Source organism: Aythya marila, assembly GCF_965140915.1.
Source record: "Aythya marila genome assembly, chromosome: 17".
Lineage (NCBI taxonomy): Eukaryota > Metazoa > Chordata > Aves > Anseriformes > Anatidae > Aythya > Aythya marila.
This window is the reverse complement of record NC_139058.1, coordinates 13048021-13118314: the sequence shown is the minus strand read 5'-3', so window position 1 is coordinate 13118314 and position 70294 is coordinate 13048021. Positions and strand designations below refer to the sequence as shown.

Here is a 70294-nt window from a genome sequence, read left to right as displayed (position 1 = left end):
TGCCTCAGTAGAAATAAGCTACAAAGGTGGAATCTGCTCCATTATTTTCAATAAGAGATGTGCTGAGCATAAAGAGGTCAGCATCTTCAGCATGGACAGCAAAAAAACAAACAAACAAACAACAACAACAAAACAAACAAACAAACAAACAAAAAACATTGGTTTAACTACTGTGCACTGCCCCACTTTATTTACAGCAGCCTTGAGTGTCCCCATGTACAAGTGTCCCCACATATGACAAGGGTCCTCACCTCCAGCAGGCTGGTGGCCCCGCACAGGGTGAGGAGCAGCAAGGGCTGGGCTGGGGCAGTAAATCAGCATCATTTCTCAGGCTCCTTTCCTGGCTCAGCCCAAGGTTTGTGCAATTTATGGCAGACAGGTTCCACACCAATAAACCAGGGTAATGATAACTGCTGTCTCCTCCTTGCTGCCTGATGATGGTTTTTAGGGTCGGGATCCTCTCTTAGTAGCTATGTTCTGTAGCTACTACTGCACAGGCAAGTCCTAGTTAAACTCTTTTGGGGTTGTTCTTGTGCCAATAAATTCTATCACATGTAGCTTTGCTTTAGACTGGGTAGCACTGTTCTATCCCAGGCACATCCTGAATGACAGCCAAGGTTTCCTGGCTGATGAAGAAAAATATATAGCAGCCAGTTTTATGACTTATTGGGACTCCAACAAAGGATGCAAGGTGGAAAGTCCTTCTCATGGCACATTCAATTTCAGCTTCCATGTGATTGAACTGCATTTTAAAATTAAAAAATAATAATAATAAAAAAATATATATATACATTTTCCTGATGTGTTGGGAGAGTATAGAGGTGTTTTCCAGCACAAGGGACTCTCTCTCTCATCTGCTGCAAACTTCACCCACCAGGCTGACAGCTCACCGACTCGGAGCTGCAGTTCACCAGCCAAACCCTGCTAATGCGCCCAGCTCCGCCTGAGGCTCTCACTCACCTCCGCAGCACTGATGCAGCTGCAGGTCCCAGATGGCAAAAAATGCATTTGGAGTGAGAGGGGAAACAGCAGGAAAAAGTGGTGGGGCAAGGGCCAGGCTGGGAGGGGACGGTCTGCCTTTCTCTGCTCACCCACAGCATCTGCGTGTCCTCCCTTGCAGCCCCGCTCTTTCACCTCTAGGCTGGGACTTCTGAGCCAGCTTGGCCTGAGCAAATGACTATGCTAGCTGGGGGACTGTTGCTTTGTTTTACCTTGGCATTATTGTTTTGGGGTATAACTTCTGTCTGGCTTTCATCATCTGTGTGCTGATTGCTTATTTTCACCTCCCTTATTTCTGAGGGAGGTGCGAGAGCCCTGTAATCCTTTTCTTTCTGCACATTACTGTAAATCCTCATGAATCTCTATTAAATTTGAGCAAGAACATGAAGATAGTTTGCAGCTGCCTTGTTGATTTTATATTTCCTTGCTGTGAAGCTGAGAATTAAATGGCTAATAAGGCATCTGCTCCAAGCAGGGACTTCAAGACTGTGACAAAACCAGGTTTGGGTTATTGGTTTTTCTTGCCATCGCATAATCACGTTATTAAAACCTTTTGGGATGCCTGGTTAGAGGCACTGACTGTCAAAGTGGATGCAGCTGGCACAGCGCAGGAGCAAGCAGCAGCTAGGGCATCGGAGGCACCTCCACAGCTAAAGGTGGAGAGACTTGGTGGCAAGGAGAAGAGGTCAAGCTTGTCCTGGTCCCCAGCACCCTAGCTGCGTGTGGAGACACTGGCGGGAGCAGGGAAGGCCTGCCCAGGCAGGGGAGCTTGGTGGGCACCTTGGGGAACAGACCATGAACACTCCTGTTTTGACTTTCAGGCAGATAATTGATACTATTTTTTGGATCATTTTAAAAAATAAGATAAAAATATAGTGTCAGACCTGTCATTTTCATGTTAATTTGAACTCCAAGTTAATTCTGATTCAATTAATTAACGCTGCCGCTTGATGGAATGGGTCTCATCTACTGTGACTATGGCTCTCACTGCTGTGATTAGCAATGCCTTAAAGATAAATTAAGTTTTCAGATATTCTGGGCATTGCTTATGTTGTTTCCAGTTAGAATGTGTTGCTCAGCACAAGAGTCACAACGTCATTGCAGCCACTACAGTGATGCACCTAGGAAAAAGCAAATCTTTCTCTTATTAATGAAATTGCATCCATTTTCATTAAAACAGCTGTGTCCCAATTTGTTAGGGCATTTTCATAAAGATTTTTTTTCTTAATGGGAATTTGCTCTAGACCTGTAACACACATTTTTAAAGAGGAGGTGTTGGTACTAATGCACTGAACTGCCGTTTTAGCCAAAATGAAGCTTGGCTCATCGCTTCCAGAAATGAGGCCACGTTGGCTTTCTGAGTTGCAAAAATGTTGGCAGCAGAGTAATGATCACCCCATGTGAGAAACAGTCTCGTTCTGTTCTGCACTGTTGACAATTTTGTGCAAAAACAGCGTCTGCTGGGGACTCCTGAACTTTGATGTTCCTTGTGGTGTTCAATTATTTCTTCCTAATGTTACGGTTGTGGTCACCAGAGCAGAGGTGCCACTACGGCTCCATACTGCTGCGGAGGGCATTCGAAGCAAAATATTTCATGGTCATTCTACTAATTAAACCTTCGTTAAAATTCACCTTTACCATCTTCAGCCCTAAAGTTTTACAGTACAGTTCTAATTAACTTTTAGGTGAAGACTGGTCCCTAATAAGCAACTGTGTTTGCCAGGCCTTTTTCCACACAAAATCAAACTCAAGCGCATGTATATTTTTCTTCTCCTGCTTCCCACCTCTCAGGCTTACCTGGCTTAACCCCCCCAGGTTTTGTCACCATTTGGAAGGATTAATTAGACCCCTGCTTTGAGATGTAGTTAAATAGTACCCAAAGAATTCTTCAGGAGACTTTGTGCTCTGCCCCATACCTCTAGCGCTGTGTGGATGAGGACGCGCACTTTCAAAGAATCATAGCCTGGCTCAGGTTGGAAGGGACCTCAAGGATCATCCAGTTCCAACCCCCCTGCCATAGGCAGGAACACCATCCACTAGATAGGTTGCTCAGGGCCTCATCAAAGTTCCTGATGGATCAGTGCCATTTGGCACTTCCTTTTGTTGTGGTGGTTGTTTCTTCCTGCAGATGAAATTCACTGTTAAAATTGGACACTTTAACACATTTGCTGTGTTAAAAATCATCCCAAGGAGTAATCTTAGTTTTGAATTTCTCCTGTAAGCAGCGGGAGGTAGGGGCTGGTCTCGGTTACATGTGCCCGAGCAGTAGGTCCTGCGGGCGGGACCAGGCCTTCTGCTCTGGGACTCCCTGCTGTTCCCACTCCCCAGGTAGCTACCAGTGATGCCTTCAGGTGGATTTAAGTGCTGGCAGGCCTTGGGGACATTATACACATGCATTTTGCTCCTATAACACTCTTGGGATGGAAAGAACAGTACATTTGCCCTCTCCCAGCTAGTCAAATAACTGCTACTTCTGCCTGCTGCATGCTGGACCTCTTCCTCGTGCCTTTCTGGTACTTGTCCGGGCTGGAAATAGATGTGCTTCTGAACACCTCTTTACACTTATGTCAGGCTGGGTTGTATTACCTGAGTAATGAAGATATCAAAGCACATTGATTTTCCCCTTCAGGGGCTTTTGTCCCCCAGTTTGTTTTGCATTGATTGGAAGAAAAGCTTTTGGGTTGCTCTGAGTGTGTTGTAAGTTGGGGGTCATTTCCAATAAAACTAGCAAAGACTTTTAAAGCGAAAGGAAAGCTAAAATCATTACTGGTTGTTCTTTACCAGGAATGTTTTGACCAAGCAGTGCATAGCAAAGGACAAGCTGTGAAGGACAAGCTCTTGTTTCTTGTGGAGCCAGAGGACATTCCCTCATGTTGAAACCCCCTGTGAATGTGGTATCTTTCTGTTTCAGAGCACTTGAGCAGTGTTTTTAGGCAGAGGCAATGTGTTAGAGGAGATGTGTGAGACAGTCTGGGCAGAACTGTGGGCCCCAGACTTCTTAGGCTGGGTTTGTGCTTGTTTTTGACCAGAGCTTTTCTAATCCACTGTGATAAGAGGAGAAAGTTTGTTGTCCCGCTCATAGGAAAGGGAGAGCTACTAAGCTTCTAGGCTCATTTCCAGAACGTAGGAAAATTTAGGATCAGTTCCAGCCCACTTTGGGGAGTGGACTTCAGGTGAGTTTGTCTTGCTAAACACCTTGCCAGGAGGAAGCTGTGGACATCCACACCAGGTGGAGATCTGAATGCAGGGCTGGTCCTCCCTTCATCTTTGTATGTGACAGCTGTGCTACAAACTGACCTTCAGATGCTGTTTATGCAAATTATCATTTGCATAGCTAATTGCTATTTATTGATACTAACCTGACCAAAATAACCCATTGCTTATTAAAAATAAATTGTCCCCCCAAGACCTTGAACTTTCACGATGTCTTACTCAAAAGAAAATGATGCTACATTCAAAAAGAGTCTGAGTATCTGTTGTCTTAGCTCACTGTTTTCAAAGTGGCTATAAAACATTCTTCCAGTGACCTGACAGCAGTGTGCTCAGCAAACACTGTGTGAGCTGCTTTTGCTGGCTTCCTACTCTGGATCTCCCAGTTTTATACATGTGATCATGTCTCCTTGCTTCTCATGCTGCTGCTAACTCCACAAGACTTTTGGTTCCCTGTCTCTTCGCAGTCTAGATTCTTGGTGCCACGGCCATGTCCCCTGAGACAGAGTTAGGTACTGCACGTCCAAGACAGACAGTCACTTCACTTCCATTTTAAACACCTAATTCTGCCTTCAACAAGATTGGGCTTCACCCCTTCCCCTTTGCTCCCATCGTGTTAGCATTAACCACCTTCCAGGTCCTGTCCCTTTGGGTTTTAACATGCTCAGATTAACAATGACTATGTTCAGTGGGTAGGAAATAATATATATATTCCACTTGACTTTGCTAGTGCTGTTCGGGTCAATGGGAAGAAATTTTTCCAGTGATAAAGGAAAAGGCCATTTAAAAATAAAGCTGTGATAGTCTGTGCTGTTAGCACATGAACTGAAAGGATGAGTTCATTTGAGGAGTATTAACTCCCCTCCTAAAATACTTTGCTATCTGTTTGTAGTCACAGCAGGTACGTGTCTGGTCCCAGCAACTCTCCAAGAGTAGGGTGATGTAGATGGCCAACATGAATAGGAAGAGGCTGATGGCTGGCTGGGCACCAAAGCTCAGAAGAGCCCAATTTCCAGTTTTGCTACTTGAAGCCTGGGCTGCTACCTTGATTTGGGAGACTCTTTCCCCATGATACCACAAAATTGCGTTCTGATCTCCGTGGTGTGCTATTTCAGGACCAAAGTGAAACTATTGTGATAAATATTGCAAATGGATTGTAAATAGAAAATAATAAATATCTGAGCAAGCCATTTGTGAGTCTCCTGTATGGTAAGTGCGATGTGAAGGGTCCCACAAAGCCAACTGGTGCGATTAAACTTCCCATGCTCTCTGCACTGGCCTCACTGCCGGGGCCCCGATTTATCACAGTCACCTCCCCCAGCTTCACCCTGCTGCTTGCATGGGAGCAGAGATGCTGTGGCACTCAGTGGATGTGCAGAGTAAGCATGGATCTGAGAAAAGAGCTTGGGCAGAAAAGCGTCCTTGAGTGGGCACACAATTAAATGAGGCTTGTCCCTGAAGTACCTGAAAGTCTCATCAAACAGAACCTGTTCACGTAAGATTTGTGATTTACTTTAAAGTCTCTGGATTTAGCTTTTCAGCTTTTGGGGATCAGACCAGCGTGCCCGCTCTGAGGATGGCTCAATGACAGATTACACATTAGCTCATCTCTTGCTGTTTTACAATAGCATGCAATGGGATTTAAATTAGGTTCAGCACTGTAATCATGTTGCATTTCTAACAGCAGTGAGATAATTCCCAGGCATTGGTTACGTAGCCTCCGAGGGAAAGAGATTTCAGATGTGTTCAGCAGAAATGTGCCATGTGAGCCACAGCTGTAATTTCATTAACAGGATGCCCCGTGGCTCCTGCTGGGAGCCGGAGTGACGTGCTCACCTTCTGCAGGTCAGCACTGCACCGGGGACCAGTGTGCTTTCCTGCCTGTGGGACAAGCTGCAGGCACGTGTGGTTCTCAGGTCTCCATCCCCATGCCTGACCCATATCTGAGACCCCTCGGCAAAGGCTGAGCTCTGGGCACAGGCAGGAGTTCACATCATGTGTGGGGCGAAAAGGAAGTGGGCTGGGAATCCCTGCAGTGTTTGCGAAAGCCCCAGCTGTTTGCCAGGGGACACATACAAGTGTTGACATTTAACTCCCTGCCTGTTCTGAGACAGGGAAATGCTTCCCCAGCATGCCGGAGCCGCGCAAGGCTGACATTTCGGAGAGCCCCATGTGCCTCTTGCTCAGGTGGTGGCGTTATCCCTGGCCACGCGCTGGCTGCTCCTGCAAGGACCCCAAACCTGGCATCAGCATCAAGGAAAGCACAGATGGGAGGGAAACGAGAGGATGTGCTCAGAGGGCAGCCATGAGCCTGTGGGTGCTGAGGGTGGCAGGGGGAAGAGCAGGCATTTGTCTCTTTTCTAGCAGAAATGCACCCAAACTGACATGCACCCATCAAGGGCAATTTCCATGGGGGTGTTCAACTGCCCGGTGCCATCCACACTACCACAGCGGAGGCAGGAGCTTTCTTATGACTTTGAGCATTGCCACAGACCACCACGTCCCATCCTGGTGGAGGCTGTGCACGTCACATGTGAGCCCCATGGCAGCAGTGGGACCCCAGGAGAGGAGGTAGGGACACACAACTGGCAGCAGGACCAGGGTGCCGAACCTTTCTGCACCAGCCTTCCCATTGCTTTTGCAAGTACCTCAAGTTTAAACAAAGTTTCTCTGGGGTTTCTCCTGCAAGTCCATCATTTCCCATCAGCACAGCGCTACTTCAACTCCTTTTATGCACAGGAGGCCCCGAGGCAGTTGGTTTTATTAAGCAGATTTCTCACCATTTCATTTCCCCACATGATTCATTTTCTCCAGCTTGTTTTATGCATCTCAGCTCAAAACACATGATTTAACTCAACATGTCAGTGCTGGGAACTGAAGCAGCAGGTTGCCCCAGACCATGACTGTTCTAGGGGCCGGGGCCACGTCCCTGGGAAGGAGGGATGCAGGGGAGGCTGCCGACACCAGCCAAGCTCTCCCTGATGGCATCTCCTGTTTTCCAGGGTGCAACGCAGTGGTTGAAGGGTTTGCCTCCATACAGCTAACTTTTGCAATCCCCTCCACCACTGGTAGCTCTGCACCTGATGGACAGGATCGCACCCAGGCTGGATGCCCCAGCAGTTGGCCTCTGCAGCTTCCCCCACTTCAGAGATGTTTCTGTCCTCTCCCAGCATGAAAACATTTGGGAAACCATGTTAAAGGAGAGCTATAAAGCTGGACTCAACTCCAGGTGTGTTAATTTCTTCAGAAAAAACACATTGATATACGAGTGAGGGGTACCTCTGAATTTCTCCACCTGCAAAACGCAGCAGCTGCCATGAGTCCCCTCCCCGGCAGCATGCCAAGCTCTGTGCAACGAGGGCATGGCCCAGGAGGGACCCAATTTTAGCACCACATCTGCAAGGTGAGCTGCTGAATGTGCAGCCAGCAAGAACCTTGCTCGTGTTAGGGAAGGAAGCCATACATTTTTGGTAGAAAACTCTGGTTAGTTTAAAGCCTTTATTTATTTTGTTAAAGAACAGCTCAAAGAATGTTAAAAAGCAGAAGGAAAGGATACAGTCCCATTTTGCACCTGTATAAAATCTTCAGCAGTTTTTTATATGTATCAGTCTGCTGATCCTCTGCAGGTGGGGATCTGTATCCTGCCCCACAGATTTTTCTTAAGCCACACCTGGCTGCTTGCACCGCTAGGGGCACAGAGAGGTAGGGGATGGATATGTGGGGGGGGGGGCGGCTGTGAGCAGTTTTGGGAGAGTGTACTAGTCCTGGCTGCTTGGAGGTCAGGGGAAGTCCCCAAGGTAGCAAGGAATGGGTCACACCATGCTTGGTGCTTTCCTAGCATCCCCACCTTGGCTGGCCAGGCACTGCACTGTGGAGCAGGGGGTGTATGGAGTAAACATGGCTTGGAGAGGGGACAGAGCACACCTGAGGGAAGTGGCACAGGAGAAAAGTAAGCATGTTGTGTACCTTCCATGTGTATTAAATGTGAGGGTGTGGGGGGCAAGAGTGAGAAAGAAAAGGGGAAAACAGATGGTGGAGTGGAGAGGAGAGGGAAAGGAGAAGAAAGAGAAATGTTTTTGCAGAGTGGAAAGTCTTGTTTACTGGAATTGTGGAGCCCTGCTGTAAAGAAAACTCTTAGAAAATTACTTGTGTGTGTGTATATATATATATATATATATATATATATATATATATATATATATATATATATAATATGTAATGAAAGAAACTCCTCAACATCCAGCTTTTTCTGGTAAGTGAGAACTTCTAATAACTGGCCTCTTAATGCTACAGGGCTGTTTTGTTGTTTGCTTCTCTCCTGAAAAGTACATGTTGGGTCTTGCTGTGTCTGCTGCCGTCTGGTTCTCCCTGGAACTGGACCCTGCCCGCTGTGCTGGTGAGCCCTGGCCCCGTTTGCACCCTGCAGCCCAGGACAGCCGAGCCCTCTCCCCAGCTGCACTGGTGGCGAGTGCTGCCCCGATCCATCCCAAAGCCTGTGGCCTATCCATGAAGGGGAAAACCTTTCCCTGCCTTCCTCTTTGACCTCCCTGCAATCTCGCTGCTGATGGCACGTTCAGCAGCTCTCTCTTTGCTGCCTGAAGGCAATTGCTGCTGAAATTATATATATTTTATTACAACCTTTGAAATATATGGCTCTCTTTAATGGTTAAATCTTCTCAGCTGTCCTGTAAGCATCAGAATGAATGAAAAGTATTTTGTTTTTGCAGGATTATTTAAAGGTAGCTGGAGGGGAAACTAGAAATTCTCTTAATTTCTACACTTGTCATGGATGGTGATGATCTCATTTTTGCTGTTTTTTACAATTAGAACACTTTATCTATCAAACTCCCCATTGATATAATGCTGTGCTGCTCCTCCTCTAGAAGCGCTGCCATTCTTGGCACCAAAGGGGTCTCTTCTGCCTTTAAAGCTTTTACAGCAGTCCCTGTGATGCTCTTCTCTTGAAGCAAATATCAGAGCTAAGCAGACATGCAGGACATGGCTAAGTTTGAAAATACTTTTATATATTCTGAAGTAGCTGTCCTTAGGCATGTCTCTGGAGCAGGAGGTATGATGGTGTGATGAATTTCAAATCACAGCCTCCGTGGATCTCCTATTTTCCAAATACTGTAGGGTTTTTGTGTGTGTTTTTTCCCCGAAGGCTAAGGAAATACTATATAAATTTTCTTGGTAGGAAAATCTTGACAGAGGAATGGAGCAGCTTTCCTACATCTAGTACCTGTCTGCAGAGCAGAGGATGTGAAAGATGGATGTCAGGAGCTCGCCTTGTTTAGCCAAGGATGCGTATCCTCCCATAGTACCTAAGATGCTTCTGATCCCACAAGAATATATATAAAGATCAGTGAAATGTCACTGATCTGCATTAATCATATCTGGATTGCTACTTCTTAGGCCCTTTCCCTCTTCCTTTCCTTACACAGAGCCCAGCACCATCTAGCCACTTGGCTAGTGGTGGGCAGCCTGTGTCTCAGTGCTGCACATGCCCTTTTGGAATCACCTGAGTCCCATGAGCCAGCCGATGTCCCAGAGGGATGCAGCAAAGCCAGCACGTCACTGCTGATGTCTCAATGGCTACAAAGTGCCGCTAATTGGAGGAGCTGGAATGCACACAAACTCCGTGGGCTGAACTCGCATCCTTGTGCAAATTGAATTACAAGCAGGAATAAGTCTAATTGCACCAGACAGCAATTAGGAGGGCTTCACTGTCAGGAGACAGCTGCCTGGTGCTGGGCTGGGGAAGTTGCTTTCCTCCTGTGGGAGGGGACCCGTGTGTGCTCAGAGCTGCTGGGGGGGCTTGGGGGGTGTTTGGGTGCACACCTGGTGAAGCCCCCACAAAGCACACCCACCACAGAGCCCATACCCTGTCCCTGTCTATATTTGGCTAATCACTCACCCAGGGCATGACCATGCTCAGTCCCAGGTGCAGATGAGGGACAGGTTATTTCTTGGCTCTGGGACCCCAGACCTCTGTTGTAGCCACCTAATTCCTTTCCACAGGCTCATTACTGTGTTAGCCAAACACCATGAGCTCTGTCTCCCTCAGGGAGCCCCTGAGAAACAAGGTGCTGCCTCCAGCCCTTCTGCAGGTCTGGGTGGCTGGGGCTGTCTGATATGCCTGGTCTCATAAGGGAGGTCTGGGCTAAAGCATCGCCTGTCTTCTGTGCCCTGCACCCAAATTGTCTGTTCCAGGGGACACTATGGGGACATCAATGAGCAGAGCTGGGCAGTTCTGAGCCTCCTGGCACCTGACTTGTGGCCGTTCATATGTGAAGGATTTGGGTCTGAGTTGCCCAGTGTGGAGGCTCTAGAAACCTCTTCCTCCAAATTGGCTGAGGATTTGCAAGAGCCGTACCCCAATCTCCTTGTTCAAGCTTTAATAACATAGGGAATTAGTGGTAAAGTATTGGATGATTTAAAAATAATAAAATATTCCTGTAGTAAAGCTTTTTTTTAAAAAAAAAAAAATATATATATATATATATATATTTTTTTTTTAAAAAAAAGGAGAGTAGTTGATTGTACTTTGATTAAGCTTGGGAGAAGTTGTGTATATAAAATATCCCTTTGGACATTTTGTTACTGTAACCACCATAATAAAAGTTTGGTTTATGTAACAGCTTTCAGTCTATGTAATGTACTTTATTCTGTAATATGGACACAGAGCTGAGCTGTGCTGTGATTGCCAGGAGCTGTGGTAATCCGTTATTCCGAGGACACAAGGGGTAAATAAGAGCTTTTCTGTAAAGCAGGGAGACATTTCAGTAAGGCCTTTAATAGAGCAGTGAGATTTTTGCCATATATACCTGGGCATCATTGCAAACAGGAAGATTTACTGGTTCCTTCAAGCCAGAAGGTTCATGAGCAATTTATTTCCAAAGCGCTGTGCTACTGCATATGTTTGTTCTTGGGAAAGGAAAACCATTTGGGGCATTATTATTTTATTTTTTTTCTCCTCCCGAATCCGATGCTGTTCTGTGTGCTACAGCTTCAGCTTCTAACACAACGTGACATAACTTGCTGCTTAGGATCCAGGGAGTATGAAGAAGTCATTAAAGTTGAATCCTGAGAAGTAATTAAGTTTCCAAAGTTGCTCCACAAATTACACCACTGTTGATTCTGCACGCCTCTGCCATACAGAGCCATAATCCTCCAGGTCTTAATGGGGCTTTTGTTCTTCATCCTTCACAAATCCAGGGGAGAGGAGAGTCAGGGTCAGATACTGCCCCTGAGTCTGCACCTTGTCTCTCGGACAGTGAAACCTTCCTCTTCTAGCAGTAGCCACTTTTGACCTTGATGGAAACATTGCCATTGGCAAGAATAGCCACAAAGGCAAAAATCCCTGCATGGATCTGAAAAGTGAGTTCTGCCATCAAGAACAGATTTCATAGTAAGGATTTGCCTTTTTTTTTTTTAACTGGCACTCTCCCTGCAGGGTTCAAGCAGGGAGGACAGATCAAGTGGGTTGAACTTTCCTTTAGTTGTAGTTTTGCTAAGCTCTAGAGGAAGTTGTGGAGAGAAGCCTTTCAAGTCCTGATCTGTCTGCTTTGGGTGCACTGCAGATGTTTTGCTCAAGAGATGCAGGGTTTTCACGTTAGGTCATTCATTAACAGGGAAACTGAGAAGCCCTGGCAGCTGTCCTTTAGGTTGTGCTCAGCTCTGTTAAGGGCCATGCTAGCTTTGACAGCAATGTATTTCCAAAAGATGAGTTTTTGATAGCAAGAAAAAGCTTTACATCTGCAAGACCAACCCCAAAATATCCCTGTTCTGCCAACATCTCAGAACAAGCTCCACAGTTGCCAGCTAGGCTGTGCAAGTAGGCCATGGAAAACTCCTGGGCATGTACTGTGGTAAATGATTTATCTCTAGACCCAAACAAGTGGCTCAAGCACATCTTAAAGGTTCTTCACTTAATGAAGAAAATGTTTAATTAGAATATTGAAGTTCTTAAATCCCATTATATAGGGGATGCAACTGAGTTTGCTTCTATGTGAATGCAACAATGGACTTGGCTAATAGCTGGCTTTCCTCAGCTCTTGGACCTCAAAAAGGTCTTAAAGACAGCAAGATTCAGGCCAGGTGAGGAGGTGAGCAGAAGAAATAAAAAACAATACGAGATGAGAAAGCCCTCAGGAGACATGAGTATGTTCAGCTGTAAATCTTTTCCTGTAAGGCATCTGGTTGCTGTCTGTTGAGAACTAAGTGATCTGTATCTCTCTAGAAGCAAGGTTCCCAGCACTGGAAGGTGAAGGACACCAGGATTTAGCCAGAATTCAAGCCCAGGACTGCCACCACCTTAAATAACTCGTCCTCCAAGAGGAGCAGCCAAACAGAGAGGAGAAAAGTAAGCTTGATGGGGAGCAGGAAACAGTGCTCCCATCACACTCCATCTGTGCAGGGTGTCAGAGCAGGGAAGGGGAAGGAACTGGCAGAATGTGTACAAAGACCTGGACAAAAATATTTTGAGGGTAATCCAGGAGGAGGAGCAACACAGAAAGCAGACCAAGGACCTGAGGTCAGGACAAGTACCCCTGTTGTACCTCTGCAGCTTGTAAACTAGGGGCGCCACAGCACAGTGCACAGCTGAGGCCTGCTAACCGGTCATTGGTGACCTGGTGATAAAAAGTGTGGTGTTGGAGGTCTTACTGACCTCCCCAGCAAACCCCACACAACTGAGCCAGCCTCTGGAAAGGTTGCCTGTTACAATGTCCTCTGCTGAAAGAAGATTTATAGTGAGACTCCATTGGTGAGACGTGTTCTGCCATGACTAAAATGCCTGTCCTCCTCTGCAGCGTGCAGTGTACGTGCACATATAACCAGGTACTGGCTTCTGATGCCTGCCACATAATTTGCTGTCTTCCTGACCGACAGAAAGCATGAATACTCGTTAAAGCATTATAAAAACAGGTCAAAGGTTTCAGAATTTTCCTAAGCTGAAGGACAATCTGTTACGTTTAAATAGTGTTAAAATTGGTCTTTCTTTTCCACTTGAAAACTCCATCAAATGCTAGTTTGTGTCTTTGCTATTTTTTTTTTGTTTTTGAGTAAAGTGACTGTGTTCTACTTCTGGTTAATTAACCTGGGGACTTCTCTTCATTGCTTAAAAAGACAGTGCATGAAATGATGCTGATGTTATTAAGAAGCCAGGGCAGCAGGGATGGTAATGCTGGTAGCTAAGAGACTATCACACTTCACATTTGCTTTAATATGGCAGGCCAGTCCTTCCGTCCCCATCACTACAAGATCTTGTCTGAGGCTGTGCTGTATTGAGGGAGTTTGCAGCAAGGCTAAGCTTGGAAAACATGTGCCTGTTTTATAATTCATGGGTGTTAATGTCTTAAATGTTGTTCTGTGAGATGTACATGATGCAGCAGGGAGGCGGAAGTGGCCAGTTGTTCACGATGTGGTGTGTGCTTGCATCTCCTTGGTGGCAGCGTGGCTGTGAGCTGAGAAACCGGGTGTTGTAGCTGCCCTGGTGCAAATGTAGTGCCTAAGGACTCACTCCAGAAGCAGGTTATGATGACCTTATGCCAGACTCCTTACAAACCTGGAAAAGAGAGCTCTCTAGCCAAGGAGAAGACACAAAGCAAGGCAGGACCGCAGGCTAGAGACACAAAAGGAAACTGTGAGTAACACTGCTCGACTTCTTAGAGCATGGTTGTATTGCAAAAGTGTCCCAGGAGGGTTCTTGACCTTATAGGTGTATTTGTAGCCAAAGGGAGGTGGCACAGCTGCCCTGGGTTTGCTTAGAAGGCAAAATCCCAATACGGAAGGGGCAGTGTTGAAATGTGCAGGTGTGGTTGTTTGAGAGCCTCGCAGGGGAGGGGAGGCTGGTGTCTGGGCCAGCGGGAGGAGGGAGCTGATTTCTTGGTGCTAAATGAGCGATAAAAGACAGAGCAGGGTTATCTGTGAAAGCCTTTGAAATAAAGACAAGTAGTTTGTTTGATCAGATACACGGAATTCAGCAGAGAGATGCTTGAGAGAGGCATGAAGAGATGGTCAAAGTGATAGGCTTGGGAAAAGGCCTCTGTAACAGCACTTGATGCAGGTACCTGCAGGAGCATGACTGGCAGGAGGAGATAAAAAGGCTTTTCAGCAGGGGAGACGCCAGCCGGAGGGAGCTTCGGCTGCCTGGAAAGCCAGGGGAGGCTGCACTTTTCGGGTGTTATGCAGGGAAAATCTGCAAGATTTAGACCTAGACTGGGTCTAAGCTGTGCTGCTTGCAGCCTCAGGTGGGATGAGGCCCGAGGGGAGGTGGTTGGTGCCACTTTGGCCTGTTGAGCTGGAGCAGGCAGGTGTCCCTGAGATGCTCTGTGCCAGCCTCTGATTATATGGAGAATAACCCATGTCAGGCCAAAAGCACTGCAAGCATCTTTTGCAGCATCCCTTGCTTCTCAGCCCTAGCCTGGAGGAAAATACTGGCTTCCTCGCTCACCCAGCTTTGGCTTTCCCCTTTTCATATCAGTTATTGAAGAAATAGGTTGTTTGTTTTCAAATGGAGAATAAGGAAGCGAGGAAAAAAAAATGCTGTGTATTCTCAAGCCATCTATAAATGCCCTATTCTGTTTAATTTTTATTCACAGAAAAGAAAGATTTCCAGAATTCCCATGAGTAATACTCGACATGTATGCAACCGTATGCTTACTACTTGTCTCAGGAAAACAATTGATTTTGTTCTTGTTGTTGTTGGTCACCCATCACTCCTAAAAGTAAGCAAGCAAATAAGTAGCTTTGGGGTGAAATTAATTACATGCAAGTAAATTAGATGCCCGTAACCGATTTTCCCACAGCTACCAAAGCTTGTAGGCAAACAGCAGGATAATATCACAGATGGCTCCAGTCCCTTCATGGTATCCTTGGGCTCAGCAAGGGACCCATGCCACGGGGCTGTCCCCAGGGAGCTCTACATGCACCGGTGTTGTGGTGCAGCTGCTGAAGCATTATGAGTTCTGTCTCCCTGGTTCTTAGGGCAGAAAATTATTATTTCTCATCTTGCCAAAACAGGAGCATCTGCAGTGATGTAACAGCGCAGAAGAAGTTGTAGGGTATCTACTGATAAGAAATGTTGCATATTTAATCCAAAGCATATTTTCAGTATAGCTGTGTAATTGGGAAATTAAATCGTCTGAATGTTGTCATACATGCTAATTATACTGAATGCACCAAGAGGAAAATCTTCATCTTGCATGTAGCCTACATAGTTAGAAGATAATGACATTTTAAATTCATACTCACTGTCCTGGAGCACAAAGGTGAAAATATTTTAAGTACATGTATTCTGACTGGAATGCATGTGGAAAGAAAACAAATTGAGTACAATTGTTTGCAGTTTTTTCCAAACACTTACAATACCAGCCAGATCAGGCAAATGCTAACTTGCAAATTCACTTTCCTGGCATTTCTTATTTTGCATAAAAGTTTTGCGCTAAGAAAGACCACCTTATAGGTATCACAGTAAACAGCTATCTGCTGTGCCTGTCAATTTGCCTGTTCTTACTTACAGATGATTGCAGTTATCTGTATTTTGTTGTTGTGCAAAGCAAATATTTTGGCTAAAATGTGTTGAAATGCTGCTTTAACTGAGTCATTCACTTGCACCAAATGAAGCATAAAGAATGCATTTTGGAAGCTACACTTAACAGAATTAAAATCATCACACTGTTCCTTCCTTAAATAAATCCTATTCAGCAGCTCACCTGTGCAATGAATGGCATCTACCCCCATATTGTACTTGCAGCACAGGCATGGAGTCAAACCTATGCCATCAAGTTTGCTTTTTATTGACTGAAAAGTAAAGAGAGAGAATATTCAGAGTGCAGTTTGTTCTGACTAGCATCCCCATATTTCCTAACTCTTTCTGTAGTTGCAAGGAGTTGGTGGCATCCATACAATCTGCCTCATTTTGTTCCTAGCTTCCACCTTCCTGAGATGAAACATACTTTTGGTACATTCATTGGGTTAGCATGACATCCGCGCTATTATTGATGTGCTTAGAGCTAAGCATGCATTCTCCAGCAGCCTGAGGGCTGGGGTTTTAGATCTTCTCTGGTAGTTCTTTGGGTCATGGTGCTCGAGAAATGTGTTGTTGGAGGCAAAAATTTAATGCAACAATGAAATTAAACTATTAAAGAATTTCTCCCAGTTGTTTGTACATAACATGGTTGTAGAATTGATTATTATTGGTATCATAATTTGTGAGATAGTTTTTGATTAACATGCAGAAGTCTGCCATCTTGTCATTTATAAGTGCTTGCTAAATATGCTTACAAATTTGCTGGGAATTGATTAGAATAGCTGTAGGGAGTAGACAAAACATCTACTTGTATGGTGTATATAATTTTTTACATTGCAAGTCCTCCCCAACAGGTATTGGTACCAAGGAATAGATAGGACTTTGGGGTTTTTGTGTGTACTTTTTTTTTTGTTTGTTTGTTTTGTTTTTGTGTTTTGGTTTTTTTTGAACGTTGCTCAGGGCCATCTGAGCATCTTCTCCATCAAAAGGTGCCCCTCCCAGGCAGGGTGGAGCTCATTCCTGGTGTGCTGCAGGCTGGTGGCTGTGCAGAGGTGTTAGACCAGGCTTTGCATGATGCTCCTTAGCAGGAGGATGGAGCCACTGGCACCTGGGTCGAGTCTGCTGCAGGAAAACCCACAGAACTCTGCAGTTACAGCCTGTGACTGAGTGTAGAGCAGAAAAGTGAGAAATGCTTGTGGGAAAAGTATTCTCTTGCAACAGTCAGGTTTGAGTATATTTGAGATTGGGTAGAAATTGGTGTGTGCTTGCATTCGGTGCCACAGGAAAGAAACAAAAAGGATTAAACTCCATTCACCATGGAGCAGAGCCCTCTGCTCGCCCTGTTGTCAGTCTGCTTCAAACACCCGCTCTGATGGAAGCTGCAAATGTGTTGTCCCTGATGTGCTGCTATGAGGGAGGGTGGCTGAGGAGGTGAAGATAAAATGGTTGCATGCGCCCTGAAGCCTTGACCCCTTGAAGAGAAGAGCAAAGCTCCACCAGACAGAGCAAGCTCAGCCTTTATCTTTGGTCCTGCAGCTCCCAGGCTGCCCACAACGATCCTTCATCCTTCATTGCTCTGCTCTGCAAAATGGGAGCAAAGGTTGGGGTGGAGCATGGAGCATCTTCCAGAAGAAGTTTGTGCCTGTTGCTGGGGTCAGTGAACCTGCACCAGCCCTGCTGCCCATGTCCTCCTGAGGATATCTGCGATCTGCCTGCAGCCGTGTCAGCTGCCAAGAGAAATGACCTCTTGCAAGATGAGATTCGGGAGCTACTTAGCAGGAAATTATCCTTGTGACGTTGCTAAGCAATGCCAGGCTGTTGTGACTGCCCGAGATGATGCTCCCAAGCTGGAAAAGCCGGGAGAAGTTGAGAGGTGGCGGGTGGCCCTGCTCGGAGCAGTGCATTCTGGAGGCCAGCAGGTAACAGTTGGCATCCTGGGGCTGGCACGGCAGCTGTTGGAAGCAAGAAACATCTCCCCCGAGAGCAGCGGCAGCTGCAGAAGGGAAAGGACAAAGCGAGGACAGCAGGAGGTGCACCAAGGGGAGTGAGACCCTGCAGGGGGAGTACAGGGAGGAGAGGGGAGGGAGGAGAAATCACCCCCAGGGATGAGGCTTCTGCAACGGGGCAGCCCTGGATGCCTTTGGGAATTGAAAGGAAGTGGGGAGCAGGGGCTGCCAGCCCATCCCCGGGCGCTTTGGAAACCTACAGAGCCCAGTGCTAGGGCTTGCTGTGCTGGTGAAGTTAAACTTTGCTTCAGCGAGCTTCAGCAAAGCTCTCGAGGTAACAGCTCTCGAGCTACCTTAGTAGCTGTAGTCAGTGAGGCTCCAAGCCCTGTAATCCTGTTCCCACCCCCAGATCTTCTCGCACTGGAGCAGTAATTTCAGCCCAGCTCATAGTGGCACTGGGGATTGTGGTCTTCCTCTCAGTTCTTGTTAACCAATTTCCTTTGGACAAAAATCCCCTCTTTGCTCTAGCCCTGCCTGATATTAAATATCTCCAGAAGTAGGTACACGTCAGTGCTGAATTAATCTATTTGTGCAGAAGGTATCATATCAATGTTCGTTACAATTCTGCCCCAGCAGCATCTAGAAGAAGCCCTTTTTCATCTCTACGTTTTTTCTTTTTCCCTTCCATTCCCTTCCCTTCCCCCTTTCCACCTTTTTTCCCCTTTTCCCTTACATTTGCAGTCTCTTTTTTAAAACAACTTCAGAGGTACTTTCCAAAGCTGTTGAGTATATAAATGTGCTAATAGGACGTGGGGAGTGCGGACACTGCTCATGAGCACGTTTTTCACCCTCAGCCTGGGGACGCTGGGGGTGTCTGGGTGCCCCCCACCACTGGGGTGCCCCCCTAGGTGGGGACGTCCGGGGCTGCACAGCCCCCCGCGGCACACCCGCACTGGGAACCGGCCAGAACCGAGCAGAAACGGTGATGTTTGAAAGCGGAGAGGTGGCGCAAGGTGCCCTTAGGGGCCGAGAGCCTTCCTGCGAGCAACCGAGCAGGGCTGAACCGAGCCGCAGCGCGCCGCGCTCAGGCTGCGCGGTGCTCGGCGCTGCACAGCACCCCGCTGCCAGCGCTCCGCACAGCCCCCTCCCCGCCGGAGCGCGGCACCGCCTCCCTCATTAGCATCCTTCCTCCTCCTCCTCCTCCTCCTCCTCCTCCTCCTCCTCCTCCTCCTCCTCCTCCTCCTGCCGGCGGCCGGGCGCAGAGGGGTGCATGGCAGCAGCAGCCCAGCCGCGCTCCGCTCCGCTCCCCGCGCAACTCGCGCGCCGGGCGGGGGGGGAGATGTGAGCGCGCCCCCGGAGCCGCGCCCCCGGCTGGGAGCGGAGCGGAGCCCCCCGCGCCCGGCGGCGGCCGCAGCGCGGATGTTGCGCGGAGCCCCGCGGCCCGGCGGAGCCCAGCGCGGGGCCGGGCCCTGCCCGGGGGGGCGGCGGCGGCGGGAGGTGCGGGGCGCGGGGGGATGCTGAGCCCCGCCGGCCGGCCCCGCGCCCCCCGCCGGGGGATGCTCCTCGTCGTCGCCCTCTGGCTGGCGTGGCAGGAGGCGCCCGCGGCGCCCACCCCCGCGGCGGACGACATCAGCCGGGGAGTTGTGAGTACCGCGGACCCCCGCTCCTCTCGCCCCCTCCCACCTCTCGACCTCCCTCTTTTTCCCCTCTCCTCTTTCCCGACCGGCTCCGGTGGCTGGAGATGCTCCGGTGCCCTCCAGCTGGCACCCCCCGGCACCCCCCGCACGCCTCCTCCCTTAGCACCCGGTGTCCCCCTCCGGCCAGCACCCCCCAGAGGTTGCGTCCCCCAGGCACCCACGGAATCCGGTGTCCCCCCGCCTTGTGCCCGCTGTGTCGTGCCCCCCCCCCCTTGTGCCCTGTGCATCCCCTTGCAGCCATAACCCCCCGCGCCCCAAGTTTCCCCCAGCCCTGTGCCCACGGGGCAATGGCCCCAGCAGCGCTTCCACCCGGATGGCAATTTTTCTGGCACTAGGAAAGGGCTGCCCCCTCCCAAAGACTCTCCGCCCGTGGTGGTGGCACAGGGATTGGCAGCAGGTGAGGTGAAGTGGCACGTTTGGAGGCAATGCCAGCCCTGGGCCAGGGTCCGGCTCAGGGCTGAGGTAGGGGATGCTCTGTGCGGGCGGGGGGCAGAGGGATGTGGTGCTTCACCCACCTGGGCGTGCTCGTGGTTCCCCTTCTCTGCACGCAGGTGCCTACTCCGCTTGCAGGGAGAGGGCAGGTTTCTAGCAGGCAGCAAGTTTCAGCTCGTGTCCCTCGCACATCACGGTGGCAGCAGGTCCATGTGGCTTCATGGGGAGAGCCCGAGGCTTTTCTCTTGGAGGAAGAAAAGTTTCCTGCAGCTGAAGCCAGCCACAGCAAGAGGAGACCTCGGCGCAGGGAGGAGAATCCCCATGACCCCAGCACACCCAGCTGTCGGGAAGCCGGCTGCCGCTGGGCATGGGCAAGCAGTTCTGGGGCTGGACCCGCCTCTTTGGAGAAATTCCCTGAAATTCAGCAAATTTCAAACATCTGCCTGCGTGCCGCTGTGAAGGAGGGAGGGAGGCTTTTGCAGCACGGCAGGGTTACCTAACGAGGGAGGCTCGCACAGAGCAGTGCGCCAGGACGCTGCCGCTGCCACCGCCAAGCGTTGCTCCCACTCCCAGGCTGCTTCCCCAGCCCCTGCCTGGGCTCTGGGGAGGACAAAGGATGTCCTTCCCCCTCAGTTCCTGGCGGAATAGGAAATGTGGGGAAAATGAGGCACATCTGCATTATTACAGTGCATTTGCTTCCCTCTGTAACCAAATGTTAAAGCTGGGATTAATATTTAATGCAAACAGCACATAAATTGGTGTATTCTGCCCCAGTCAATTTGACTCAAACTTCATCTTTGACCTGCTTTTACCCTTGCTACCCTCTGTGCTGCACGCAGCTTTAACAGGTTAAGTGTTAACACTCGAGGGGACTTATTAGTTACTGCTGACAACCCTCGGGCATCAAGGTACTTTTTGTCCTGGGCCAAATCTGAGCAGTTCAAACCCGTGCCAGAGAACTGGGCAGAGCTGGGGCTGTCTCGGGAAGGAAGGGTACCAGGGACGGTGAGAGCTATGCGGAGGTGAATGTGGGTGAAGGGAGGTACCGAGGGCTGTGAGACCCAGCCCTGTTTTGGCTGGGCAGTAGGGACTGGATGATGCTCGATGCGCATCTCGGTGATTTCTCCCCTCCCATGGGTGTGCTTGCTGGGGCAAATCCATCTCTCTGGCTTGTGGCGGCATGGGAGGGAGTAGGACTGGACTGACTGTAAAGCAGGTCTGTGCTCGTGAGCAGCAGGGAGCAGAAAATGCCAGGTGTTTTCGGAGGTGTTTGTCAGGAAAATACCAATGTGGGGGAAGTGAGCACTTTCAGAGTAATTATTTGACATCCACCTTATGAAGCAACTAAGAAATTAAAGATCTGTGATGCATTTCATCCAAATATTTGAAAACTAGGAAGCATGAAACCATGGCAATCGAAAGCTCTGCTAACCTTTGAAAATCATATCCAGTGGTTCTCTGCAGCAAATAGAGCACGATGTCAACACAGCTCCTGCGTTCAAAATACCCCCCCAGCAGCTGCAACACTTTCTGCGTCGAGCAGGGCTGTGCCTCCGAGCTGCGTGCCCTGCTCCAGTCCTGCACGGCTTTGGGTTGGATGAAACAGCGATGCTGGGCCAAATTAAAGTTCAGCAAAAGGAACGAGGGCTATAATTCAATGGCAGCTCCTGTTAGAGTGCTGCCCAAAGCAATATAATCCTGACTGATTCTACAGATTTCATCACCAGTTGAATATCCTGCCCAGTTTATAAATCTAGCTTGATTATTAATATTTTTATTATTACCCATTAGCTGCTCTAACAAAGAGAGCATAAAATAGCAGGTGGAATGAAGCTTGACTTGAGTCTTTTCCTTGAATTTTAGCAGATTGGGTCTGAGATTTACTACTTTACTATTTGCACTGCTGCCTTTCCTACGATGAACCCCTCACACCACCCTCACTGGCACACTGAAAACCAGGGGTACCCGCAGCCGTCCCAAATTGCATCTTTTTATGGCTGTTTGACTCATGAGTCTCAGGGGCCCGGGCAGCAAGAACTTCACACACGTTAGCAGTAACCGAGTAATGAGAGCTCTGCCTCCGCTGGGCTTTGAACCAGGTCTGGAGGGAGGGCTGCCTTCAGCTTTCAGTTTTTGTAAGAGCCGGTGCAGTGCGATCCGTGTTGACCCGGAGACGCGCCAGCTTGAAAACGAGCCTAATGTTGAACCTCCGGTGGCTCCTGTGGCTGGGCTGCCTTACCACTGCTGCGGGTCCTGGTGGGGAATGAGGTGTGGGTCGAAGCTGAGCAAGCTTTGTCCCGAGGGAGAGGCTTCGCCCTGGTGCTGGGGCCGTGGTAGTGGTGGTGGCATCATGAGATCAGCCTGCATGGATGAGGGCTCTGCGGGTGACAAGGGACGTGGAAGTACCAGGGAAGATTTAGTTTGGGTAGGAGAGCGTGGGTGCAAGGAAGCTGAGTGTGAGCCTCTTCTTCTTGACTGCGTAGCTGAGGGTGACAGGGAAGGTTTGCCCATGCTCCCCAGGCGTTTCCCCAGCTGGGGCTCACTGGGCATTCCTGGGGGCTTGCGTATGAGCGATGCCTCCCGCTCACAATGCTGGTCTGTGTTGTTACTGGAGGAGTTGCTCCCAGGGGATGGAGGCATTTGCATTCATCGGTGGAGGCCCCGGACCACGTCCCCCTGCAGTCCCAAGCAGCTCTTTGTTCGGGGCAGGGCCCTCGCCTTTGTGGCCGCTTCTTATTTGAATGACAAGGATGTGCTGGGGGAGAGCGGGGAGGCGCTGAGCCCCCCTGGTGGGCTGGGGACACACAGAGGTTCCTCTGTCCCTACGTCGGGGAGCGAGGCACGAGAGAGAGGGCTACAGAGCAGCCTGTGCCCTGCACCTCCCAGGTGCTGGATTTCAAAGCAAATCCCATCCCTGCTGGGGAGATGGGCCCTGGTTTGGTGTTTCAGTGGTGCTTGCTCTGGCTCTGGAGCAGCTGAGGAACCGGAGCATCCATTTACCCCATTCCTGATCCCACTCAGCTGGGAGCTTTCCTGAATTGCCCCATGGCAGCATCCGGGGCAGGGTACAGCCCCACCGAGGCACAGCGGGTGGTCTGGCTCAGGGTTTGGGACAATTAGCCCTTTGCAGCAAAACCCTAGTGTGGAGTTAAGCTGTTCCTTCTACAGTGAGAAACTACCAGACGGGTAGCGTTCTGTTTCTGCTAATGGGGAAATTAAAAATTGATAATCCCAGTTGGAGCTTCCTTCAGCCTTCTGAAATGGCAAGTGTTGCAGGACAAAATAGTAGGTTCCCTAAACAACAATGCATTCAGGCCAGCTGCATAGGGGCGAGGAGCTTTGCTTGGCCCCTCTGCCATAAAAGCACTGCCTTCCAGCACAGAGCTGTGCCCATCCCAGGTTCATGAATTCCCTCCAAGAAAGCTTAAGCTACCATGGAAAAAAAAAAAAATGCTGCTGGTTACATTTTAAGGTACCTCTTGAAGCCAAAGTACAATGCAAACTAAATTGGCTTGACAAAAGGCTGGCTGGAAGCTTCCAAATAGACAGGCTCTCGTGAAAGCATTTAATCTGGTATTAAAGCCCTGGCTGGTTTGAACTGCTATTTCCTTTTCAGATATGAGTTCCCCAGACCTTGAGATACAGTAATGCAATTTTGTCCCATGCTTGGCTGCTATTGTGGGCCCAGCCGTGTGAATTACGCGGGGTAGTTAAGCTAAATTACCCGCTTTAATGTCACTGGGGGCTTTCCCATGCCTGGGGGAGCAGTGCTGGCGATGAAGCAGGCAAGCCCTCGCCTGGCTGGGTGCTGCTGTCCAAACTGTGCCTGGTGTCCTCGGGGTGGGCCAGGATGTATCCGAGTGTCCTGGGACCAAAACTCTCCTCCCTGAGCTGTGACCCGGCTTGGTGGAGGGTGGGAAGGAGCTGTGCCCCTTTGCCATTCTATTTCCCCTAAAATCATCGTGGTGTTCATGCAGTGGAGGTCGCTGTCTGTACCTGACTCAGCCACATCGCTCCTGCAGGATTTTATTATACTCCCTCATTAAATTAACTTGCAAAGAGGTGATGCGAAGCATGGCACGTTCCCATCCCTGCTGTGTCCGGCCAGGGCTCTCCCAGCCCGGCGCCTGCGGCTGGCAGTGAGCTCCAGGAGCTGCCTGCCACAGACATGGGTGTGACATGGGTGGCGCTGTCACAAAAGCAGGCTCTCGGATGTCCCCGACACCCTGCTTTGTCCCCGCGAGTTCATTAGCGCTAGCAGCTCGCAGTGAGTCATCGCTGGGCCGTGTGCTAATTTCTCATTATTTACTCATTGGCAAAACCGCTGCAGGAATGAACTGTGCGGCTCGGAAAGGTCACACTGCAACAGAAGAAACCTTTATTTCTGGAGTGCTGCGAGAGAGGGCACATGCCCAGCCGGGACCTTGGGGCTCATCTGGCCTCATGGCGGGGACAACGTGGGAGGGAAGAGCCCTGCTCCTAAATGCAGCACATCCTGTGCAGCCCAACAGCACGTGGGAAGCCTGGGCCACCTCCTTGTCACTCCCAAGAACCTCTTGGTTAGGGAAGAGTTGCACTCGAAAGGCAAGGAATTGCTTTCAAAATAACCTGAGATCTGACAGCAATAGTTCTCAAAATGCTTTCTTTAATCAAAATCACTTTAAATGGGTAGATTTGGGAGTTTCAGAAGCTCTTCCCAATGCGCGCGTGCATCTGCATGTGTCTTCTTTGTCCCAGATTTTTATGAGGATTGTCTCTGATTTCTGGGTCAGAGAATTAAGAGATTTGATGTTACATTAAAAAAACACACCAAACCACATACACGAAGTTAAATCCAGTGCAAAAAACAAAGCAGGCGTGTGGGGGCGAGGGAAGAAGCTGCTGAAGTCGAGCAGAACTGGAGAATTTTAGATGAGCGTCGTGAGAAACTGCCTCAGACAACAGGTTTCTTCAGAGAGAAGTCCTGCGGTGACTGACACGGAGTAAATACCAGAGTTCACCAAGGAGTGTGGTCTTCAGATGACACTGACGGTTTGATTAGCCATGGTGACTTAATAGAAGTCATCTGATTAAATCCAAGGAATTTCCTTCATCAGAGCACACCATGGGCACAGAAAATCATTCTTCCAAGAAATCTGGAGATGATCTACAGTGCCCAGCAAGAACAATCCCAATAAGGTGATTTGGAAAGTGGCAGAATATTTGTGGGTGTGGGGTTTCTTTTTTTTTTTTCTTTCTATTTTTTCCGGAGGGATTTTATGCCTGTTGACTGTCAGTGGTCAGGCGGAGTTGTTCACATCATCTGACATATTATTTCATCCTGACAATATTGATCTTTTGGGTGAAAAAAGCAATTTTACCTGTGTCACAGGGTCCTTGCTGGAAGGTGATGGACATGTTTGGATTATATTGTCTTGTTATTTAACAAACCCTGAATGGCATCCCCTGCGGCTCAGCTCCCAGCTGCTGAAGATCACCCAACAGACAGGCTCTGCTGTTACATCCTCAGTTTACTCTGCAGTTCGAGTTCATCTTTTGAAACCTCCCTATGCACATTCTTCTTTCAGGCGCCACACAAAATCTTTCATCATCCAAAATACAAGAAGGAGATAAGATGTCTTGACTGTTTCAACAGAGATCTGAAATACCCTTTGCAGCCGCTGTCCTGGGTTGTGTAGGTTGCCTGTCCTGCACTGCAGTGGAGGCACCTAACCCTTGTACAGTTTCCCAAGGGCCCCCATCCCAAACCATCCAGCTCTGGACTTTTTCCACCTTTCTTCTCACCAAGTGACCCTTGCTGGAGATGGCAGATTTTTAACAGAGCAAAAGGAAGCTTCTTGGGTTGTCAGCATTTGGGGACCTCACCATCTGAGGGTTTTTTGAGGTTCAGGGAGCAGATCTGGGAGCGCGGTTGGGACCAAGTGACTTTGGAGGGGCCTGAATGGGATAAAAAATGGGAGAGACGAGTGTGCAAGGAAGGCAGTCCCACGGGATCCTTTCCAAGCAGCAAGCTGGACACACTCATTTGAAGGAGGGTTCACGTGGCTGGCAGCTACAGGCTGTCCAAACCACCACACCTCTCGGCAGTACTGCTTGTTCTCAGACTTGGATGGTCGGTGTATCGCTCAACCCTTCATAACAACTCGTGTTTATCAGCAGGATGTCACACACAAAAGTACTAGGGCTGGTGTCCCAACTGAATTGCACCTCAGAAGGCTGCTGCTTGCTTTTCATATCTTGCTGAGTGAGAGAGAAATAAAGCAGTCTCTCCTGGTTTTCCTGAGCCCACTGTGAGGGATCTTCTCCAGAGGCATTACAGCCACCCAGCAGTCCTTGTATCCCAGCTGGAGCCTTGCCCAGGCTTGGTGCATGGTGGGGACTGTGGTGAGGTCTCTGGTCCTGTTCCACCTCATTCCCTGTGTTTGGTTAATTGTCACTGTCCTTCTGGCATGTCTGCTACCAGAAGGGTGGCCGGCGATGCTGCTTGAGAAGCGTCTTTGCTTCTTTGAAGTCTTCTCTGCATGAAATTGGCTTTTGTTTGTCATGTTTGTTCTCCGTTTTGTTGTCCCTTGGCAAATTCCCCGTTGCTCTGTACCAAACCCATGTATTTTGCTGTTTCTACTTTTGCACCCTTCATGTCAGAGATGCTTTTCAGTGCAAAAGTAAAAGGGAATGGGAGCCCCCTCACAGACACACTTGTGAAATGGCAATGTGTTTGATAGGAAAGCACAGCTGAGGAGAGCTGGGTGTTTTGGGACTTTCACCACATTTTGTTTATGCTGAAGAAATGTATCCTCCAGGCCTGATCAATGAGACTCTGAAACGAGGAATAATCTTGCTTGGCCTCAGCCAGCACTAAAGTGTACAGCAATCCCGTTCCTCCTCCCGGGCTGGATGCATGTCATATTGCATGACAGAATGACAGCCCCGTCAGACAATCTGCTGCTGTTTTGGCGTTTCTAATACACCTCATGCTTTGGTATGTACTCACTCAGTGTCCAGCAAGATCAAGATAGTCTAGAGGAAATCAGCTGCTGTGCTCCAGGGCCCCGACAGGCAGTGATCGGGGAGATTTGAGTAGTCTTCTGCAAGCTCACCTGGATTCAAAAACTCCCCCAAGAAGATCTTATATTAATTTTTCTGTGCTCAGAACCATGAGCGCCAGGTACCTGAGAGACTAGACGTGTGGTCATTGACCAAATTGTGTGGCTCTACGAAAGGCAACCTGGGCTCCAAGCACCGAGCAGCCCAAGAGCCCCTCTCACATGTTTTTATGAAACCTGGGCTCTAAACAAGGGGATGAGTAAATTTGTAATGATGCTGCATCTCCTCACCGGTTGCACCTCCTCATTTCCTCACCGGTTTCACAAGAGGCCTGGCACCGTGTCTCTTGGTGTGGGCGCTGGCGGGCACCGCTCCCTTTTATCTTTTGTCTGAGTGGGTGCTATACATTTGCTGGTGTCGGAGGTAAAACAGTCTAAATCCTGGCTTGCAGCTCTCCCAGGTAATGCCCTGAAGTGGCTTCTGCCTCCTGGACACTGGGAGATGAGCTGGCTGACACCTGGGTCGGGGTAGGTGAGTCCCTTTGGGTCTGCTCTGCAAAGTCCATGGGCTGAGCCGGGCCTGGCCCTTCTCAGGCAGTGTTTTGTCACCAGGGGGTTTACTTTCCTCAGTCCCTCTCTTTCCAGCTGGGTCTGTCCCCACATCATGGTCTGCCTGGGGCACACCGGCACCCTGCAGACACAGCCGTTTGCCTGAGGAGCAGCTCTTCTGCTCCCTGCAGACCCTGCCTCAAGTAAAGCCGGGAGCTTTGCGGCCTGGCGCTGCGTGCCTGTGGGATGGAGGGGGTCAGCAGAGATAAGTGGTGGTGGCGGTGATGGTGCTGATGGTGATGGGTCACTCTTCCTATCCCAGGCCCCTCTCTGGAGACCTTCAGCACTAGCAGAGTACCCTCCTGCACCTAGGGGCTTTCTGGAAGCTTTCTACGGCAGGGCTTAGCAGGTTCTGCCTGGGGACACCGCTGTGTCCCCGGCGGTGTCGTGCCGGTGCCCTCTTGTGGAAACTGGGAAAATATCCGAGGAAATACGTGTGTGCTGTGCTGGGTGCAGGCATTGGGAACCTGTCCGTGGGACACAAACAGGTGCCTGCCCCTTGGTGCAGGCTTTTGGTCACTAAATCGCTGCACAGTGACAGCAGCCGTGCTTTAAGTAGGTAAAGTGTGCAAAATGCTTTATGCACCATCATGCTCTAAGTCTGCAGTTTCCTCTCTGCCCCTTAGCAGACGTCTTCAGCTGTTAAAGGCAACCTATCTCCTGCATCTCCTGGGCACTTGGCAGCTCCATTCTCTTCCATCCGTGGTTTCCTGGAAGGAAGCGTCTGTAAATTTCGGTGATACGGGTGGAGGTCATCAGTGCCAGCCCAAGGTGGGGGCCGTGCATTGTAGGAGTGGAAAGGGAGCCTGAGCTGTGGCAGCTTTGTGTCAAATTCATCTGGAGTCCTTGGGGTGACTTGCTTGCTGTCCCTGCCACATCATGCCTGTCTGTGCAATCACAGATAATCGTTTTTGCTTGTCTGCTTAGAGGAATTGTTTCTCAGGGCAAGGACATCTGCTTTCTTGTGGTTCTGGGATCATTTCTCAGCCTCTACGTTATCAAGACCCACATGGTGTCTGAACCCTGACAGTCCTGAGTGCATTTCCCTTCAGCTGTATTCCCAATGTTGAGTACAAGGAATTCAGTGCTGGGAGCCAGGCTTGTGCAGAGCCAGGTCTGAATGGGGGCAAGGAGCTGAGCCTATCTTCACGTGCTCACAGAGCCCGGATCGTATTCAGAGCCAATAGACACAACAGTAGAAATTTAATTAATGCTGCAAAAACCCTTTAAAGCAGAGTTTCTGGCAAGACTGCCAGCTCCACCATGCGAGCAGACAGGATGCCTAAGCAGCCTCTGCAGGGAACTGTCACAAAATAACAAATGTTTCTTTGCCCGGATGGTTGCGAGGACAATGGAGGCGATTGATATGGCATGATCTCCTTCTCCAGGGTAGCCTTGAACCCTAGAGAGAAAACGAACCGGCAGCCAGCTCCCAGCACATCACCCTGGGGTGCTCCAAGGAGCTGGGAGGTGTTGGTTGGCCACTGGGGGAGGCGAAGCGCCATCCTGGACCACCTGGGAAGGGCGCAGGGTTTGGGCATCATCTGTGGGTACTGGGGTACAAACGCAGCAGAGGCTGTGCGCCCAGGCTTCCTTATCTTCAAGGGCCATAAGGGCCTATTAGATAGAAAAAGGGAGTTCCTGCTCTTCATTAAGGATCACAAAGGACTGAGTTGTTTCCACGGCATCCACCCAGCCGAAGGACGAAGCAGAGCCAGCACTGCGCTCTCCCCGGGCCAGGCTGGCAGGCGCAGGAGCTGACCTCGGGATGAGCAGCCACTGGAGCAGCTGCAAACAAATCCTTTAAGGACTCTCCTGACATAAATAAACATGGAAAATAAATGAAGTCCCCGGCATGCTGCCCTCAGCTGATGGGAAACAAGCTGCATTACCATCGCAGTTCAGTAACCTGGAAGAGCTTCAAAAGCAACCTGCTCACCAGCCCTGGGAGCCAGGGGAAAGTGGAGAGCTGCTTGGGACTGTGCAAAACAGGATTAGGAAACGTGACAGAGCGCTAAACAGTGCGGGGAGAAAGTACTTGAACACAGATTTACGAGTGACGATGGTTTTCCTATGAGGACAAGCAGAAAGAAGAGGTGGTGGATGTGCAGGGTGAAGGCGAGGGGAGGGCACCGGGTTTCTGTGCTCAGCTTTGCAGCTGTGACCTGGGAACACCGCCTGCGTTCCCACAAGCAGTAATCATACTTTCTGCAGGGAAATACACTGAGAGTTAAGATGAGGTCATGTAAATCCTCCTAGAGCACTCAGTGATGCAAATCCTATCCAAAACAGTGCAGAATTAGGTGCCCAGCAAGTTAAAGGCTTTTTTTTTGGCTGCAGGCCTCCCCAGGGATACCTCTGGCTTCAGGGTACAGGCAGCTGGCATGGGTGGGGGAGACCACGGTGGGATCACCCTCACAGGCTGATGTTCACATGTGGGACATCCTCTGGTCCCTAATGCTCACTGGGTCTTCTCTTGGGGAAACAGTTGCCAAGGGACGTATCCCACTGTTCAGGGACCTGCGAGCACACAGCCACTGCTGGCAAGAGCATGGAGAGTCGGGAGAAATGGCAAATATTCAAGCTCCGTGACCATTCATTTTCCTTGCATTCTGTGTAGCCACAGGCAGGCATGGTGAGAATGATATGGATTTTAGTTTTTAAAACTGAGAATTTGTCTGGTTGTTGGGTACAAATCTGCAAGAAGGAGAAGCTTGTTTTCATTGCAGAAATCTCCCGGGGCTTTTGCAAGTTTTGTCTCCCTTGCCCCATCCCCTGGAGCCGCTGGGCAGTGAGGAATGTCTCCCCATTGGGGTGTGAGCAGGGAACTTCTGCCTCCCACTCGCTCCCCACTCTGTGCCGGTGCTGGAGGCATCGCTGCACGCTGGGCTGCTGCGTCCTGCTGCGACCTTTTGCAATCTGTCTCTGCCCCACGTGTTTTACGGATGGGGAATCATCGCTTCCTTTCTATGGTGAAGTCCTTTGGCGGTGACAAATGGGAAGTGCGGCTCATCCCACCTTCTGCAAACCTCTGGCTCCCCTATATTAACCAGCGTTTTTTCAGCCCTCCCTGAAAGCTCATCCATCGTAACAGCATCCCAACAGAGCGGCCACATTACCACTGCTATTATTTAGGCTGCTGCATTTCTCCGGCTCTTTTTGGAACACCCCCCAGCCACCCATCTCCTGGCAGTGCTGAGAAATGGTTGCCAGGCTCATTACTAGTGACCTGCTAATGAGCCAGGCCTCCGGACACAGGCACGCTCATCCCATGCACTCCCCATGTTGTATTGGCTGCCCACAGGGATGAGGGGATATTTTGACCTGTAAATCCCATCTGGTTTATGACCTGCCTGCCTGGTTCCTTCAGGAGGGGTGCCAGAAGCTCCTCCTGGCACGGGTGGCATCGCTGGGACCGCTCCATCCAGGTCTGCATTAGCCAGGCACCAGAGACGCGCCGTTCCCCGTAGGTGAGCAGTGACACAGCTAATGGCTTCTGCCACTTGACAAATGTTCCCTGACACTGCCGGGGAGGTCATTGGATTTCCCCCAGAGCAATTTGTCTTCCCTTCCCTGCCACGCTTGCACTCAGCGCCGGTGAGTAGCGGGCGGCACAGCACCTGGTTCCTGAGCCATGCTGCTGATCCCAGGCACCGCCTGTCCCACAGCCCCGGGGGCGAGGAGCATTGAATCCAGCCCTGTTCACACCCTGTGTTTACAATTATGGTGGCACGTAGATGGAGAATAATCTTTTGGAGCAGCACTGGTGAGCGTGTCGCTACCGATTTGCCAAGGCAGGGAGCCTGATCAGAGGTGACAGCGGGGAAATTGGCAGAGAAGCAAGCTGCAGGCCCAGCGAGCATCCCCACGCTGCAAGGCGCTCGGTTCTGCTGCTGCCCTGCCTGCACTGGTGGGTGCGCAACGCCACGGCCAGCAGGACCTGTCCTTAGCAAAAGATTGAAACTGCTGCGAGCTTGGGAAGTTTTGTCCAGGAGTCAATACTTTTGGCCTCGCTCTCTAATGCTAAATGAAATGCTAACTTCAGCTGTTTAAGGAAAAACAAGCAGATAAACAGAAGTCTCTAAGCAACCACATAGCAAGACCTTGAAAATAAGTCTGAGTGAGATGGAAGAGTCTTGAATTTTAATGTTGGGGTCAATGCTGGGTTCATTTCCCCATGGGAAGGGGATCGTGCAGAGGGCACAGGGTGGGTGCAGAGCCCCAAGGCATCACTCGTGCTTTCCCTGGGCTTTGCTGCCAAAGGAGCAGAGCGTGGCAATTCCGAAGCCTTCAGGAGAGTGGGAGCTGAGATCCAGGCCTGGAAGGAGGGTGCTGCTGTCAGCAGCACCACTTGGGTCCTGTTGTGCTGCTCTGCAGGGAGGTGCTTGGGCCTTTTCCAAATAGCTCCTCTGCGGACGGAGGGATGGGGTCTGCGTTTCACATCTCATCATCTGTGCGATGTGATTAATTCATCCGTCTGTTAAAACCTCCTGAAATTGGCCAATTTTGCTGAGGTTTAAAATAGATTATATCCATCTCCTAACATCGGTTTTGCAAATAACCACTTGGCAGCTTCTTAAAATGTTAAAGATAGGGGCTAGGCTGCACACTGCCAAGGAGAAGACATATTTAAAAGAGATAATATGTCTTCTGTGTGAGCCCAAATGAGGAAATAGATGTTTGTGAAGCTCTTTAAAGCATGGTTATGTCAAGAGCAAGAAGATCACATTTGTATGCAAGGTGAAGAAAGGACTAGCATTTTTATTTTCCTTCGCCTCTGAACACTTGCAATCTGCAACCAGAGAAATTGGTGGTAATTCCTGCAAACCGATCTGCCTGGGTCAAGGTGTAATTCTGAACCTTGAGTACCTTTCACTTCAAGAGAAATTCAAATGATTTGATTCTGACACCTTGGCAACCCATCACTGGAATAAACAGGGAGATAGAGACGGAATACGCAGATGGCAGCCGGAAAGCTGCATTGATCCGGGCTTCACACAGCCCTGGGAAAGGCCAACTGCTGCTTCCCCAGCACCTGGGAGCCTTTTTTCATTGATTCACCTCCGTTTTGAGTAATTGGCTTCTGCACATCAGGGCACGTGCATTAGAAAATTGGGGTTGGGTTGCTCTTTTTTGGGTGTGTGTGTTTTTTTGTCATCTTTTTTTTTTTTTTTTCATTTCTTTTTGGACAATTCTCCCAGTTGTGAACAAAGGAAGAATTATGTTTTGGGTCAGGGCGTGAGGATGAGTTTGTCACAACAGGGTGGGTCCTGGGGTTGTGAACAACCAGCCCCAAGCTCCTAACCCATCTCCTCACTCCCTAAACTCCTCTGTAACTACTGCAGCGTGGACTTTGACAGCCCAAATTTCTCATTGCTTTCTGAATCTTCAGCTTGCTGCCAGCCAGGACAAAGCCCCTCAGCAAAGGCTGTTTGCTCCCAGGACAGTCCCAGCTCTACCGGGCTGGATTGGGCCCTTCGCAGGGCTGGGCAGGTGGGACTGGGGGCAACCCAGAGCATCCCCCTGCATTTTGAGGGGACACGCACTGGGTTTTGAAGGAGGGATGTGGAGGAACTTCGTGTTGCCTGAGCTTCACCTTGAAGCCATTGACTGCAAATCGCTGCTTTGCCGCTAGTTTGTTGCATCAGTTCAGAGAACTGCCAGCACCCAACGCGTAATGCCAGCTGCGCTTTCATCAGTGCCGCTGCAGAATCTGACGTTACCTTGGAGTAATGTCTTTATTCCCGGCCTGACTCACTTACAGGAGGCAGTTGCAGCGACTGCACTGCTTTCCGGGCACGGTTAGCCTTGGGGCAGGGGAGCTCCCTGCACCTCTCCCCTTCCAAAAGCAACACAGACGTAAGCAGTGCAAGCAGGTCTTGGAGAAGCAAAGGTTTCTCCCAGGTGGCAATCAGACCGATCCACTTCAATAGCTTAAAAACAGTGCCTCAGCAACCGGGAAAATATGCACATGTGCACTGTTCAGGAATGACTAATTTATTCACACACCTGGAACATAGAAACTTAAGCACCTGCTTAATTCTCATTGACCTCACTGGGTCTGGGACACAACTGCTTGCTGAAGCAAGACCGAAAGAGTGAGAGCTTCCACTGTGAGGCATCTTTTGTCTGACCCATGCATTTTTAATGCAGCCTCGCTGTGGGAATAACTGGAAGGAAGGGAAAGTAAAAGCCTGGCTGCACAGATGCCTGTGGTCCAAGTCTTGTTAGTTGTGTTGGGACAGACATTGCACAGGTGGGATTTTCTCTGTTTTTATGGGAAGGAAAAAGAGAGGCAGGCAAATGAAAAATTAAGGTGTTGTGCTGCTGTGTAATTAGGAAAGCTAGCAAGCCTTGTTAGAAAACCGGTCATTAAGCAGGTGCTGGCTGTGGGCTACAACAAGCTGCTTGCCTCTGGGGGTGAGGCTCTGCCTGCACCTCCCTGGGAGCTGTTTTGGGGGCACTGGCACTTAGCAGTTGCATGCGATCTCCCCTGTGCTGACACGCCGTGCTGGCTTTTCTCCATCTGACCCCGGTGTTGTGGTGCTGAAGGGAACACCCTTGCCCAGCTCTGGCTGTGCTGTGGGTGCCCAGAGCAGAAGGTACCAGGCAGCTGAAGGTTTCCCCTCTTTGCTGTGCAGCTCCTGTGCTGCAGGCTCGCTGCCAGGCTCTCCTGCTCGTGTGCTTGCCAGGGACCTCTCCTGGATATTGATGGTCACCACGAGATGCTCTTCTTGCACAAGCTCCTCTGTTATGGCTTCTGAACGAGCACATGTGGCGTGGAGGAGATATATGGTGTTGTCTTTGGGGTACCCTGGTGCCCTATCATAGTGTCAGGCACCAAGAGGGGCTCCAAGACTGCTGGTTTTGGAGGAATTGGTGCCTCGTGGTGCGTTAAATTATTCACAGGTAGTTTTGTTGGTGGATGGATTTAAGAGTTATGATGTACCTGTAAAAGAAAGGTTTTCAATAATGAAAAAAGGTAACAAAAAGATAAAGCTATTATAGGCATAATTAAAATGATGCATAACTATGTGTTCTCCGTGTAGCTGCTTCAGCTCTCATCCAGCTCGTTAGCCTGAGTAATCAGCCCCCAGGCTGGGTTTGCCCCTGTTCTTGCTGGAGATGCTGCAGAGCTGCCCGGAGCAGGGCAGTGTCAGGTCCCTCAAGGACAGTGCTCCTGCCTACCCCCCTTCCTCTGATTTCTGGGCTTGGAGAGTGGGCTGCTGTATGGAAAGGCAGAAGGGCAAAGTCTTAAAACTTTTTTTTTTTTTTTCCATATCCTTTCATTAGCATATTATTGGTTCAAGGCATTCACAGCCTTTGAAGAGGGCGCTGGGGGAGTTTTATACATCCTGTTATGGGAAACAGTAAATATTTCCTGCTCGCCTATTAACTAATCCACTTCTTGGCAGGGTGTAGGGAGCAGGCACAGCGCTGCAGTGCGTGACACTGGGAGCACCTCCCCCAGGAGCAGCCACCCCCTGGGAGACACGCAGTGAGCTGGTGGCCGGGGATGGAGGTAGCTACTGAGCAAAGCTGGACCAGAGCATCCCGAAACACCCTGCAGCAGCCTTTGTCCTGATGGACAGTGCAGTGTCCTGCTACCATGGGGCATATCATCTGCGAGGGATATGGGATGGGAGCCAAGCACCCTGCATGTGCCCTGCCTGGGCTGTGGGCATCCTGCTGGACTTGCACCTTGCTTGGTGGGGAGCCCTGGGTGATGGCCGTGTAGGACCTGTTGAGAGCCACTTGGCCACGTAAGACCTGCTCGGTCCTTCCAACCAAGCAAGGGGAAGGACAACATCTGAGGATGCTGCCCCGGTTTTCACAAGGCATCCTGGAGATGCCTAGTTCAAAAAATGCTGCAAAAAGAGCTTGAATAATGGCATATTCAGCCAGCTCTTTAATTTAGAGGGAAAAAAAAATATGGGGGGTGTCATCACTTCTGTATCTAGTCCCAGCTGGAGTCTGCATTGTGTTAAGTGCAGAAGTGCAAAGAAATCTCATCTCCTGCGAACTTCTTGTCTTTCCTTGAAGCCCCTGCAGCAGCCAGAGCCTGCGTGAGGCTGCGTCTCCAGTACCTTAGCAACATGAAAGGCATCTCTCGAGCCTCCCAGTTCAGAGAGAATAATTTAAGATTTTTTAACCTTTCCTTATCAGATGCTTTTCAAAAGGAGCCTGGCTGTAAAGTCCACCCATACGTAATATTAAAATGCACTCAGGGATGGCTCAGAGGAGGCTCCCTGCTCACCCGCGGCCTTTTTTCTCCCCCTCCCCAGTTTCTCTGCCCAAGCAGCAGAGGTTTGGGCTTCTCCTGGGACATCCCTGGAGTCAGGGTGGCTGGCATGTGCCCAGATCCTGCCCATACCAGCTGCTTACCAGGGCTGTGAGTGGGGGAAGCCAGCAGAGCCCCCAGCAGTGAAGGGAGGTGGCAGCAGGGTGCTGAGGTGGCTGCCCTCACTGCTGTGGGCGAGCGCAATTTCCCATTTAGCCACGTATTCACCAGGGGCTCTCTTGCTGCTGCTCTCTGCTGATGCTTGTCCTCTTACCAAGCAGTCTGTGAGGTTCCCTATCGGGATGTGCAGTGCTTTCTTCTCCCCTTCTCCGTGTGTTTAATAACCTGCTTCCCCTGCTGCTTTTTTATGCACCGGTGCTGTGGAGGAACCTTTCCCCATACCACCCCATCAAGCGGGTGCAGAAGCTGCCCTATCTGTCACTCATGCCGTGAGAGTCGGGGAGCTGCATGAGGACTTAAGTGTAGGAACTCGGACACGATGTGAACAAAGAGCCCATTAAAATGGTACCCGCTGAGCCAGTGGGCTGCTGTTCCCATCGGCTCCTGCTCGTGGCTTTTAGTCAGATTAAATGCTGTCGGAGCACTCTGAATGTGTTTTCTGCTGTTCCTCCCTCTCCAGCCATCCATCAGCAGCCATCCTTAGCTGCCGTGCTTGTCCTCAGAGCTTTGGGCTGGGTCTGGCAGCGGTGCCGCAGGACTGCGGCTCCTCCACCTCCTGGTGCAGGGCAGAAATCCCAGCCCCTGCTGAGCTGTGGGGTTTTGCCCTAGTTTTGAAGGAGCTGGGGCTTCACTTGTTCTTCATCTGCTGTGTTTCATCCCAAATTTACCATTCTTGAAAGTGGCAAATTGGAATGGATTTAAAGTTTAGGGGTTCTTTTGGCTTTCACAGAGGGCTCTGGGGGTGCTGGGATCAGCACATCTCAGTGCATGGGTGGATGGGACAGGAGAGCACTGGGATGCACCATCCCGGCATCTCCTCTTTAGCTGTACCCATGTTTTGTTCATTTGTAGCCTAGCTGTGAGCCTCCCTGCCAGCCGGGGATGTGGGCTGTCTGCATCTAGACGGCCACCCGAGCGGTGTCCATCGGATGTGTGGGCGGCCAGAAACACGATGTCCTCGCGGCTGGCAGCAGCCTGGGTGAGCAATCCTGCCCGGCGCTGAGCCACCCCCGCTATCTGACGTGCTGCATCAGGGTCCCCAAAGAGCTGCCCTCATTGTAACTGCACCCACCAGGATCTGGTAGGGAAGCGCTGCTGGTGGGTTATTTCAGGAAGAGCAGGGTTGGATCGGACCTCTGCAGTGGTGGAAGTGCCCCCGGTATTTGGGGACAGGCCAGATGGGACAGCAAGGGGTGCCAGATGTCCCAGTGTTCCAGCATGTCCCCTGGGAGCACGGCTCTTGCTGCTCCATCCCTGTGTCTGTCCTGTGAAGGGCAAATATGCTCTGCTCTTACCAGCCGTGCGTCCAGCAGCATAGGGGATGCTGCTTCAGGACAGAAAAATTCCTTCCTGGCTGTTGTCAGTCAGTAATTAGGGCCTGATATATGTGGATTGATTTGATTTCTTTCTATTTTCCCCCATGTCATTATCTGGCTTTGTGTGGCTTGAAATATTCCTGATGATCATAAAATTATCTTGGCCTTTTTAAAAGTCAATACCTGCTACTTAGTGAAACCATGAGCCTACAGGCTGGAAAAGATTCAAGTCTTGCTAGCTTAGCTAAAAGGCATTAATTCACAGAATATATACATGACAATGCCAGCCTAACTTGCAACAAGTTCTGCCTGCAGGATTTCTTCCCTTGTCTACAAGACAGACTTCGGATGTCTTCTTTTACTGCTTGGAAAGCTCAGCCTGGGGGAAAGATTGTGCAAAGCCGAGCAAGGAGGGGACTCCGCACCTTCCTTTCGGTTGCTGAGCTGGGAACAAGGCCTCCTGGTTTTGATGCTCTGTGTGCAGGTAGAAAATGGGATGAGGAAGCCCCAGGATGAGGACTCTGCTCTGCAGCCTGGCTGAGCTACTTTGGGGTTTCCGGGTGTGCTGGGAGCTCTGCTGCTCCTGCCACCCACGCGGCCAGCCCACAGTCACGCAGCCAGGCTAGTGGCTGGCTTGTGAAGCACAAAGGAGAGGGGAGAGAATGCAAAACGTATTAATTGAAGAAGAAACTAATAGGGAAAAAAGGAAAAAAAAAGGAAAGCCTCGTGTGTCCCCATTCAGCTTGCCCACACAAACCTGGTTTCTTGCTGAAAATCTGCAGGACTTCTTGTGTGCAAAGCTGCCACTTTTCCCAAGGGACTTAAATACAGAAAAGCCAAAGCTCCCAAAGCAAAGCTGCCATGGGTTTGTTAACCATCATGGCCCAAATGTGCACAAGCTGACAGCACAGTTGCTACACCGTCCTGCTTACCGAGGTTTGGTGGTTGTACTGCTAGAAAAGTGTTGATTTGGGTGCTCCTAGATTAAGCTATTAAATAAGCATGTGATGGGCGATCGATGCAAAAGATTAAACTTGCATTAACTTCTGGTTTTACATTTTGATTTCTTGGTTATTTTGCCAAATAAAATTAACTGGGATTAATAGCTCCATCAGTGAAGTTGTTCTTCCTGTGCTTGGGAAGCTGCATCCCTTTGAGGAAGGGGCTGTGTCCTGCTGCTGCTGTGCTTTGCCTGGGGATAGCTCTGCTCAAGTAGGTTAATTGCACTGCTGCAGCAGATCTGCTCGCACCAAGTCTGCATCCCGGCTATGGAAGAAAGCAAGGGATAATGTCTCTGCTGGTGGTTGTGGCTTCTCGTAGGAAAAATCTGCATGAAACAAGCCTGGTTTGTTATCGTGGCTAGACTGGTCGCAGTAGCTGACCTGCTTAGAGCTGCGTGAGTGCTCTCCATGCTGCTTCTGCAGGCTGGATGTAGCCCAGAACCCCTTCTAAGAGGCAGGTTTGTGTTTGTGGAAGGTTGCACAGGTATCTGGAAAGGTCAAATTGTTGTGTTTCCCACGTTAAAGAGCAAATAACGCTTATTTACTGGTGCTGTTTTCTACTGTGCTTGCTGCAGTTTGAGCACAGCAGTACTTTTCCTTTCCTGAGCAAAGCAGGAAGAATTAAAATGAGGACAATGAGGCCATCACCGCCCTACTCTGCAGGTCTCTTGCGCACTCAAGGCAAGCCTCGAGCCCAGCAGCCAGCAGAACCTGGTGCTTTGCTTTATTCCCTCCGAGGACATACCTGTTCCACCTTTCTCAACCTTTCTAGAGGGTTTTCTGGCCTCTTTCCGTAGCAACGTCCATCACCACTCTGCAGCAGAGTGTGGGACCTATGGACTTGCTCTGCAGCTGCAGGATGATGCTGGTCACCTTCTCACTCATGCTTCAGCAAGACAGGACATCGTCCTCGTCTATGGGGCAGGAGACAGCAGGCCTGGCCAGTTGGCTTCCACGTAGCTAACAAAGGGCATGCTAGCCATAGGGCTGAAGTGCATGGCAGGGCACATCCCTGCTACTGTTGGGGGAAGGCTGCGGCTGGCGGGCTGTAGATGGTCACTCTGACATTTTCAATCAAACGTGTTTACAGAGCTTGTGTCATGGGGCTGAGGTAGTCAAAATATATGGGCCTTAAAGGAGAAAAAAAAAAAAGAAAGAAAGACAGAAAAGAAGCAAAGCCAGTATGATTAAATGGATCCAATTTAGCAGATGGGTTTTCTGCTCTGCCGTGCAGGATGGCTGTTCCAGGAGTTTCTTGGTGTTTCACATCCACGCAGGAATGCAGAAGGCCTCTCTGTGTAATGAGTTTGGTTGGTGTCAGACATACCCCTGTGGTTCCTGGCAGAACAGGGCTGGGGGGTAAATTTCCCCATAAATCTTGGGTAGTACGTCAGCTGCTCGGGGCTGTCCCTCTATCCTGCCATCACCAAGCGGAAGCCTGCTTGTAGCAGTGATCTGACAAAAGACAAATGCCCATCTCCCTGCAGTGCTCGTGCAATAAAACCCAAGCCTGGTGTGCCAGAGATGTGGCTGGGGCCTAAGGAGAGCAGCCATAGCTGGAGCGATTAGATGGGGTCTTCTTAGCTCTGCCCCAGTGCGGGGTACTTGGCTGGGAAGCCCAGACCCCTTAACCTCGCCATCTGTCTGCAAACAGACCTAATGGGTATGTGAAGTCTGGCTGTTTACACCTAGGAAGGTGAAGGATGCCTCCAGCTGTGTCAGGCTGTATCAACACTGCAGAGAGGCCACAGAAGATTGGGGATATTTTCCCATTAGAGCCCTTTCAAATATATAAGTTTTATAATCTTTTCATTTCATCATTTGCCGCGCAGCGGGGGAGAGATGATCTCTGTGCGTAAATGTGCCTGTTTCCAGCCGCGCTGGGAAGGGGATGTGCGCGCACACAGGCTGGAGGGTGGGGGGAAAAAGGCTCATTTGTCACAAGCCTGGAGTGTAAAATTGCAGGCAAGGCTTTAATTTGCATGTTGGTGCGAGCAGGATGGCAGCGAGTGGAGACACTGCTGTAATTAAGATCAGCTGTGGATCCAAGATGTCCCTCGGGGCTGGGATGGCACAGAGTGCTGTCATGGCAGGAGAGGGCTTGTCTGTGTGTCAGGGCTTCAGATCACCCCCGCCCCTCACCTTGCAAAGCCGATGTGAAAAATTCCACAGACTGAAGGGAAGAGCTCAGGGATCCCTGGGGAACAGCACCCCAAACTGCACGTGGGCACGGTGGGACGCTTAGTCCTTCAGCTCACGGCTACCGAGTCCCCTGCCCATTCAAATAGGCATGAGTCACAACAACAATATTTTGTAACCGTGTTCTTCAAGGGAACATTAAAAGCCACTGAAATATTATTTATTGTCCGCAGCCGGAGTCAGGCCATGCATAAAGCATCGCCTCTTGCGGGATGACTTACGCGCTGCCTTGCCGCTGCTGCTGCTCACTGCGACACGTCACAGGCTGCTGGCTGCTCCTCTTTGGGGCTGCGAACAGGGACTCCTCGTGAGGGACATTGCTGTTCACGCATGATGCTCAGCATTGTTCATGCGTAATGCTTGGTCAAACCCAGACTCAGGCTGCCCTCTGATTTTTGGGAGCACGAGGATCCCTGCTTTGCACCAGGCAATTAACATAAGGTGCTGGCTTCAGCCCTGCGCGTGGTGCGCAGGAGCATAGAGGCGAGTGCCCCAAAACACCTCTGCTTAATTAAACACCCTTCTGTGCCCTGGCCTGTTTCTGCAGCACACCACCAGCATGCGCACTTCCATCCCCCTCTGATAAATGCAGCCCCAAGCTTCCCCAAGGACAGGCAGGGTTCGGAAAGCTGGATGGTTGTGTGCTGACACCAGCATCTCACGTGGCCCTGGCAGCACAGGGGAGCACCGAGGGCTCCCCATGGAGCTGCAGTCCTGGCGGGGGCAGAAAAGGCGAACAGACCTGGTAGTAGTGCACAACCCACAGCTCGTACCCACTTCTGTGGCCATCAGCAGCTGCAGGGGTCCTGTACGCACACAAGCGGTGCTGCATAATTTGGTGCAGCTCGCAGTGCCTGAGAGACAACCGTGTGTGTACCTCTGTATTCATTTTTATGCAGATTGGTGTTTTGTGGAAGTGCTGGTAAAAGCAAGCTCTGGGTTGCAGGGTTCAGCTCTTTGCCAAAGCCAGGTTCTGTATAATTGTAATCGCCCTAGGGAGGTGTGTGAGCTGTGTTTTCGTTCTGTTTCTGCTTTGTTTTGGTTGTTTTCTGCAAAACTGCTTTGGTCCCAGGCCATGATTAACACAAGTTCTCACCGAAAGCAGAGTCTTCCTGGTAGCCACGAGAAAATGCTGTGGACTAATGAGATCAAGTTAAATTATTCATTTCAGTGTGGTTGTTTAAATCGCTAAAGAATTTTGTCATGTTTTGCAAATTGTCCAACATTTTGTCATGTTTTGGGGGTCTTTTTTTATCTCCCTCTGTTCAGTGGGCAATTTCTTACAGCTCCCACAGCCTGTGGTTGTTCCTGAAGTATTTCTGAAGAGTTCCTCCTGCCTGCTGTTTTCACCTTAGGGCTGGTCACCTGAGGACTGCGATATTATTGCTTCCTTTTGATTCAATAGCCTTGCTCTTGAACAGAAGGCTCTTTCTTTTCCTTTTTTTTTTTCCTGTTCAGTAGTTGCCCACAGCATCAATAATTGTTCGAGACACTCGTACAGCTAATAGAAAGAGCCTGTCAACAAGAAAAGCTCATTGTAATACTTCTGTTTTAAAGAGTTTGTGGGAAGCAACAGAGCCAGCCAGGTAGCAAAGGTGCTTTTCCTGCAGTCACACAGACCCAGGGATGTAAGTGGGCTAAATTCTTTCCCAGATGGATGCTCTATTTCACACTCCAGCAAAGCTTCGGATGTATTGATTTCTTAATGTCACAATATTTTCTTTGCTAAAAACTAAATGGGAAGGAGCACCTAAGACCCAGCCCGAGGGCTGCTGAAGTGAGTGCAGGGGCAGCATCTGCTGTCGGCAGGCCCAGCATCAGCCCTAGCACGCAGCAATCGGAGACTTTGAATTCCCAGTTTGCAGGGGGTGATGGAATTTCTGCAGTCTCTCAAAAGGAAAAGCAAGCCGTGCTGTGAGCATATTTGAACAGGCAGTCTGCGTCCTGAGGTTGTCTTGAAAACCAAGTGTACTGAGCTGGAGGGAAGCGCAATGCTACAAGGGGCAGGAAGGAAGCCACTGATCTCATAACTAGTGAATGGAGCAGCAATGTGCAGCTGGGAGGATTTATCAAGGGAAAATATTGGCTTCTGAAAGTAGGGGGACAGTAAAGCTGTGATGGAGGTGCCACTCTAAATCCTGGGGTGGAGGCTGCGAGGGAGGCTGTGGATGGCCAGGGCAGATGCTGGTGGTGGCGGTCGTGCTGCAGGAATTCAGGTGCAGAGCCCGTCCTGGAGGGGGCCCTGTCCTAATAAAAGAGCCAGTAAGTGGAGTTAGTGAGAGATTTGCTTTGCTGTATAACAGCCTGTTCAGTTAGCTACCAGACGTGGTTTGTTTAATGACTGAAACCGAAAGAGTAGGAGCTCATCTCGGTGAGACCAGGAGGGAATATAGATGAACGCCGTTGTGTTCTCGATGCGCCATTGACTTTCCCTACGTCCTGCGAGCAGACGTGCTCTTTGGGTCCAATGAGACGGGCAGGCTCGCTAAGCAAAACCAGGACCTCTAAAGTCAGCCCCCAGGAGAGCCTTGCTGCTCATTCTCACTTTGCTCAAGAGCGATTTGTTCTTCTTTTCAAAGAATTCATCATCCCCTCACTCACCTTGGTCCCGATCCAGCTGGAGGATGGAAGTGTTTGGGAGTTCGCTGCGCAGTCTGCCACGATGATGTCAGTGGCCCACCGTCAAATACTCAGGAGGACTGGAGATTTTAATTAATGTCCAAACAGCTGTGTGCGGAGAGGATCCAAGGAGAGCTGCCCTTGCAGGGTCACAGTCCTGGCTGGTGTGGGTGGAGAGGGCTTGTGGGGGCTTCCAAGGGGGGGAACAGCAGCTGCCCTCCCTGCCAGCCCCCTTGTTTTGGGGAGTAGATGAGGTGAAGGGCTTCAGCTCCCTGTTCCCTCGGTGCCTGTCCAGCAGATGTTTCCTCAGGAGCATTTTCCAGCTGGCTCTGCTTGCAGCAGCCCCTGGCTGCTCTGGACTCTGCTGAGTCTTTTGCAAAATTGTCCAGGAAACCACGGACGTTCCCGTGTCCTGTGTGCAGAAAACCCTGGCTTTGCAAAGTCCTGGCTTTGGTTTTTCTTCATACAGAGATGATGTGATTTCAGGGACAGAGCCTCCTGCCTGGATTTATTTCCCCACGTTGAGCAGGGAGAGCTCTCCCTTGGTTACGTGCGGATATCAGCAGGGCACGTGGGGAGAAGGCTTCTCCTGGCTTCGCAACTGCTGGAAGAACTGCATCTGGCGACGTTTCATTTAACTCCTTCACACCACATCCGAGGCTCGGAGTGATCCGGCCGTAGCGGGGAGCTCAGAGCAGCCCTCCAGGTTGCTCTCTGCATCCTCCAGGATGGCAGCAACCATCCAGCCAAAGGGGATGCCCAGGAGCACAGAAGGGGCAGGGCTCTTTTCACGGGTTGCATTCAGTGACAGCTTACGTGCTTTGAGCTATTGCTGTAGCGAGATAGAAGAATGTTAATTCAGTCATGTACCTAGTATCCCTTTGCAGCTCAGTTGACTGTTACATGCCAGGACTTTTTTCTTTTCAAATAACTAATTAGTGACAAGGATATTTCACCATGACAGGCAGCATTATGCAAAACTATTTGATTAAAAAATAAAATAATATATATAAAAACTATTCCCTGAAACTCCTGTTTTGATGGTTGTCTGGAGTTTCCATTACACAAAAATTTTTGCATCATTCATTGCCTTTGCATGGAAGTTTTTGGAACATGATGAAAAACAAAACAGTGTCTGAAACCCCTCCAAAATCCCTGGCATATTAAATCTCCACAAGGAATAATACAGTTTTATATTGAAAATACAGGAGAAACTGTATCTTGTTTTATGTTTTGTCAGTTTTTCTTGCTCAGGAAAGAAACATAAACCAGCTCTAGTAAACATTGCTCTGTGCTGTGCTATTCTGCCTGTCTCGTATGTATGGGAATTGATTCTTTGATCTGCAGTACAAAGAGATTGAAAACACTGTTTCTTTGGTCCACAGAGAATTCCTTCCTGCTTCTGCAGCATCCCTTGATTACCTCGGTGTTTCTGGGAAGGTGCTCAGAATCCATTCAACCAAAGAGATGCTGATACCTTGTGTAGCACCCACGAGGGCCTGGGGGACGTTGCCTTCCAAATCCCAATAATATCATTTCATGCACATGTTGCACGGCACGACACGTCATTCCTCAAATCCCAGGAGAGCAGCAACACATGCACAACCCTGCAAGCAAGCGTTTGAGGATACAGGGGAGCCTGAGGCATGTCCCACAAGGCCTGCAGGCAGCCAAGCTAGCATCTGGGTGCTGGCCGACAGCGAGCCTTGTCGGAGCAGAGATGCTCTCCTGCAGGTTCCGTACTGACCTGGAGGTGCCACGTCTGACGTCACCAAGTTGTACAATTTGTCTGCTGCAGACCGTGCCGTGGGACCTGCTGTCTGTGAGAGCTGTAGGTCATGGCCATTTGCAACACCTCTGTTGTTAACCTGAGCGAGCATTTAAAGCAATTGGGAGGGAGAGGGCATTGTTAGCAGCTGCATTAACTTCTACCCTGGACTCTGCACACAGCCAATTAAAAAGCTGTTTGGATTCAACTGGCCCCTCCAGCATGAGCTAATGAAACCCTTCCCGCAGTTCAGCAGTGGCAGAAACAGGCATCCTGCTTCTAACCCAAACGGCACTTTTTCTTCTAATGAATTAATCAGCTGATTACGTGCATGCAATAGCTCATTAGAGAGGTGCGTGTCAACCTTTGGAAGAAAATTATTGGCTTTGCATGGCCCAGAGGCTGTTACATCACAGGAACACGCTCCTTGGAGTATCGCAGCACCGTATGCGTCGCTCTAATTAATGGGCGTTGTTCCTCAGGTTGTTTGATCTCATGAAAATTACTGTAAAATTTGAATACTGTAAACCAGTGAAAGCTTGGAAGAAAAACTCAAACAGCCAAAAGCAATTTGCCTTTAATCTAGCTTTCAGTGGTGGTGATGTTTTGTTTTGTTTTTTTTTAATTTAAATAAATAAATAAATAAATAAGCTTCAACCCTATTTAATGGTAGCAACAGAGATAAAGTGAAGTGTAATTTGGAAATTAGTTCTGGATGTTTGAGTTGCAGCTTTATTTTAGTGATCTGGGCCATTAACATTGGTGAGTAGGGTGTTTGCCTTTTCTTTCTTGCCCAGCATGAAGCTGGCAGCATCCCATGCCTTGCATTTGGTGGTGCCCATGCCCCTCATCCTGGCAGAGGTTGAGCCGGGTGAAGCGGGCTGTTGTGTCCTGATCTCCCTAAGTATGTGGAAGGCATAAAAATGAGAAATGTATATGTATTTTTCCACGTTGCTGAAGCTTTCTGTGTTGCATGGTGGCTGTCGCTGAGGCAGGGCTGGTGTTTTTGTGCTGGGGGTGTCCTGCTGGCGGCACCTCTGGCTCAGGCTAACGCATCAGTGTGGGAGCTGATACAGGGGGGAGCTGGTCCCGTGGTGGCAGAGACTGGTGCGAAGCTCAGGGTGCACAGTGGTGTCTACAGAGTGGCTGGGGACAAGCTCTGCTGTGCTTTGGGGGATGCGACAACTGAAGCGGGAATAAAGATCTGCATCTCTGAGCAAAGGGAGTCCTGTCAACTCTGAGGGATTAAGGCTGTTTTTTTCCTGGATGTTTATGCAATATCAAGACCCTGATGTTTTTGGCTAAGCTTTAGCAACGTGGCTATTTTAATAATACAATAGAACTGGCAGAGTTTTTCTGTTTGTCCTGATTTTGCTGTTTATCCTGTTTATGCTCTCCTCATTATCCTGAACTATGTTGTCTTCTTGTAAGCACCAACCTATGACCCTTAAGAAGAAATCTTCAAGAAGAAAAACTTGCTGACTGAGACTTCTTTTTGCCTGTGGCAGTTGAACGAGCCCATCAGCTTATATAATATTAATATTTGTAAAAGCAAACTTACAGAGCTCATAAATCTTCCACAAAAGAGGGACAATATCTACATCTATTTCAAAATGAAGCAGGTAAGTAGGTTTTAGGACAAAAGGGTATTGATACAAAGGAAGTGGAGATATGAAAGAAATGAAATTGCCATTTTAATCTGAAAATTAGCTCTGTGATACTAAGGCTTTGCTGCTGCTGCTGCTGCTGCTGGAGCCAGCCTTTTACTGTGGCTCTGGAGAGCCCCAGTCCCAGATGTCTCCACAGCAGCATCTCTCCCTGGCCTTTGGTTCAAATTGCCTAAGGAGCAAGAAAGTCTGAAGCTGAAACTGGGCTTGTTTGCAGAGCAGAGGACAACTTCATGAACAGTTTCCCTAACTTTGTGTCTTAAAAAAAAAACAAAAACAAAACAAAACAAAACCTACAGTTTTGGCTTCTGTTCCCGATTTTAAGGCATGAAGCAGACTTTTCCCCATTAGGCTATGCTCAGCAGTATGGGGAACTCAGACAAGAAAAACTGATGCAGCTTATTTTTAGCCAACGACACGAGCAAGCTGCCTGCAAACGTGCACATGGAGCAGCTCTGCGCAGGATGCTGCTGTTGTGTCATCATCACGGCAGCCGCTTTGCAAAGGAAGGTCGCTTTGAAGCAGGTAGGACATATTTTGCTGGGCACCACCTGCCCACCTGGAGGGGAGAGGTAAGAGCAGGCTGTTTGAGGGCCAAGGGGGCCCTTCACTGCCCCGCATGCCATCGAGGCAGCTCTTTCTGTTTTTCTCCTTCCCGTCTCGTCTCGGAGCTGGGAGCAGCATCAGTTATCAGCTCCATCTGAACGTTCTGGGGAAGCAATTTTTTCCCCTTTTGAAAACAGAGAGTTGCTGAAGCTGCCTCTTCTCATGGGATTAGGTCAATTTGTTTAACTCAGCACATTTTTAAGGAGAAGTTTTTATCGTGTCAACTCAGGCAAGAAATATATTTAAAGAATTTTAGCATTCAGCTGAAATCACGGCTTCATTTAAACATTTTAACTTAATGAGAGTTGGAAAAAAAAGTTTTTCTTTTTTAATTTAAAAAAGGTTGAAATACGTAGTGAATGTATTGAAGTTATCTCAGCGGAGGATGTTCTCATACTTTCTACTTATGAAAGTTCATCGGTTTAACTTTTGTCCTAATTAAGGACAAGAAAATATCTGAGAAGCTTTCACAGAGCACACCTAATTAGGCAGACAATTCCTTCTGGCATTTGTCATCTCCGAGTCCAGATGCTTTTTTCCCTAATGAAATTGTCTGCCCCAGCAAAGGTAGGATGTGAAAGTTCAGTGTTATGAATTAGTTTATTGGGAGAGAGCGAGCTGGCCAGTTCCTTACGTTGGTAGCGAGATGAAGGAGAGTGGTATAGCAGAGGTCTGTAAAACTGTGGGGAAACCTGAGGCATGATAATCATGGTCTAGATGAAAAGCCATGTGCAGGGAAATCAGGTGAAAAGCACATGCTACTTTCCTGTTCCTTGTGCCTTTTCTTGAGAGCTCTCCTTTTGCTCTGAAGCAGCCAGTGGTGTTTGTGCTCCCTCTGTTCCTTCAGATCAAGAAAGAGACAAAACCTTGCCCTCAGTCAGAGCAGGTCTTTGGCCTGCTGCTACCTCCTTTTCCAGGAGGCAGGGGCACAGCTGAGCTCTGCAGGTCTCATGTACCCATGGCTCTGCTGTCCTTAGAGGAGAAACGGCACCGGCTCCACGGCTGGGGGAGAAACCAAATTAAACCACACCATCCTCATCAACTGGTGGGCCAACTGCTGAGTTCCCTGTCACAGCTGATTTCTCAGGAGCAATCAGGAGTGAATTGTGTCTCTAATTTCTGTCACAAACATTTTTGCGATGCAATGGGGCACAGAAGAGCAATAAGAAGGGAAGCGAGTGCCAAACTTGGCCCTCAGCCTGAGGGCAACAGGAGGCTGAGATGCTGCTGGTGCTTCTACCAGGCACTCGCTAACAGGTTTGTGCCATGAATCAGCAAGAAATGGCAGGATACTCTGCCTTCAGTAATACACAACCTGCTGAAACAAGGCAGCCAGGAAAGGGGTGGGGAAGGAGGAGAACTGCCAGGGAGAAATTCAGCACAGGAGCCATGCTCCCCGATGACGACGGCTGGTGCCACGGCCTCAGCAAGTGTTGGGAGATCTGTTGTAAACCTTTGTGTGAACGGTTTGATGGGGCGTGCTGGGGACATCTGGGGATGCTGTGGCATTCGGGATGGCTCTTGCAAGTGCAGAGTCTTTTGAATTTTAGTGGTAAGCAGATACAGCCTCTTGGCACTGATCTGACTACCATAAATTTGTGGCATATTGACCACGGTGAAAGTCGGGATCAATAACAGTCTTCAAGAGGCTCAATGGATCGATGCTTCTTTGATACAGATAAAGCAAATAGAGGGTAGGTGTTTGTGGTGCTCTGCATGCAGTATTATTCTCTGCTGATCCTTCTGCTGAGGTAGGAGATATCAGCGAGCAAGAAGGCAAGGAAGGATTTAGGAAGATAATTCACCAGACAGTTAAAAAGCAGTTGTAAGAAGGAGATTTACTGTGTTATTTTCATCAGTTTTAGGCTGAAAAGAGGAAGAGAGAGATCCTTGTAAAAGCACGTGGTGCCTTGGATGACAAATTCCTATTGAACAGCGGTGTTGGTTTTAATGAGGCGCTCGTGTCAGCGTGACCATGGGCACGCAGCCGTGCTGGCTCACCACGCAAAGAGGGGTGTGTGGGTCCTTCACAGCCCCCCCTTGCTTCACCCACACCTGGCCCTAAATGCCTTAAGGCAACAGGCAGAGAGGAGCTAGGCTCACTGCTGGGCCTCCCCGTGGGAAGAGCCATCAGTCGCTAAGAGTGACTTCTACACCTCTGTGGTGTTTGCTCTGATGGGCTTCATTTGGTGGCAGCTCCCTGACCACCACTGCTCAGAGTCCATCTGGGGGTGCCTCTGGACATGGGGATATTCTCCACAGGGTTTCAGCATGAATCTGTCTGCGGCTCTGGGACAGGGCAGGTGTTCATTTCCTCCTGTGAACTTGGGTCTCTGCGAATCTTAACACTCAGAATGTTGTCCCCATTTTCGGGGCCTCATGGTTGAGTTTGTTTCCAGTCAAAGCCCTGCTGAGGTTCAAGGCAAAGCTCTGCATCCTCAGCCACCGGGCTGCACTGAGGGGACTTCAGAGCCCAGTGCCTGTTCCCTAATGGGTGACAGCCCTGTCCCCACCCCACAGGGATGCTCGCATTCCCCTCTCTGTGCTCATCCCTGCAGCAGGTTCCCCCCAAGCACTGCGAGGCAATGGTGTGACCCCACGGGCAGGGCCCCGCTGCTGCCACTATCGGGGATGGTTTGCAGATGGATGAGAAAATTAGATGTCAGCACTGGAATGCATGAAGGTCACCGGGTCCTGATACTTAAGCAATGTATACAGATCTGTTGTGACACCTTCATTTGTTAGCAGAGCCCACGCTGTTCAATAGGGAAGCCGTGTGTAAATGTGTAAATGGGGATGGTATTTCCAAGCAGAACGGGCAGGACCTTCAGCACGCCCCTTTTTATGCATTTATTTCTCTCCTTTCCCTTTCTCACTGCCCTTTACCTGTGTTACAGGACTGGCTGATGAAATTTGGCTATCTGCCTCCGCCGGACCCCATCACAGGACAGCTGCAGACACAGGAGGAGCTGACAAAAGCCATCACGGCCATGCAGCGGTTCGGGGGACTGGAAGCCACGGGGGTGCTAGGTCAGTGGGTGCCAGGCCCTTCTGTCCCCGCTGTGGCAGAGGAGGGGGGATTGGCGCTGCCGTGCAGCTGGGTTGCAGCCCGTGTCTGACAGACGGCCGGGTTTGCAGCTGGAAGAGTAATTACATGGCTCAGGTGCTTTGTTGCCTTGTGCTTTCAACAACCTGAGGCAAGCAATTATTTCACCAGACCCACACACCCTTGGGGTTCCTGTCGTGCTTAAAATAGCTTAAAATAGCTCTTGATGTGTTCAAAAAGAAAAAAGACAGAGAAACTAAAGCTGATAGGTTGTTCTGTTCAAAGCCTTAATTGCAGCCTCAAATTGAGTTGAACAAAAATCTTGATTAAACCTCCCAATTTGTACAGGGAGTAATCTGGTTTCTTGGCCAGTGGGGCACAGGGCAAGGGAGGAGGAGGACAAGTCCTGCTGCTGGTGGCAGTGACCGTGACCGTCTGGGACGGGGCAGGTTCACAGCCCGGCATGGCTGGGACCATCCCCTCCCTATCCTCGTGAGGACAGGAGAAAGCAAGTTTTAACCTGGGCAGTTTATCTCCTCTCCTCCCCACTGTCCCCTCAGCTGGGCTGCTGTGGTGCTTGTGTAGAGCTGTCCCTGCCTCTGTTCAAGGAGACAATTAGAAAGAAGATGCTAATTAGCAGGCTCATCTCCGCGCAGCCCTCGCCAGCCCCTCAGAGCAGCCAGTGCCAATTGAGCAGCTGCTGCTGTGTCCCCAACATACTGACACTAAGACTTTCCCCTCCGCTCTTAATTAAACATGTGCAATCATTTCTCCTCCACCTTATCAGAAGCTGCAGGAGGCCTAGGAGCAAGGCCATACTTTTTATTGTCTCTGCGTTTGCTGCTTGGGAAGGGGGGGTTGCAAACATGACTTGGGTTTGCCCCTTATTTAAGGTAAAGAGGTGAAACCAGTATGAAAATCAGTGAATGTACAACCACCTGTATTTCTACAGGTGAGAACAGGGGCTTGAGGATTTCATTCAGTTTTTAAAACAAATAAGTAATGTGAACAGCTTCCAAATGTGCTCCTAGCTTAACAGGGATATAGTTTATCTACATGCAAACGTCTCTTGGCTTTGCCAGGGGAATAATGGCCAATTCACAGACAGAATAATTTACACTAAGGGGACAGCTAACGCTTAGCCCAAGTGGCAGAAGGCTGGGTGCTGGAGCTGAGTATCACCTCCCCTTGCCCCAGCTGGTGGGTGTTTAGAGAGTGCTTTCAGCCCTAATCCGTGCCACAGCCGGTGAATGCCGGTGCTGTGGTATTTCTTAACCCAGGGCTGCACCTTCCTCATTGTGCCCATTTTTTCCTTTTCTCTGCCACCAGACGAGGCCACGCTGGAGCTGATGAAGACCCCTCGCTGCTCTCTGCCAGACCTGGCTGGCCCGGTGGCCAGGAGGAGGCGGCACACACAGGCTGTGACCAAGTGGAACAAGAGGAACTTGTCCTGGAGGTAGGAGCTCATCCTCCACCAGTTCCGTGAGGCTGCAAAGAGACAAACGCACACACTCAGCTAAACAAGGCTTTGCAAAGAGTTTCGGTGTGGTGTGTTAGAGCATGTCCCTCTGTGCTCCTGGGACCCAGAGGACTGTTTGTTTAAAGCCTCCTCCTGCCCATCCCAGCGTGGGTTTCCACCCTCAGCTGTAGGACCCCAGCCCTGTGTGGCTGCGGGCTGGGAGAGGGGTGGATTTGGCCAGCAGGTTGGCTGGGCACTTTTTGCTGCATTGCAGCATGATTTCTCTGGAGTTCACTGGGACTTTGCGCTCTCTCAAGCAGCTGCCACATTTTTGGCTCAGCACAAATGGGTTTTTTATCTCACCTCACAGGAGGCCAAGGACAGGGAGCGCTTTCTGGTAGTGGATGCATTTGGTCCTTTTCTTCTAGTCCTTGCCATGGGAGAATATTTTTCCCCTAAAGCTGGTGAGCGATGTGTGTGGATCACAGGCCCTGCAAAACACAGAGGTTTAGGTCTGATTTCCAGGGCACCCCGCAGCCACGCTGCAGGTGGGGTCTGGAAATGGGCATCCTCCTCGTCCCTGTCCCACCGAGACCTGCGCTCTGAGACTCGTGTTTCCTCCCTCAAAGACCATGTGTGGTAGCGATTGTTCTAAGAGCTGCTGGTGTGCCCTGAGATGCTCAGGCTGTCCTGAAAACTCCTGTGAAAAAAATCCCATCAATAGATCTCCTTATTATTAATAAACTTCTCTTTGATCCTGATGTAGTCCCTAGAGCGAGTCCAGCTTCGCTGCAGTCACAAATCGGGTCTCAGCTGTTGCTGTTGACAAGTGTTGAATCCCTGGCCTTAACAGGGATTTGGTCTGCATGCCAGCACATCCCCCTGAGACCGTGTCTTCAGAAAAGAGAAATATAGAGAAATATAATTCAGCCATTAGCTTCAGAAATAAGTGATTTTGGCTTGTGGAGGGCCTCTCGTAATGGCTGGGGCAAGGGTGCTAAGGCAGGGAGAAGCCTGAGGGATGGCCCCAGCCACCAGCAGGCATAAACACTCTATCTGTCCACCAGCCCTGTCCTCACAGGTAAGAGGAATAACTTTGTGTTTCAGATAGGAAAAATTCCCTTTGAGTGAATTGGTAAAACCTGCCCTGGTGCCCTGTAAGCCTCTGAAGGCAGCACAGCAGCGGGATGTGCTCAGTTTGCTGACACCGGTGGCTGCTCTGAGCAGAGCCCAGTGGGGACAAACCCGAGCTGTGTCCCACCATGGGGCTGGGAATTGTGCTTGGAGCAAGGCACCGAAGGAAAATGTGTCTGGTTTTTCTGGTGGTCACAGCCCCAGGATACACCCCAGCCCTGCTGCAAAGAGTGTCATAAAAAAAAAAAAAAGAGAGAGAGAGAGACTATTTTATATGTCTGATATAAAAATTCCATCTCCTGACAAACTTATTTCTTCTTCTTTTCCTTTCATCCTTTCCAAGATCTTGGCTTTTGTTCAAGAAAGGGCTGTATTTTATGACTGGGAGCTGTATAAGCCAACAGAAGGCTATAGCATTATAGAAACTCCAGCATGATATTTACACCCAACACTTCAAATTAAAATAGCTTTTTAGAAACTGCCATGAAAATCTGCCAATAGAGGCATAAAGTTTTACATACTTACCTTCTACATATTGATTGAAGATTAAAAAAAAAAAAAAAAAATCAAACAAAACCAAGCTCTCTTATGCCATGCATTTTAAAGGTGAAGAAAACTTGAACAATTCCAAGGCTGGGATAAAAGGGCAAGCAAAGCGGTACCAAAGGATGCTCTCAGGATGGGCACATGCAGTGGTGGAGGAGGCACTCCCTCACAAACAAGATTTTACAGGCACGCAGGTTGCTCAGCTTTCTTCTTTTTGTCTCCAGCACAAGCAGCCTGTGGGTCTGGAAGGCTCAGGGAGCAAAAACAGGAGAGCCTGCAGCCTGCACAGCCTCCAAGCATCCCAGCACAGCTCTAGGCACACTGTCTCCTGTGCCTCATCTCCATGGGAAGTTTCCAGGATACCAAGACATATGCATCTTATTTGCATGGGATTTCTCATTGTGTGGTACATAGGCACTCAGCTGATTAGACTGAGGTGGCAGTGGGCTAAATTTGGGGTTTGGTGGGGAGCCGTCTGCTGCAGTATCAGCACCAGGAGCTGCACCCCCCAGCTTCCCAGGAGCTTCCCCTTGTGTTTTCAGCCTGGTTTTCCTTTAGCTAATTCTGCTCTAGTGCCATCACTTGCTTCTGGCAGAGGAGAGCTCCCAGCTTTAACCTCCATTTCTGCTCAGGTGTTCACTGAGTGTGGCAGCAGGGGACCAAGTGGTATAGGAGAGGGGCCCCAGTGGCATCTGTGATGTGTCCCTTGTCATGCTGGGGTAGCACCGGGTCATGGCTGAGCCTGCAGGTGTCCACCCTGTCAATTACCTCTCCTTCGTCCTCAAAAAAATCAATTTGGGTTTGTCAGGCAATCCATGACCTGCTGTGTTTGGTAGTTATCAGCATTTATTCAATCTCTCTGAAGTTTTAGGGCTGCACAACATGAAGGAGCTCTTTCATTAACCAGCAATTGATTTCTCATACATTTCTAATACTCTTTGACTTTCGTCTTTTTGAGGACAACGTCCAAAAGGGAACCTGGAAATCAAAGTAACCATTGGTATGGTTGGCCCTCCATAGCTGCCAGCCAGACCAGCCCTCTCTGGGCTCTGCTTGTAACCAGCTTGGACCCCAAGCTACTTTGGGATGGGACAAGAGAAGGAGAAGAGGGATACATGATGGACGGGCAGCAGCCGGAAATCTCGATCCACAGCCTGCAGTTCCCACAGGGAAGGGGTTTGCAAAGCTGGCACAGAGCAGAGAGGATAGTGGGGGTGTGGGGAGGGACTGGTGAGCTGATGCTGGCCTGCCCTGCTGCCCTCGTCCTCCGTGCCTCCCTGGTGGCCCAGCAGACACCAGCTGGAGGAAGGAGGTTTCTCTCTGATTACTCAAATCAGGCTTTTACCCGAGATTTGAGCTCTGTAAGGGGAGTCTCAGGAGGGATTAACATCTGAGAAGAAGGAACGCTGCTCTCCACTGGGTACCTGAGCACCATTTGCTGCAAATAATAATAATCAAGGTGGGAGGGTGCTTATTTAGCCCTGTGTGCTTTCGCGTTGTGCTGGAAATGTGCCTCCTTTTCAGTGGAACTGGGTAATGCAATGCCAACAAATGTCCTATCAGTATAATAGTCTTCTCTTAATCTCATTGAAAGCAATTAGCAGAGCTCCTGCAATCAAATCAGATACTGAGCTGCAAACTCTGATGGGATTCTCATGAAAAATAATGCTGGTAATGAATAAAGGATGTGGGGGCGGGGGTTCACTCACACCTGCAGAATGCTAATAAAAATGGGTCAGCTCAGAGGTGCAGGACCTTTTATAAGAAGCAAAGTAAGTGTTGATCCTGTTTATTCATTAATCTAACATTTCTGGTGTCAGGGATTGGAATGAATATGAATCATGTTTGTCTATTTAGACGTGGCTTTTCATCCACTGTCCTTTTACAATGGAGATCAGGTTAATTGTCCTAATTCCACAGCCGTAGAAGGTCGAGCAAGGCTTGAGGAGGAAAGAGCAGATAATGTCATCACATCTGAGTCCTTGCCCTGGGCACCACAGTCTTGGAGAGGAGGTCTTAATTCCTAGAATAAGCAGAGTGTGCGTTATGCATGTAATTACTTGTTCAGTAAACATAAGGGATGTAAAGGGCTTAATGAAGCCCAGAGTACTCTTCTGGAAGACAAAGATACTTAGTTAAGGAATATCTGGAAACCAGGTAACCTTTTTTGTATTGCAGAGGTTCACAATGGCACTTTAAATTACAGCAATAGCACGTATATGCTGTGGTGTTAGCGGGCACCATGCTCTCCGTCTAGTTATTGGCAGTCTGCTCTGTAAATAAAAATTTTCCTGACAAGTGTCTTGTCTAATCCCATGCTCATGCTGTTTGTGTCACCGTGCTGTCTGCTTTACAGTGTGTTTTGTTTGAAGTCCTGTGATTATCCGGTGCTATGTGTATACAAACAGCCTTACTTTAGCTGTAAAGCACCCTCTTTGCCTACAGACAGCAAAGGCAGAGTTATGCCCAATTTTTGCTCTTCTGGCTGTGATGTCTATTGCCTGATTTCCCATTTCATCCCCAGCATCTCCAGGCTGGGCTTCCCAAGCTCATCCAAGAAACCATTAGGCAGAATTTGGCACTTCTCACATGTCTGTTTTTGCTCTGTCCCGAATTTCATGCTCACTAGCTTTGGCCAGGTCAGGAGGTGTTACCCACCTGGGGCTGCAGCTCTGAGGGCATGCGATAGGAAGCAAACACATGAAATCATGAGCCTCCAACTTCAACCAGTGAGTCATTCCTATTCCCCTTCACTGATCCATAGTGCCTAACAATACCCAAATCATTATTCGTCAGAAGAGCTGAGTGGCGTGACATCCCTTTCTGACACCTGTAATTACCTCTAGGGGTTTAGTCAGGTCATTTCTCCATGCTGGGGTGGAGTACTGAGTGATGTTCTTCCAGCTATATTATGCAGAGGGCAAGTGAGGTGATCATAATTGTTGCTTCCTCTTTTAAAATCTGTCAGGCCATGAATATTTCATGAACACTTTGGTTGGTGTGCTGGTACACAAGAAATAAAGTGGCCATTATTACTGGGGAAGAGCTGGCCAGAAATTTTCCAGCAGATTTGTCTTTTGTCAATAATTACTCAGTTAACAGTATATTTCCCTGGAAAGTGTTTATTTTTGTCAAAACTGTCAATGAAAGATTATCCAAACATACTCTTTTAGAAGCCAAGGTGCCTCATTGCATCTTTGTCTTTTCACCCTCTGCGTTAAATCAACAGTGTTAGGAATTCTTTTTCAAGGTTTGGTTGTACAGGAGGCGTTAGCTTTTTTCATGCCAGCACAGAACAAAAGGGAGGTTTGAATGCTCTGCTGCAGGGCAAACGCCAGCACGCTGCTAGTCCCACCTGGCTTCTGTTCCAGAGCAAGGCAGAGCTGGGGATCAAGCGATGCTGTGCTAATACAGAGAAACCATGCAGCCTCTCGGTGAGGGCGCTAGGATGGTAAGCCCCAGCTAAGCAATGCATTTTCCACCAAGAAGCAAGGCAGGAGCTTCTGAATTACAGCGTGCCATCGGTCTGTCTCCTGCAGGCAAGAAGTTGGAGGGGTTTTGAATGAGGTTTATATAAAATGCATCTTTTCCTCTTCCTCCTTGTTATGGATTGCAGTTTCAGAAATTGCTGGCAGTGTCCTGGTTTTGGAGTACATTTTATACTGCCAGTAGACCTACTGGGAGATATATGGAGGCAGCAAATCTCTGCTGGATTTCCATGTGCGTGTAGGAAGAATGAGCAATAATCTGCTTTGTTGCAAGAAAACCTAGGGGCCTGCGCGTTGTGCAAAGGCTGCAGAAAGTCAGATCCTGGCACACACGGGGCTCTGGGCCAGCAGGATCTGGTGTGTCAGACGGGATCGGTATTTCCAGAGGACCCAAACTCAGTCTCTGAAATCCTCATAGCCCTGGAAGAGAAGTGGTTCAGAGCCTTGCCAACACGCATCTATGAAGCATGTTGGAGCACTTCAGAGCTACCTCACCGATGCACCAGGCACCTGCAGAGCTCTTCCAGGTGGTCCTCAGAGAAGTTAATTTCTGCTCCTGACCTATCCTCTCTTTATCCTATCCTTTCTTTCAGAGTTCGCACCTTCCCAAAAGAGTCCCACCTGGGCCACGACACAGTTCGAGCCCTGATGTACTACGCCCTGAAGGTCTGGAGCGACATCACCCCGCTGAATTTCCATGAAGTGGCAGGTAACAATGCTGACATCCAGATAGACTTCTCCAAGGCAGATCACAACGACGGCTACCCCTTCGACGGGCCAGGTGGCACGGTGGCACATGCTTTCTTCCCCGGAGACCATCACACAGCAGGAGACACTCATTTTGATGATGATGAATATTGGACCTTCCGATCATCGGGTACGTTCCCATCACCCTCCTGCAGGCCATGGCTTTTCTGGGACCTGGAAGGCTGCAGGCGTGTGTGTGACTATGGGAGCTCTCAGATGGGGGCTGCATTCTCCCACTTTTCTGTTATTTGGGTGGCCTCACTGCCACATGCCTCAGTTTTCTGTTTTTAAAGTATAGTGATGCTGAACTACCTGGTGAGGGCTCTGCAGTCTACAGAGAAAAAATAGGCAGGGGAAGCACCGGCTCTGTTTGCAGACAAATAGAGCAGAGGCAAGCACTGAGGTCCAGGAGCTTGCCATAACAGGCGTGTTAGTGGTGATTAAGTAAGAAGCAGTGCTCATTTTGTGCCTGGTGGGTGCACCCACCTGGGAAACACTCAGGTGGGGGAACGGGCTCAGCACCACCAAGGGACAAGGGGGTGACCCCGATGGCGAGAAAGCTGCCCTCTGTTTTGAAGGTCTTAGAGCTATCCAACCTTCATCTTTTATTTATTTTGTTCTCCCCAGTGATTCAAAAATAACAGCTCGGTAGGTGATATAAAAATATCCCCCAAGGTTGTCAGTTTGGCATTAAAATGTCAGAAAGCATATGTCTTGTTCTCTCCTGGTGCTGGGGAAAACAGGACAGGTTATAAACACCCCAGCTGTTTACAGGCACTGTAAATAATAGTCATCAAGAAAAAAGCAGATTTCAGCAAAAATATCCCCCAGTGCCCTAGGCCCAGTAGGGAGAGCAAAGCACTGCACAGGGTTCAGGATCATGAGCTTTGCAGAGACGTTGGCTTCCCAGCTTTTTCCAGCCCTTTTATTACACTGCTTGCAGCTGTGAACTTGGTAAGAGCCATACTTAACGTCATTGCCACCTTCTGGTGCAGCTCCGCGGGGCCCCGTTGTGCAGTGAGGAGCAGCAATTGTATGTGTGCCTGGCCCAGCCAGCCCAGAGCAGGGTGGTAGGGATGCACCGACCAGAATCTGTTTGGGGAAAAGGGAACAGAGAGAGAGCCCAGGCTGAGAAGAAAGCCACTGGGGAGGTGCCACTGCTGAATAAACTCTCCCTGATGCCCAGTCTTAGGCATCATCAGTGATGTGAGAACAAGAGGGGTGATCCCCAAGCCTGCGCAGGGCTGAGGTTTCACGCTGTGGGCTGCTGTTTGGCTTTCCATTTTCCATGATCCACTTCAATTTCCTTTTTCCAACAGGAGACAAATTCTTTTTCATATTTCACCTATTCCAAAACCTTGTTTTCCAGTATTTTCAACATATGCCTATTCCTGCTCTTACAGCCTGCCCAAACCCCCGATACATTCAGCACGGAGTGACTTTTATTTCAGCTATGTCTTTATTTCCAGACGCCCATGGAATGGACCTGTTTGCTGTAGCCGTCCACGAGTTTGGCCACGCCATCGGCCTGACCCACGTCTCTGCCATAGAGTCTATCATGAGACCCTACTACCAAGGTCCAGTGGGGGATCCTCTGAAGTACGACCTGCCTTACGAGGACAAAGTCCGAATCTGGCAGCTCTACGGTAAGTTTGTGTCCCTCTCCCAGCTGCAGCACATTTCTGCCCCAGGGAGCACTGGAACAGACGTCTTCTGGGGTAAGTGGGCTCATGGGGAGGACGGCGTTCCCCTCTACTGCTTGTCTTTACACGTAGGAGTCAGGGAGTCTGTGTCCCCCACGGCCAAGCCTGAAGGGAGCAAACCTGATGACCATCCTATCCTGCCAGAGCTGCCAGAGAACCGCTCCACTGTCCCGTAAGTCTGGTTCATTTCTTTTCAGCTGTCGGTGATGTTCCTTACTGTCACGTGTAACAGCAAAGCTCCACACCAGGGTCTTGTCTTTGCTATTTCCCTCTGGACCTCTCGTGATCTGATAAACACACACACACAGAGTGCCCCTTCTCCCTCACATCTCCCAGTCATTTCCTGCGTACACTGTTGCTTTTTTTAGCAGGGTGTGTGGACACTGGCCAGCCAGACCACAAGTGAAGTGGTTAAGAGCAGCGAAGAGTGGCAGTTGCTGTTTATTCATTAGCTAATTCTTATCATTCAAGGCATGTCCAGAAATTCTGCATTATCTTGGAACACTTTGCCTTTCCCTAAGACTTTAAATTTGACTTCTGTTAATGGCAATTTGTTCCCATCACCCTTAGGTGAACTCGTCCTTGCTGAAATTTTAATCAAACTTCTGCAGGATCCTGATTTGTGCGTGCATAAGTTACCTAAATCTTTCCACGGTGAGCAACTCCCTAATGTACCTGTGGGGGTGAATATTGGAACAAGCGGACCGGCAGCCTGACTCCAACGCAGGTTTGAGTTGGCAAAGGACTGCTTACACTGAGGGTGTCATCAGGCAGCCAGCATGCCCTCATTAAGGGAGGATCTGGATCTAGCTCATTAATAAGCATTGGAGTTACCAAATTACATTACTACCAGAGCAGCAAGGCAGTTAAGAAGGGAAGGGACACTGAACGAAAAGGCAGGAGGTCACGGTCACGCGTTTTGGCCGGGTACCAGGAGCACCCCAAGTGAGAGCAGCAGAGATGGAGCCAGTCACCTTCCCCTTCTGCTCTGCCCCACCCAGGTGTGACCCAGAGGAAGGCACTTCATCTCCCTGCGCCTTGATTCCCCACCTGTAAAGAGGGGATAGCAGCAGTGAGAGCAGGGACAGTGGAATATTCCTACAGCAACGGGGCTGTAGAAAAATCTAATCTTGAAAAAATACCTCAGGCACTGCCATTCTGCCCATCTCGGCTCCTGTTTCACCCCACTTTGCCCTCCTTGGTGTGGTGCCCGTGGTACAGAGGTGCTGAGCACCTGCACTCAAGGGGTGTCCCAGCTGCCAGGGATCACAGAAGGGCTTTCCCATTTGAATTCGCCACTCTGGGGACCTAGTGAGGACCCTTTGATGAATGCAGGTGCCACATCTGGTATGCCTGTGGTACCAGAGCTCCTGCAATGAGTGCCCCAAGGAATTAGCAGTCACAGTGACACAAAGACAAATGTCCTCCCTGCACTGCTTTAAGTACAGTGAAATCTTGGATCCAAATTGTGCCTGAAGTCTGTAGGGACTGCGAGTAAAGAGAGAGGAAAGTGCTACATGTGAGGTCTTCAGTAATGGCAAATGCCAGCAGCGTGTCCCAAACGTGGGACCTCAGTGGCGTTATGACGTGGTTCTTGTGTACTGCTGCACGTGAGAGTGCTGCCACCAAGCTGGTCTCCTCGAGGTCAGGGATACTTTGCCTTAGTCTGGAGCCTCCACCTCTCCCAGCCTAGTGCATGTCCAGTTTAAGCAGCCAGGTGAATTTGCCATGCTGTAGGTGACCTGTCTTCCTGTGTAGGGGAGCTTGTCCACGTGGCTCTGCGTGGCCAGATTTTGGCTGGAGCCTCTGGGTGCTGGGCAGGGACCCAGAGAGAGGAGGGCAGCTCTCCTGTGATGCAGGAGGCCATGGTCTGGTGACAGCAGCAGGAAACTTCGTGGTGACCTCTTCTTCCCACCCCACATGTGACTGTGAGGGTGAAGGGCATTCATGGCCACATCCCTCACTTTGTGCCTGAGCTGGTGCTGGCAGCCCAGCACGAATCTTCCATCAGCAAATTAGATTTATGTTTTCCTGACACCCACCACCGCTTTTCTCTGCACGGTCCCAGCATCCTCTCCTTGTTCTCTATCAATCATCATTTCTCACATGGGCTTCGTAGCTCTTGGGCCCTTCATACCCTGCACCTTTCCCACCCACCTTGTTAAAAGCAGCTCAGCCTGATGCTTGCCAGGTGGCTTTCCCCATACATCATGCTGCATCACCTCGCCTCTACGTCTCTCTGGTTGGTCTCGGCTGCCTTCTGCGTTGCAGCTCTGGCACCTCTCACTGGTGTCTGACACCAGCATCCCCAGGTGCCGGGGTGACATGCTGGTGGGTCTTTTCCATCACAAGTCCTGCTGCCTGGGGACAGCTGGCCGCGCCACGCTGTGCCACCAGGGAGCGGTGAGCCATCTCTGCCCCCTCCCCACGTACAACTGGTGGATGAAGAACATGTCCCTGCTCGACTCCTAGCGGTGGTCACCGGTGGCCCAGGGAGAGCATCTTCCGCAGAGCTGTCTGTGGGCTGGTGTTTGCTTGTGCCCACCTTGGAAATCCACACATGTGGCTGGGCTTGAGCAGGACGAGTGCCAGACGGACACAGCCTGTGGTCTTCTACTCCCCTGTGCTTCAGCCTGTGGCTTGGGGCAGGGAGGGGGCTGCAGGACGGGGACCCTGGGCCACAGCCCCCGCTCACCCGGCTGTCTCTGTGCAGGCTGCGGCGGGACGTGCCAAACAGATGCAACACTCACTTCGATGCCGTGGCTCAGATCAGGGGAGAAGCTTTCTTCTTCAAAGGTAAGAGATGGCCCCAGCGTGCCCGCAGCCCTGCGGTGACGTTCACGTGACAGCACTGCAGAGGCAGTATTGGTCAATAAGGATAAATTGGCTCTGAGTTTGCAGGCTGCAGAGTACTGTGGGTCCTGCGGGACCTGCAAACCCAGGAAGATGGCCCATGTGCTGCTGGCTCTTTCCGACTCAAATAAAAGGTCTGAGACCTTTAATCAATCCACCAAGGCTGGGAACGGCTGATGAGGATGTATCAGTGTCTATGCAAATCCCAGAGCCCAGCTCTGTCCTGCCAGGCACAGCGCAGTGACAGAGGTGACAAGACGCTGGTGGCCAGGGACACACAGTGCACTGTGAGTGGATGGGCAGAGATCACAGCTAAGTGGGGACTGCGAGGGAGGAGGAGGAGGAGGAGAGGGATGTGCTAGGGCTACCCAAAAGGTTGAGCGGTAAAGCGAGTGGGTTTGGGTTTTTTTTATCCAAAAAGAAGAGAAATCCAGTGAAACTGAAACAGTTTATTTTCAAATTATGAAAATGGATATTTTTTTCACCCAGCACAAATGGATTTTCTTTGACCTTTGGGGTCTGTGACCAAGGGCAGACTAGGGGGCTGGCAGATGCTGGGGATGGAGAGAGCAGAGGCGCCTGCAGCTGCACTGGGACAGTTGACCCCTCGTTGTGACGTGCACCATCAGACCCAAAATACGGGTTGAACCAGGGAGCAACAGGAGCTCTCCCTTGCTTTTTTCCTGGATGCCTTCAACTCTTCTCCCACGCTTCATCTTCTTTAATGCCGCTTGCTGTGCATCGCTCAAAGACAACACGCGCACAATTACAGAGCCATCTGGTTCCATGTTAGCAAACACTTGCTGGCAGTGAGTCCCCGGGGTGCCCGGCTGCCGACAAGGATCCCATCAGCACCTCCTCAGCTGCACAGAGACCGTCTATGCCGGCCCCCACAGGCTTTCTTTTCCATTTTCCCTTGATGGAAGAGTTCCCAGTGGGCAGTGCTTTCCATCCCTGGCCACCTCTTGGTGACCCCAAAGCCATCCAGCAGGGAAGCAAAAGTGTCTCTGCAGGGGTGAGGAGCAGCCTCCAGGCAAGTGTAACCCGCAAGAGCTCCAGAGAACTCGGTATTGTCTGTGCCCCCGAGGGAGCACAAAACAGCGGCTGTTCCCCTGTGGCATTTGTACAGATGCTGGCTCCAGAAAGCCACAGTGAAGAAGGGAAAATGAGAGATGACAAGAACTGGTGTCCAGGATAAATAGCTGTCTGTCTTGCAGAGGGGATTAAAAAAAAAAAAAAAAAAAAAAAAAGATGAAAACTAAAGAGAAATCCATCTCGGTGTCTATTTTTGGATATATTTATTGTGGGCCAAAATGCAAATTCGAAGAGCAGAGTGTCAGCGCGTGCCAGCTGTGCGGCTGCCTCCGGAACTCGGCAGCCAAGGCCAGGGAGCGGGGACATCGCCTCTGGGGCAGGGACCTACAGAGCCCCGGGGCTGAGCTCCCTCCGTCGATGGACATTTTGTTTTGTTCTGAGCTGGCCCAGCTGGAGAGAAGTGTCACCCAGTGCCCCCTGATGCAGCCACCCGGGCTCCCTAGGGACTTGCCCTGTTGAAGGCAGCGGTGAGTTTCCTGCGCTTCTGAAACGCTGCCTGCTTTGCTTTGGGTGCCTTGCTGCAAACTTCAGAAGTTTTGGAGCAACTTTGGCCCATGTGGGTGTTTGCAGGCAGCAATCTTGCCAGAGGCATCCGAAGTACTGATAGTGTGGTGCACAGCTGGAATCAAAATCACCTGGTGTTAAGGAAAGCAATTGCCTCAGCCCATCATCCATGGAAAATGAGACGCTCGGGATGGCAGGAGTTCACACTTGGCTTTCATCCTTCTCCGTCTGCCAGCTTGGAAGATGGTTTTAAATCAAGCTCTTTAAACAAACATGGGGTTTGGGAGTTTTTATTTTATTGTATTTCTGCATGCTGATGGCAGCGGTTCCCCCGTGGCTGGCTCAGGCAGCTACTGTCCAAGCAGCCGCAGCACTTGGGCAAGCAGGCTTAGCTGTGACAAGACACGAGCATGGGCAGAGCGGGGCTATCATGTTAAGAATTCATTGCTAGCTCAATCGCTACCTTTCGGGTGTTTTTTTTTCTGATAGCTTTCAACAAAACTAACAGATGACCCGGAGTCTGCCTGCCTTTAGATGTAGATGTAAAGCTTGCCGGCTGCAGCTGCACACCCGCTGAGTCCATCGCTGGGAGAGAGCTAAAAAGTCAAAAGCAGCTGGGGTTTCCTCCACTGTGCCAACGAGCACCCAGCCCCCAGGAGCTCAGATACACACCTACTAGAAAAGGAATTATGTTGGGATGTATTTCTTGTGAAAAAAGCAAAAATGTATCTTTGTCTAGTGCCTTTCTAATTAGAGATGCAGAGATCATCTTTATTTAATTACATGTGTTTCCATAGATATACAATGGCCACCAGATTTGAATTCTCTTCTTTATAACATTCTTAAAAAGAATCTGTAATTATAGCAATTCCTACCACATCTGAATACATTATTCATTTGTAGGTCTCAGTCAGATAGAGCAAATATGCAAACTGGAGCAGAAGAACAGGAATGATATAAATCCTTATAATTATAATAAAACCCCCTCTCTGCAGATGTTTAAGTGTTAGAGTTTTGCCTCCTGCATTATTAGGCTAAGATCCAATTTCCATAAAATTTTGAAAGACGGTGTCACAATCTGCCAGCTCTGGGGAAAGGGCTGAATGCCTTGAATGCAAATCCGAAGGCGCATCTTCGGTTTCTGTTGCTTGTTTCCCTTGGGAACCCAGGCAAGAGCAGATGTAAATAACACGCAATGACTTCTAGCAGGCAATTACCAACATGAGACAAAGTTGAGGGTTTGTTCTCAGACGTCTTGTTCTGACTGGGATCTTGCCACGTGGAGCTCCCCAGGGAGGACAAAAAAGTCCGGCTGAGAGTCCCAGGTAGTGCGGTGTCAGGAGGATTGTTTGGATTCCCAAAAAGGGGATTTCTTCCAACGGCTGCCAGGAATAGCAAGCGCCAGCAGCTGCTGCTGGGAAGCCGGTAGCTCCCACCTTCTGCCTGGCTTCCCGCTGCCGATGTGCGGCGGCACCAGCTTCTCCCGCAGTGCAGGCGGGTGGCGGGGTGGGTCAGTAATGCCCGGTCTGTCCCTCCAGGCAAGTACTTCTGGAGACTGACCCGCAATAAGCACTTGGTCTCCCTCCAGCCGGCTCAGATCCACCGGTTCTGGCGGGGCTTGCCCCTGAACCTGGACAGCGTGGACGCAGTGTACGAGAGGACCAGCGACCACAAGATCGTGTTCTTCAAAGGTGAGAGCAGCGCGGGTGCCCCGGCGTGCAGCCCCGTGCCAGGGTCCCCCTGGGCACTGAGTCCTCCTGCAGAGGGGACAGCGGTGCCCCCCTCCTCCCGGGGCACGTCCAAGAGTTGTCCACACCTGAGGCCAGGAAACACCTTGGGGAGGGCAAGCAGAACATAGGGATCACGTTCTGCAGAAAATGGGGGAAATTTCACTTAGGATAAACTGCAGCCACACCTAATTGAAATCTCTGCTTCTCAAGAACCAAATAAAGCAGAAACTGCCCTTCACATACTTTACAGAGTTGGGGTTTTCTTCCTACTTTTTTTTTTTTTTTTTTTTTTTTTTTTTAAGAAAAGAAGCCAGAGGGGACAAGAATGAAACCTGAAGAGCTTGGTTTTACTAATTCTGCTACTTTGATTTTTTTTTTCCTAAAATACATGATATAATCCTCTCTTTATGTAAATAAGCAGCTCTCCAGTTTCTTCCACAAGAGCTGGAAGAAAGAGATTAGCTCTCGGTTCCTAAATGAATGTCCTCTGAGCATCCCACATGTGCCATGGTGCTGGCTAAACCCCCTTGGTGCCGCTGCCCCACCATGTTCCTGTGCTGCCCCCACCAGGTCTCTGTGTCACCCCCAGCCCCACTGTGCCTGCCGTGGGGCCCTGCAGGCAGGCAGCAGCTGTGTAGGAGGAGTCGGTGATGCTGAGCTCGTCCCAGCTGGAAATTGCTTTTTGTCTGCCACTCGGCTGTGAACGCAGGTGAATTATTGATTTCAGAAGTGCTGAATCATGAGAGCCGGGCTGCAGGCACGGGCTGGGTCTTGGTAGCGGATCCCGCACTGCCTGTGTGCTCGGGGAAGCGTTTCCAAGCCCAGATGATGCCCAGGTGCCTGGGAACCCAGGTCCTCCAAAGCCATGTGTGCACAGAGCAGTGCCTGGCCACGGGCTCACCCTGCAAGCAGCACGATGGGGACGATGGGGATGTGCCTTCCCCTGCTCTCATCGCCCAGCCTGTCCAGATTCAGGGCTGGCAGCTTCCTTGCCCTCCTGCACAGCCCGCCGAGGCCGCTGGTGATGTGTTATTTAGCCCTGTCTGCCTGCTAAGATGAAATGAGAGGTTTACTTTCTAGCTATAAAATATTGTCTCATTCTGGCTCTCCAGTGCTGTTTCATTGATCCCTGGACACAAACCAAAGCACACAAATTACCCCTTCCTCTGAGTTCCTGCTGCTGATGCTTGGGCATGTGTTTAAGCGCCTCTTCACGTTTTCTAGAAAACCGAGGAAAAAGCCTGACATTTAAAGTAGGTTGGGTGAGACCCACAGGGTGCTGCAGAGAGGCTGCCACGTAGCAGGTCCCCAGGGAGATCTCATGCAAGCAGAAAGCCCGTCCCAATGGCAGAGCATGAAGTGGGAAGTGAGAGATGCGGGCTCATTCTCCCTGTGTGGCCATGGGGACCTTCAGCTCAGCAGCCTGGCACAAACCCAGCCGCTGTTCCAGGGCAGAGGTTCCCCGATGGGCTGCTCCCCTCCGGCCCATCCTCCAGTGCCAAGAGCTCACCCTGAGGATCATCACGACAGATAACAAAGCATCAGCTCGTCTGCAGGGGAGGCTGGCCTCAGCTGTGAAACTAACGCACTCGTGCTCCGTGCTTCTTTCCTCAGGAGACAGGTACTGGGTGTTCAAGGACAACAACGTGGAGGAAGGATACCCGCGGCCCATCTCGGACTTCGGGCTGCCGCCAGGAGGGATCGACGCCGCCTTCTCCTGGGCCCACAATGACAAGACTTATTTCTTTAAGGACAACCTCTACTGGCGCTACGATGACCATGAGCGGAGGATGGACCCTGGGTACCCCTCAGAGACCATTCTGTGGAAGGGAATTCCGAGCCCTTTAGATGATGCCATGAGGTGGTCAGACGGTGAGTCCGTATGCTGGTTCGGAAAAGAAAGAAAAAAAAGCAATGCCTCGTTCGCACTTGAGATACAGCCCTGTCTGAGGAGCCTGCACCGCTGAGCCCCAGATGTGCCGGCACTTTCCCTGTCTAAAAGCTGCAGAGAGGGAGGCAGGCTTTGAGCCAGAGCTCCCTCTGCTCACTAAAAGACATTGTAAATTCAAGCAGGTAACAGAAATATCCTGGGTGCTTAATAATTTGATTTTACTAAAAGAGCACAGTTGATGTTTTGTGGCAATTTTATCTTAATACCTGCTGGTTTGCTTTTCACCAAATCTGTTGTTGGATTTTTTACCTAGATACATGAGATTGTAGACAAAAATATTTTTAAAGGAAGTGTTTTGCCCAGACTTAGCACTTGTTTTCCAGGGATGAAATTTCTCAGTGGCCCCTTCCCTCTGCAAAGACCACAAAAATGTTGTCATAGGAGGTGTATAAAAGCAGCCATTCACTCACAATAAAGTGGCGCTTCCACAGTTTATTTGCTGGCAACCTAGCAGTGTAACTGCAGCCACTAAACCAGGCACGGGAGGGACGTTTCCAGAGGCTTTCCCAATTTCAGATGCTGTTGGGCATAACTGGCCACCCATGCAGGGAGGATGAGTCAGGCTCAGGTTGTTTATCATCTGCAGCCTCACCATGCCCTGTTACAAGACTGGGATGTGTGTGGTGTGTGTGGCTGTGGGCTTTTAACCCTGCATTCCTGTAGTACCAGGGGATGCACCTGTCCCAGGACCTGCCACAGGAGCCAGCATCTCACCCCAGTCTGGCGGCTCGTGGCTCCATGGGGTGGGAGCGCTCCTTTGCTGCTCCCAGTGCTGTCGTCCTCCTGGGCCACTGTCCCTGCTCATCTCACCTCTGGGCTTTGGTCTCTTCCCAGGTGCAAGTTACTTCTTCAGGGGCAAGGAGTACTGGCGAGTGCTGGACAGTGAGCTGGAGGCCGAGGCTGGCTATCCGCAGTCCATCGCCCGGGACTGGCTGGTGTGCAGCGACATGCAGGCTGGCTCCCCAGAAGCAGCCGGCAGCAGCAGGACTGGGGCGCGCTCCAAGCCCGGGCAGCACGACGAGAGCCGCTCGGAGAACGGCTACGAGGTCTGCTCCTGCACCTCGTCCTCCGAGTCCCTGCGGGCCTGCCCCGTGCTCAGACTGTCTGCCGGCCTTATGCTGGCGAGTGTGTGGACAGCAGCACTGGTGCGTGCAGCCCTATGACATCTCACCCCACAGGGAAGGCAGCGTTGCAGTGCTCCACTGGAGGTGGATGCGGTCCCATGCCACTAACTGTTGTGAGCAGAAAAACATTCCTAGGAACATGCCAGTGAAGGTTTTGAATTCTCCATGAGAAGTGAACCGTGGTTGTTTTTTTTTTTCTTCTTCTTCTTTTTAATTTTAGTTTAAAGGTCTAATAACAGATTTTGAGTTCTGCACCTCCTTATTCTCCCATCCAGTTAAAATGAGAGCAGCCTAACATTGAATTTAGAAATGCCCCATAGAGATGTGTTGCTTTGGATGTTAGAACACCACAGACGAGGGAGGGGAGTGCTGCTGTGATCGGATGAGGACAGCAGAGGTGGCAGTACCCCAGCAGGAAGGTGGCAGGGCTGTGGGAGCGGTGCAGTAGCTGCGCTGACATAACGTGCACATCCCATTGGATGTACTAGGTAGAGAGAAACTTTGACTCTCCTAAGATTAACTGCAAGGTGGTCGTTATACTGTCAAATCTGCTGTGGTAACTGATGTCTTGGTAACCTGAACAAGTTTCTACAGGTCAAAAATACCTTTGCCTTTCAGAAGGCAGTGCAACTTATCTTTGTGTCCAGGTCATTTGAATTTAACAATTTATCTAATAAACCTTGGCTGCCTACACACAGCTCTCCCACTCCTCTGCCAGATCAAGCCTGCCACCTTCAGTAAGGTGCTGACTGTTCAGGCTCGGGCGCAGCCTTACCACCACGCAAGCAGCAACTTGCTGAGCTCAGCCTTACGGATGGGATGCGACTCCAGCCATCCCACCAGCCTAATCCCTGCACAGAAACTCCTTCACTCTTGGAGCTTCTGTTTCATGTTGTATTACGCTTTGGAAGGGATTGAGATGTACAGAGTTCAGTTGTGGTGCTGTCACACCTGGCTGCACCATGGAGGGTGGGCTGGGGTGGGAAGGGAGGGATGTGCTCCTCTCAGTGCCTCAGCCAAGGGCTCAGAGCAACAGAGGTAAGGCCAAGAAGTGCATTAGGATGGTCCTGGACTTTTACTTGCTCCTACAGTGAGCCCATGGTGAGCCCTGGGACAGCCTCTTGTCCCCAGGCCTTCGCTGCACTGGCACATCCCAGCCTGCTCAGACCATGGCTTCTGTTTCTCTTCTAAGGCCTGATGCAATTTCGGATCAGGCCCTTTTGGAGGCCCCCTTGGACATCTGTCAGTGCAGGAGGAGTGCACCATTGTCCCATGACTCCATCTGCAGATAATAAATAACATTTCAGTGGCTTTCAATGTTCCCTTGAAGAACACAGGTACAAAATATTGCTGTTGTGTCTCGTGTCTGTTGGAATGGACGGAGGACTCAGCAGCCGTGAGCTGAAGGACAAAGCGTCCCCCTGCACCAGGGTCTGGCAGGCCCCTGGATAGCTCTGTGCTCCGCAGAGGATAAAGGCAGTGTTGAATGTCTCCATAAATTCAGCGTGTAAAGCAGTTGAAATCCACCCCAAGCGGTGCCTAATCACTTTGTCAACTGCAGTGTATAACTGTGCTAGGTGACGTCCGCTCCAGGCCCCCCTTGTCCCCTCTCTGTTCCTGCTGACATGGAGAATGTCCTGCTGCGACACCAGTGCAACCTGCTGGCCCACAAGCATGCTTGCAGTGGTGCCAGTACCCAAAGTGCCGGGCTGAAAGCTGAGGAGGACATGCACTGTGCCGCCGTCACAGCCCTGCCTCCAGTGTGGGCCCTGAGCAGCCGCTGGCAAAGCCGCCCCATGGCCACAGTGAGC

At 50.1% G+C, this 70294-nt stretch overlaps 1 protein-coding gene across 2 annotated transcripts; it reads left to right on the top strand.

Moving 5' to 3' along the window:
* Positions 1–19119: 19119 nt before the first annotated feature.
* On the top strand, positions 19120–69302 carry MMP17 (matrix metallopeptidase 17). Of its 2 annotated transcripts, none has more exons than XM_082774392.1 (10): positions 19120–19328; positions 50001–50133; positions 51479–51605; positions 57370–57653; positions 58993–59169; positions 59299–59398; positions 61940–62022; positions 65217–65369; positions 67023–67280; positions 68194–69302. In XM_082774392.1, the coding sequence occupies exons 1-10, from the start codon at positions 19200–19202 to the stop codon at positions 68520–68522; spliced, it is 1773 nt and encodes a 590-aa protein (XP_082630518.1). In that variant the 5' UTR covers positions 19120–19199; the 3' UTR covers positions 68523–69302. The 2 variants fall into 2 exon arrangements, with proteins under 2 accessions (XP_082630518.1, XP_082630519.1); XM_082774393.1 differs by lacking the exon at positions 19120–19328 and adding an exon at positions 46393–46452.
* Positions 69303–70294: the final 992 nt, after the last annotated feature.

Bases quoted from the DNA above. Each gene is read 5' to 3' on its own strand.
- MMP17 (XM_082774392.1), top strand. From the start codon at position 19,200: ATGCTGAGCCCCGCCGGCCGGCCCCGCGCCCCCCGCCGGGGGATGCTC. The intron at 19,329-50,000 runs GTGAGTACCGCG...CCTGTGTTACAG, and splicing joins ACGACATCAGCCGGGGAGTT to GACTGGCTGATGAAATTTGG. The intron at 59,170-59,298 runs GTAAGTTTGTGT...CTTTACACGTAG, and splicing joins CCGAATCTGGCAGCTCTACG to GAGTCAGGGAGTCTGTGTCC.